The sequence below is a fragment of the Triticum urartu genome, chromosome 7A (genome assembly GCF_056163025.1).
Source record: "Triticum urartu cultivar PI428250 chromosome 7A, HENAU_Tu73, whole genome shotgun sequence".
Lineage (NCBI taxonomy): Eukaryota > Viridiplantae > Streptophyta > Magnoliopsida > Poales > Poaceae > Triticum > Triticum urartu.
Genome location: NC_141879.1, coordinates 147009423 through 147081511, shown reverse-complemented (window position 1 = coordinate 147081511; position 72089 = coordinate 147009423). Strand labels below are relative to the sequence as shown.

The 72089-nt window shown below is 45.5% G+C and overlaps 3 protein-coding genes and 1 pseudogene across 3 annotated transcripts in view; 2 read left to right on the top strand and 2 right to left on the bottom strand.

Moving 5' to 3' along the window:
• The first annotated feature begins 19452 nt into the window (after nt 1-19452).
• On the top strand, nt 19453-21567 carry LOC125522327 (fucosyltransferase 2). The gene is made up of 2 exons (XM_048687387.2): nt 19453-19851; nt 19985-21567. Exons 1-2 carry the CDS (start codon nt 19554-19556, stop codon nt 21454-21456), a joined length of 1770 nt encoding a protein of 589 aa, XP_048543344.1. The 5' UTR covers nt 19453-19553; the 3' UTR covers nt 21457-21567.
• A 19995-nt stretch (nt 21568-41562) lies between these two features.
• On the bottom strand, nt 41563-42850 carry LOC147958655 (uncharacterized; annotated as a pseudogene).
• A 1391-nt stretch (nt 42851-44241) lies between these two features.
• LOC125520401 (galactoside 2-alpha-L-fucosyltransferase-like) lies at nt 44242-48330 on the bottom strand. Its single transcript, XM_087535735.1, has 2 exons — nt 48126-48330; nt 44242-45780 (listed from the first exon to the last, which is right to left on the bottom strand). Exons 1-2 carry the CDS (start codon nt 48301-48303, stop codon nt 44303-44305), a joined length of 1656 nt encoding a protein of 551 aa, XP_087391861.1. The 5' UTR covers nt 48304-48330; the 3' UTR covers nt 44242-44302.
• Nucleotides 48331-69077: 20747 nt separating this feature from the next.
• The window catches only part of LOC125522683 (galactoside 2-alpha-L-fucosyltransferase), a 3241-nt gene continuing 229 nt past the window's right edge, over nt 69078-72089 (top strand). Inside the window, exons 1-2 of the mRNA XM_048687724.2 lie at nt 69078-69384; nt 70606-72089. The exon at nt 70606-72089 is cut by the window's right edge and continues 229 nt beyond it. Coding sequence (XP_048543681.2) covers nt 69219-69384; nt 70606-72077 — 1638 coding nt within the window. The 5' untranslated portion in view covers nt 69078-69218 and the 3' untranslated portion in view covers nt 72078-72089. The remainder of the gene's footprint in view (nt 69385-70605) is intronic.

The following is a 72089-nucleotide window of genomic DNA, read 5'->3' as shown; positions in this document are numbered from 1 at the left end:
ACATTGACTCTTTCCTATGTTATGATAAATTACAATTGCTCCAATGACTGAGATTATAGTTTGTTAGTTTTCAATGAAGTTTACGATTCATACTTGAAATTGTGATTGAATTATTACTCTAGCATAACAAATCATATGACAAGAATTATATAAGTTGTTGTTCTAAGAATGATCATGATGCCCTCATGTCCGTATTTTGTTTTTATCGACACCTCTATCTCTAAACATGTGGACATATTTTTCGATTTCGGCTTTCGCTTGAGGACAAGCGAGGTCTAAGCGTGGGGGAGTTGATACGTCCATTTTCCATCATGCTTTTATATCAATATTTATTGCATTATGGGCTGTTATTACACATTATGTCACAATACTTATGCCTATTCTCTCTTATTTTACAAGGTTTACATAAAGAGGGAGAATGCCGACAGCTGGGATTCTGGGCTGGAAAAGGAGCAAATATTAGAGACCTATTCTGCACAGTTCCAAAAGTCCTAAAACTTCACGGAAGACGTTTTCAGAATATATAAAAAATACTCGGCGGAAGAAGTTCACCAGGGGGGCACACCCTGCCCACAAGGGTGGGGGGCGCGCCCCCTACCTCGTGGGCCCTCTGGTGGCCCTCCGGTGGCCATCTTCTGCTATATGAAGTCTTTCGATGGGAAAAAATCATAAGCCATCTTCTCGGACGAAACTCCGCCGCCACGAGGCGGAACCTTGGTGGAACCAATCTAGGGCTCTGGCGGAGCTGTTCTGCCGAGGAAACTTCCCTCCGGGAGGGGGAAATCATCGCCATCGTCATCACCAACGCCCCTCTCATCGGGAGAGGGCAATCTCCATCAATATCTTCATCAGCACCATCTCCTCTCAAAACCCTAGTTCATCTCTTGTATCCAATTCTTGTCTTCAAGTCCGGTATTGGTGCTAGTAGGTTGCTAGTAGTGTTAATTACTCCTTGTAGTTGATGCTAGTTGGTTTATTTGGTGGAAGATCATATGTTCAGATCCTATATGCATATTAATACTCCTCTGATTATGAACATGAATATGTTTTGTGAGTAGTTACGTTTGTTCCCGAGGACATGGGAGAAGTCTTGCTATTAGTAGTCATGTGAATTTGGTATTCGTTCGATATTTTGATGAGATGTATGTTGTCTCTCCTCTAGTGGTGTTATGTGAACGTCGACTACATGACACTTCACCATGATTTGGGCCTAGAGGAAGGCATTGGGAAGTAATAAGTAGATGATGGGTTGCTAGAGTGACAGAAGCTTAAACCCTAGTTTATGCGTTGCTTCATAAGGGGCTGATTTGGATCCATATGTTTCATGCTATGGTTAGTTTTACCTTAATACTTTTGTTGTAGTTGCGGATGCTTGCAATAGAGGTTAATCATAAGTGGGATGCTTGTCCGAGTAAGGACAGTACCCAAGCACCGGTCCACCCACATACCAAATTATCAAAGTACCGAACGGGAATCATATGAGCGTGATGAAAACCAGCTTGACGATATTCCCATGTGTCCTCAGGAGCGCTTTTCTCTATATAAGAGTTTGTCCAGGCTTGTCCTTTGCTACAAAAAGGATTGGGCCATCTTGCTGCACTTTATTTACTTTTGTTACTTGTTGCTCGTTACAAATTATCCTATCACAAAACTATTTGTTACCACTTATTTCAGTACTTGCAGAGAATACCTTGCTGGAAACTGCTTATCATTTCCTTCTGCTCCTCGTTGGGTTCGACACTCTTACTTATCGAAAGGACTACGATAGATCCCCTATACTTGTGGGTCATCACTTCACTTATATCTTTTGAGTTTATAGTTTTTGCTCTAGTGCTTCACTTATATCTTTTAGAGCACGTCGGTGGATTTGTTTTATAGAAACTATTGTTCTCTCATGCTTCACTTAGATTATTTTGAGAGTCCTACAAAACAGCATGGTAATTTGCTTTAATTATGTTAGGCATTCAAGATTAATAAAAATTTTCTTATGAGTGTGTTGAATACTATGAGAAGTTTGATACTTGATAATTGTTTTGAGATGGTAATATTAGAGTCATGCTAGTCGAGTAGTTGTGAATTTGAGAAATACTTGTGTTAAAGTTTGTGATTCCCGTAGCATCCACGTATGGTGAACCGTTATGTGATGAAGTCGGAGCATGATTTATTTATTGATTGTCTTCCTTATGAGTGGCGGTCGGGGACAAGCGATGGTCTTTTCCTACCAATCTATCCCCCTAGGAGCATGCGCGTAATACTTTGCTTTGATAACTTGTAGATTTTTGCAATAAGTATATGAGTTCTTTATGACTAAGGTTGAGTCCATGGATCATACACACTTTTCTTCCTTCCACCATTGCTAGCCTCTCTAATACCGCGCACCTTTCGTCGGTATCATACACCCACCATATACCTTCCTCAAAACAGCCACCATACCTACCTATCATGGCATTCCCATAGCCATTCCGAGATATATTGCCATCCAACTTTCCACCGTTCTGTTTACTATGACACGCTCCATCATTGTCATATTGCTTTGCATGATCATGTAGTTGACATTGTATTTGTGGCAAAGCCACCGTTCATAATTCTTTCATACATGTCACTCTTGATTCATTGCATATCCCGGTACACCGCCGGAGGCATTCACATAGAGTCATATTTTGTTCTAAGTATCGAGTTGTAATTGTTGAGTTGTAAGTAAATAAAAGTCTGATGATCATCATTTTGAGAGCATTGTCCCAGTGAGGAAAGGATGATGGAGACTATGATTCCCCCACAAGTCGGGATGAGACTCCGGACGAAAAATAATAATAATAAAAAGAGGCCAAAGAAGCCCAAATAAAAAAGGCCATAAAAAAGAAAAGGCCCAAATAAAAAATGAGAGAAAAAGAGAGAAGGGACAATGCTACTATCCTTTTACCACACTTGTGCTTCAAATTAGCACCATGATCTTCATAATAGAGAGTCTCCTATGTTATCACTTTCATATACTAGTGGGAATTTTTCATTATAGAACTTGGCTTGTATATTCCAATGATGGGCTTCCTCAAAATGCCCTAGGTCTTCGTGAGCAAGCAAGTTGGATGCACACCCACTTAGTTCCTTTTGTTGAGCTTTCATATACTTATAGCTCTAGTGCATCTGCTGCATGGCAATCCCTACTCACTCACATTGATATCTATTGATGGGCATCTCCATAGCTCGTTGATACACCTAGTTGATGTGAGACTATCTTCCCCCTTTTTTGTCTCCTCCACAACCACCATTCTATTCCACCTAAAGTGTTATGTCCATGGCTCACGCTCATGTATTGAGTGAAGATTGAAAAAGTTTGAGAACACCAAAAGTATGAAACAATTGCTTGTCTTGTCATCGGGGTTGTGCATGATTTAAATACTTTGTGTGGTGAAGATAGAGCATAGCCAGACTATATGGTTTTGTAGGGATAACTTTCTTTGGCCATGTTATTTTGAAGAGACATAATTGCTTAGTTAGTATGCTTGAAGTATTATTATTTCTATGTCAATATTGAACTTTTGTCTTGAATCTTTTGGATCTGAATATTCATACCACAATTAAGAAGAATTACGTTGAAATTATGCCAAGTAGCATTCCACATCAAAAATTCTGTTTTTATCATTTACCTACTCGAGGACGAGCAGGGATTAAGCTTGGGGATGCTTGATACGTCTCCAACGTATCTATAATTTTTTACTGTTCCGTGTTATATTATATTCTGTTTTGGACATTATTGGGCTTTATTATACACTTTTATATTATTTTTGGGACTAACCTTTTAACCGGAGGCCCAACCCAGAATTGAAGTTTTTTTTGCCTATTTTAGGGTTTCGCAGAAAAAGAATATCAAACGGAGTCCAAACGGAATGAAACCTTCGAGAACGTGATTTTTGGAACGAACATGATCCAGAGGACTTGGACCCTACGCCAAGCAATCAACGAGGAAGGCACGAGGTAGGGATGCGCCTACCCCCCCCCCCCCCCCCGGGCGCACCCTCCACCCTCGTGGGCCCCCTGTTGCTCCACCGACGTACTCCTTCCTCCTATATATACCTACGTACCCCCAAACTACCAGATACGGAGCGAAAACCCTAATTCCACCGCCGTAACTTTCTGTATCCACGAGATCCCATCTTGGGGCCTTTTCCGGAGCTCCGCCGGAGGGGGCATCAATCACGGAGGGCTTCTACAACAACACCATAGCCCCTCCAATGAAGTGTGAGTAGTTTACTTCAGACCTACGGGTCCATAGTTATTAGCCAGATGGCTTCTTCTCTCTTTTTGGATCTCAATACAAAGTTCACCCCCTCTCTTGTGGAGATCTATTCGATGTAATCTTCTTTTGCGATGTGTTTGTTGAGACCGATGAATTGTGGGTTTATGATCAAGTTTATCTATGAACAATATTTGAATATTCTCTGAATTCTTTTATGTATGATTGGTTATCTTTGCAAGTCTCTTCGAATTATCAGTTTGGTTTGGCCTACTAGATTGATCTTTCTTGCAATGGGAGAAGTGCTTAGCTTTGGGTTCAATCTTGCGGTGTCCTTTCCCAGTTACATTAGGGGCAGCAAGGCACGTATTGTATTGTTGCCATCGAGGATAACAAGATGGGGTTTATATCATATTGCATGAGTTTATCCCTCTACATCATGTCATCTTGCTTAAAGCGTTACTCTGTTCTCTTGAACTTAATACTCTAGATGCATGCTGGATAGCGGTCGATGTGTGGAGTAATAGTAGTAGATGCAGGTAGGAGTCGGTCTACTTGTCTCGGACGTGATGCCTATATACATGATCATACCTAGATATTCTCATAACCATGCTCAATTCTGTCAATTGCTCAATAGTAATTTGTTCACCCACCGTAAATACTTATGCTCTTGAGAGAAGCCACTAGTGAAACCTATGGCCCCCGGGTCTATCTTCCATCATATTAATCTTCCAATACTTAGTTATTTCCTTTGCCATTTATTTTATTTTGCATCTTTATCATAAAAATACCAAAAATATTATCTTATCATATCTATCAGATCTCACTCTGTAAGTGACCGTGTAGGGATTGACAACCCCTTATCGCGTTGGTTGCGAGGATTTATTTGTTTGTGTAGGTGCGAGGGACTTGTGTGCGGCCTCCTACTGGATTGATACCTTGGTTCTCAAAAACTGAGGGAAATACTTACGCTACTTTGCTGCATCACCCTTTCTGCTTCAAGGGAAAACCAACGCAGTGCTCAAGAGGTAGCAAACATCTACAAGAAGAAGGTTGTGCAGTAGACATCAAGCTCTTTTCTGGCGCCGTTACCGGGGAGGCGAAGTAAGCGGCACTAACACCCCGTCAACTAAGCTCTTTTCTGGCACCGTTGCCGGGGAGGTGAGTACTTGAAGGTATATCTTTATATCTTGCAATCAAATCTTTTTATTTCTTGTTTTATCACTAGTTTAGTCTATGAAAGAAAACTACAAAAAATGGAATTGAGGTTGCCTCATATGCTTCATCTTTTTAATATCTTTCGTGAAAATAAGGATTACGATAATTGTGCCAAAGTGTGAGAAGAAGAATGCATTAAAATGTTTGGCACTAAATCTTTGGATGATGAGTATGATTGCAATGTTGTTAGTATGAATTCTTTGAATATCCATGATGTTAATGATATGCAAAGCCACAAGCTTGGGGATGCTATGTTTAATGAAGATGATATTTTTTGTCCCCCAAGTTTTGATGAGAAAATTTATTATGATGAAAGAATTCCTCCTATCTATGATGATTATTGTGATGACATGTATGCTATAAAGAATAATTATATCCATGAAACTTGTCATCATGATTTTAACTTTCAATTGGATTATGCCTCACATGATACTTATTTTGTTGAGTTTGCTCCCACTACTATTCATGAGAAGAAATTTGCTTATGTGGAGAGTAATAAAAAATATATGCTTGTAGATCATGAAAAGAATGTTTTATGTAATAGTTATATTGTTGAATTCATTCAGGATGCTACTGAAAATTATTATGAGGGAGGAATATATGCTTGTAGGAATTGCAATAATATCAAGTTTCCTCTCTATGTGTTGAAAATCTTGAAGCTATGCTTGTTTTACCTTCCTATGCAAGTTGATTCTTGTTCCCATAAATTGTTTGCTCACAAAATCCCTATGAATAGGAAGTGGGTTAGACTTAAATGTGCCAGTCATATTCTTCATGATGGTCTCTTTATGTTTCAATTCTTATCTTTTATGTGAGCATCATTGAAATCATCATGCCTAGCTTGAAGGCATTAAAGAGAAGTGCTTGTTGGGAGACAACCCAATATTTATACCTACTGTTTTTGCATGTTCACATGATTATTCTACTGTATTAATCATGTTTTATAGCTTTTGTTTCAATAAAGTGCCAAGTAAGACCTTTGGGATGGCTTACGATGATAGTTGATTTGATCTTGCTGAAAAACAAAAACTTTTGCGACCAAGAGATTAGTTTTCATTTTTAACAAAAGCACGATAAAATAATGATTCTTTTTGCAGAAGATTAATAAACAAATTTCTTAGGACTTCCTAATTTCTCAGGATTTGTGGAGTTACAGAAGTATTCGAGAGTTACAGATTACTACAGAATGTCCTCTTTTTGACAGATTCTGTTCTCGATGCATAGTTTGCTTGTTTTCTAGTTTCTATGGCTTATATTGCTTAATATAAATTGTAGAAATGATAGGTTAAAGTAGGATTAATGTGAGAAAAGTTATGAATCTTGTCTTGACAGTACCTAAGTGGTGATTTGCTTTCTTATACTAAAGGAGCTTACGAGTTTTCTGTTAAGTTTTGTGTTGTAAAGTTTTCAAGTTTTGGGTAAAGATTCGATGGATTACGGAATAAGGAGTGTCAAGAGCCTAAGCTTGGGGATGCCCAAGGCACCCCAAGGTAATATTCAAGGACAACCAAGAGCCTAAGCTTGGGGATGCCCCGGAAGGCATCCCCTCTTTCGTCTTCGTTCATCGGTAACCTTACTTGGAGCTATATTTTTATTCACCACATGATATGTGTTTTGCTTGGAGCGTCATTCTTTTATTAGGATTTTCTTGCTGTTATTTAGAGTAATATTTTGCATCTTTTACTTCAATAAAAAGGTCAAGTATAGCCTTTACCATGCTTATTTTGCAAGTCCATATGTTGATGTTTTAAAAACAGAAAGTTTGCTGTTATGTTTTGAATATTTGTGAATAGCTAGAACATGATAAAATCTTGAAATTTTTACACAATGAGTAACAACAAATTATCTACAGTTTGGTAATTTTTCATAATTTTTGGAGTTAAATAAGTATGATTCCTCTTGCATTCTTTACAGACTATCCTGTTTAGACAGATTGCTGTTATGACTGCATTGTTTGCATATGTTTGCTTGTTTGATGATTCTATTTGATGATAGGAGTATTAAATATGAAGAGGCATTTAGTATGCAATGTCAAATTATAATTTTAGTGATTTTCTATAGTAGAGAATGATAAGGTTTAGCACGGATTTATACTAACTTATCTCATGAGTTCTTGTTGAGTTTGGTGTGGATGAAGTTTTTAAAATTTAGGGAAACCGTGATATGAAAGGAATTAAGGAGACACAAAAGATCAAGCTTGGGGATTCCCAAGGCATCCCAATTAACATTTCAAGAAGTCCCAAGCGTCTAAGCTTGGGAATGCCCCGGTAGGCATCCCACCTTTCTTCTTCAACAACTACCGGTCAGTTTTGGTTGAGCCTAAGGTTTTGCTTCTTCACATGATATGTGCTATTCTTGCAATGTCATTTTATATTTTGTTTTTCTTGCTGTTTGAATAAGGTACTTAATATCTGAATTTATTTATGAGAAGGAGTCTTCACATAGTTACATAATTATTTGACTACTCATTGATCTTCACTTATATCTTTCGGAGTAGTTTGTTGTTTGCTCTAGTGCTTCACTTCTATCTTTTAGAGCACGCGGTGGTTTTATTTTGAAGAAATTGATGAACTCTCATGCTTCACTTATATTATTTTGTGAGTCTTAAACAACATGGTAATTTGCTTAGGTTATGAATTTACTCCTAATATGATAGGCATCCAAGAGGGATATAATAAAAACTTTCATATAAAGTGCATTGAATACTATGAGAAGTTTGATTCTTTATGATTGTTTTGAGATATGAAGATGGTGATATTAGAGTCATGCTAGTGGAGTAGTTGTGAATTTGAGAGATACTTGTGTTAAAGTTTGTGATTCCTGTAGCATGCACGTATGGTGAACCGTTATGTGACGAAGTTGGAGCATGAGATATTTTTTGATTGTCTTCCTTATGAGTGGCGGTCGGGGACGAGCGATGGTCTTTTCCTACCAATCTATCCCCCTAGGACCATACGCATAGTACTTTGTTTCAATAGCTAATAGACTTTTGCAATAAGTAGGTGAGTTCTTTATGACTAATGTTGAGTCCATGGATTATACGCACTCTCATCCTTCCACCATTGCTAGCCTCTCTAGTACCGTGCAACTTTCACCGGTACCATAAACCCACCAGATACCTTCCTCAAAACAACCACCATACCTACCTATTATGGCATTTCCATAGCCATTCCGAGATATATTGCCATGAAACTTTCCACCGTTTCGTTTATTATGACACACTTCATCATTGTCATATTGCTTTGCATGATCATGTAGTTGACATTGTATTTGTGGAAAAGCCACCATTCATAATTTTTGCATACATGTCACTCTTGATTCATTGCACATCCCGGTACACAGCCGGAGGCATTCATATAGATTCATATTTTGTTCTAAGTATCGAGTTGTAATTCTTGAATTGTAAGTAAATAAAAGTGTGATGATCTTCATTATTAGAGAATTGCCCCATGTGAGGAAAAAAAGAGAAAGGCCAAAAAAACAAAAAAACAAAAGAAACCAAAAAATGAGAGAAAAAGAGAGAAGGGGCAATGCTACTATCCTTTTACCACACTTGTGCTTCAAAGTAGCACCATGATCTTCGTGATAGAGAGTCTCCTATGTCACTTTCATATACTAGTGGGAAATTTTCATTATAGAACTTGGCTTGTGTATTCCAATGATGGGATTCCTCAAATTGCCCTAGGTCTTCGTGAGCAAGCAAGTTGGATGCACACCCACTTAGTTTCTTTTTGAGCTTTCATACACTTATAGCTCTAGTGCATCCGTTACATGGCAATCCCTACTCACTCACATTAATATCTATTGATGGGCATCTCCATATCCCGTTGATATGCCTAGTGATGTGAGACTGTCTTCTCCACAACCACCATTCTATTCCACCTATAGTGATATGTCAATTGCCCACGCTCATGTATTGCGTGAAGATTGAAAAGGTTTGAGAACATCAAAAGTATGAAACAATTGCTCGGCTTGTCATCGGGGTTGTGCATCATTTACATATTTTGTGTGATGAAGATAGAGCATAGCTAGACTATATGATTTTGTAGGGATAGCTTTCTTTGTCCATGTTATTTTGAGAAGACATGATTACTTTGTTAGTATGCTTGAAGTATTATTATTTGTATGTCAATATTAAACTTTTGTCTTGAATATTTTGGATCTGAATATTCATGCCACAATAAATAAAATTACATTGAAAATTATGTTAGGTAGCATTCCACATCAAAAATTGTGCTTTTATCATTTACCTACTCGAGGACGAGCAGGAATTAAGCTTGGGGATGCTTGATATGTCTCCAACGTATCTATAATTTTTGATTGTTCCATGCTATTATATTATCCATCTTGGATGTTTTATATGCATTTATATGCTATTTTATATGATTTTTGGGACTAACCTATTAACCTAGAGCCCAGTGCCAGTTTCTGTTTTTCCTTGTTTTTGAGTATCGCAGAAAAGGAAAACCAAATGGAGTCCAATTGACATGAAATTTCACGGAGATTATTTTTGACCATAAGAAGCCCACGGAGTATCAGAGATGGGCCAGAAGAGTCCCGAGGCACCTGCGAGGGTGGGGGCGTGCCCCACCCCCCTGGGCGCGCCCCCTACCTTGTGGCTGCCTCGGGGACCCCCCTGACTTGTTCCTGCCTCCCACACCTCTTATATATACTCAAACTTCCAGAAAGAAACCTAGATCGGGAGTTCCGCCGCCGCAAGCCTCTGTAGCCACCGAAAACCAATCTAGACCCGTTCCGGCACCCTGCCGGAGGGGGCAATCCCTCTCCGGTGGCCATCTTCATCATCCCGGCGCTCTCCATGACGAGGAGGGAGTAGTCCACCCTCAGGGCTGAGGGTATGTACCAGTAGCTATGTGTTTGATCTCTCTCTCTCTCTCTCGTGTTCTTGATTCGACACGATCTTGATGTATCGCGAGCTTTGCTATTATAGTTGGATCTTATGATGTTTCTCCCCCTCTATCTCCTTGTGATTAATTGAGTTTTCCCTTTGAAGTTATCTTATCGGATTGAGTCTTTAAGGATTTGAGAACACTTGATGTATGTCTTGCATGTGCTTATTTGTGGTGACAATGGGATATTCACGTGATCCACTTGATGTATGTTTTGGTGATCAACTTGCGAGTTCTGTGATCTCGTGAACTTATGCATAGGGGTTGGCACACGTTTTCGTCTTGACTCTCCGGTAGAAACTTTGGGGCACTCTTTGAAGTTCTTTGTGTTGGTTGAATAGATGAATCTGAGATTATGTGATGCATATCGTATAATCATACCCACGGATACTTGAGGTGACATTGGAGTATCTAGGTGACATTAGGATTTTGGTTGATTTGCGTCTTAAGGTGTTATTATAGTATGAACTCTAGGATAGATTAAATGGAAAGAATAGCTTCGTGTTATTTTACTACGGACTCTTGAATAGATCAATCAGAAAGGATAACTTTGAGGTGGTTTCGTACCCTACAATAATCTTTTCGTTTGTTCTCCGCTATTAGTGACTTTGGAGTGACTCTTTGTTGCATGTCGAGGGATAGTTATATGATCCAATTATGTTATTATTGTTGAGATAACTTGCACTAGTGAAAGTATGAACCCTAGGCCTTGTTTCAACGCATTGCAATACCGTTTGTGCTCACTTTTATTATTAGTTACCTTGCTGTTTTTATATTTTCAGATTACAAAAACCTATATCTACCATCCATATTGCACTTGTATCACCATCTCTTCGCCGAACTAGTGCACCTATACAATTTACCATTATATTGGGTGTGTTGGGTAAACAAGATACTCTTTGTTATTTGGTTGCAGGGTTGTTTGAGAGAGACCATATTCATCCTACGCCTCCCACGGATTGATAAACCTTAGATCATCCACTTGAGGGGAATTTCCTACTGTCCTACAAACCTCTGCACTTGGAGGCCCAACAACGTCTACAAGAAGAAGGTTGTGTAGTAGACATCACATAGCATACTTTATAGAACCTATGGCTGAGGCATAGGGAATGAATTTTCATTCTCTTTCTATTTTCTGCCGTGGTCGGGTTTTGAGTCTTTACTCAACTTCACACCTTGCAACACAGACAAGAACTCCTTCTTTGACTGTTCCATTTTGAATTACTTCAAAATCTTGTGAAGGTATGTACTCATTGAAAAATATATCAAGCGTCTTGATCTATCTCTATAGATTTTGATGCTCAATATGTAAGTACCTTTAGTGAGGTCTTTCTTTGAAAAAACTCCTTTATGCTTTCCGGAAAATTCTACATCATTTCCGATCAATAATATGTCACTCACATATACTTATCAGAAAGGCTATAGTGCTCCCACTCACTTTCTTGTAAATACAGGCTTCACCGCAAGTTTGTATAAAACCATATGCTTTGATCACTTTATCAAAGCATATATTCCAAGTCTGAGATTCTTGCACCAGTCCATAGATGGATCGCTGGAGCTTGCACACTTTGTTAACACCTTTAGGATTGACAAAACCTTCTTGCTGCATCATATACAACTCTTCTTTAAGAAATCCATTAAGGAATGCAGTTTTGACATCCATTTGCCAGATTTCATAAAATGTGGCAATTGCTAACATGATTCAGACACACTTAAGCATCGCTAAGAGTGAGAAAATCTCATCGTAGTCAACATCTTGAACTTGTCGAAAACCTTTTGCGACAATTCGAGCTTTGTAGATAGTAACACTACTATCAGCGTCCGTCTTCCTCTTGAAAATCCATTTATTCTTAATGGCTCACCGATCATCGGGCAAGTCAATCAAAGTCCATAATTTGTTCTAATACATGGATCCCATCTCAGATTTCATGGCTTCAAGCCATTTCGTGGAATCTGGGCTCATCATCGCTTCCTCATAGTTCTTAGGTTCATCATGGTCAAGTAACATGACCTCCAGAATAGGATTACCGTACCACTCTGGTGTGGAACGTATTCTGGTTGACCTATGAGGTTCGGTAGTAACTTGATCTGAAATTTCATAATCATCATCATTAACTTCCTCACTAATTGGTGTAGGAATCACTAGAACTAATTTCTGTGATGAACTACTTTCCAATTCGGAAGAAGGTACAATTACCTCATCAAGTTTTACATTCCTCCCACTCACTTCTTTTGAGAGAAACTTCTTCTCTAGAAAGGATCCATTCTTAGCAACGAATATCTTGCCTTCGGATATGTGATAGAAGGTGTACCCAACAGTTTCCTTTGGGTATCCTATGAAGACGCATTTCTCTGATTTGGGTTCGAGCTTATCATGTTGAAACTTTTTCACATAAGCATCATAGCCCCAAACTTTAAGAAATGACAGCTTAGGTTTCTTGCTAAACCACAGTTCATATGGTGTCGTCTCAACGGATTAAGATGGTGCCCTATTTAGCGTAAATGCAGTTGTCTCTAATGCATAACCCCAAAACGATAGTGATAAATTGGTAAGAGACATCATAGATCGCACCATACCTAATAAAGTACGGTTATGACGTTCGGACACACCATTACGCTGTGGTGTTCCAGGTGGCGTGAGTTGCGAAACTATTCCGTATTGTTTCAAATGAAGACCAAATTCGTAACTCAAATATTCTCCTCCACGATCAGATCGCAGAAACTTTATTTTCTTGTTACGATGATTTTCCACTTCACTCTGAAATTCTTTGAACTTTTCAAATGTTTCAGACTTATGTTTCATCAAGTAGATATACCCATATATGCTCAAATCATCTGTGAAGGTCAGAAAATAACGATACCCACCGCGAGCCTCAACACTCATCGGATTGCATACATCAGTATGTATAATTTCCAATAAGTCAGTTACTTGCAACATTGTTCCGGAGAACGGAGTTTTAGTCATCTTTCCCATGAGGCATGGTTCGCAAGCATCAAATGATTCATAATCAAGTGATTCCAAAAGCCCATCAGCATGGAGTTTCTTCATGCGCTTTACACCAATATGACCTAAACGGCAGTGCCACATATAAGTTGCACTATCATTATTAACTTTGCATCTTTTGGCTTCAACATTATGAATATGTGTATCACTACGATCGAGATTCAATAAACCATTCACCTTGGGTGTATGACCTCAGAAGGTTTTATTCATGTAAACAGAATAACAATTATTCTTTGACTTAAATGAATAACAGTATTGCAACAAACATGATCCAATCATATTATGCTTAACGCAAACACCAAATAACATTTATTTTGGGTTCAACACTAATCCTGAAGGTAAAGGGAGTGTGTGATGGTGATCTTATCAACCTTGGAATCACTTCCAACTCACATCATTACCTCGCCCTTAACTAGTCTCTATTTATTTTGCAACTCCCGTTTCGAGTTACTACTCTTAGCAACTGAACCAGTATCAAATACTGAGGGGTTGCTATAAACACTAGTAAAGTGCACATCAATAACATGTATATCAAATATACTTTTGTTCACTTTGCCATCCTTCTTATCCGCCAAGTATCTAGTGCAGTTCCACTTCCAGTGACCATTTCCTTTGCAGTAGAAGCACTCAGTTCTAGGCTTGGGTCTAGCTTTGGGCTTCTTCATGGGAGCAGCAACTTGCTTGCTATTCTTCTTTGAAGTTCCTGTTTCTTTCCCTTTGCCTTTTTCTTGAAACTAGTGGTCTTGTTAACCATCAACACTTGATGTCATTTCTTGATTTCTACCTTCGCAGCCTTTAGCATTGCGAAGAGCTCGGGAATTGTTTTCGTCATCCCTTGCATATTATAGTTCATCACGAAGTTCTAGTAACTTGGTGATAGTGACTAGAGAACTCTGTCAATCACTATCTTATCTGGAAGATTAACTCCCACTTGATTCAAGAGATTGTAGTACTCAGACATTGTGAGCATATGCTCACTGGTTGAGCTATTGTCCTCCATCTTGTAGGCAAAGTACTTGTCAGAGGTCTCATACCCCTCGACTCGAGCATGAGTCTGAAATACCAATTTCAACTCTTAGAACATCTTATATGCTCTGTGGCGTTCAAAAACATTTTTGAAGTCCCGGTTCTAAGCCGTAAAGCATGTGCATTAAACTATTAAGTAGTCATCATACCGAGCTTGCCAAACGTTCATAACGTCTACATATGCTCCTGCAATAGGCCCGTCACCTAGCGGTGCATCAAGGACATAATTCTTCTATGCAGCAATGAGGATAATCCTTAGATCACGGACCCAGTCCGCATCATTGCTACTATCATCTTTCAACTCATTTCTCTCTAGGAACATATCAAAATAAACGGGTAGCTACATCGTAAGCTATTGATCTACAACATAGATATGCAAATACTATCAGGACTAATTTCATGATAAATTAAAGTTCAATTAATCATATTACGTAAGAACTCCCACTTAGATAGACATCCTTGTAGTCATCTAAGTGATCACGTGATCCAAATCAACTAAACCATGTTCGATCATCACGTGAGATGGAGTAGCTTTCAATGGTGAACATCACTATGTTGATCATATCTACTATATGATTCACTCTCGACCTTTCGGTCTCAGTGTTCCGAAGCCATATCTGCATATGCTAGGCTCGTCAAGTTTAACCCGAGTATTCTGCGTGTGCAAAACTGGCTTGCACCCGTTGTATGTGAATGTAGAGCTTATCACACCCGATCATCACGTGGTGTCTTGGCACGACGACCTGTAGCAATGGTGCATACTCAGGGAGAACACTTATACCTTGAAATTTAGTGAGAGATCATCTTATAATGCTACCGACGTACTAAGCAAAATAAGATGCATAAAAGATAAAAATCACATGCAATCAAAATATGTGACATGATATGGCCATCATCATCTTGTGCCTTTGATCTCCATCTCCAAAGTACCGTCATGATCTCCATCATCACCGGCATGACACCTTGATCTCCATGATCTTGATCTTTATCAACATGTCGTCACATGGTCGTTTCGCCAACTATTGCTTTTGCAACTATTGCTATCACATAACGATAAAGTAAAGCAATTATATGGCGCTTGCATCTTATGCAATAAAGAGACAACCATAAGGCTCCTGCCAGTTGTCGATAACTTTAACAAAACATGATCATCTCATACAACAATTTATATCTCATCACGTCTTGACCATATCACATCACAACATGCCCCGCAAAAACAAGTTAGACGTCCTCTACTTTGTTGTTGCAAGTTTTACGTGGCTGCTACGGGCTTCTAGCAAGAACCGTTCTTACCTACGCATCAAAACCACAACGACTTTTCGTCAAGTGTGCTGTTTTAACCTTCAACAAGGACCGGGCGTAGTCAAACTCGATTCAACTAAAGTTGGAGAAATAGACACCCGCCAGCCACCTGTGTGCAAAGCACGTCGGTAGAACCAGTCTCATGAACGTGGTCATGTAATTTCGGTTCGGGCCGCTTCATCCAACAATACCGCCGAATCAAAGTAAGACGTTGTTGGTAAGCAGTAGGATTATTATTGCCCACAACTCTTTGTGTTCTACTCATGCATATAACATCTACGCACAGACCTGGCTCGGATGCCACTGTTGGGGAACGCAGTAATTTCAAAAAAAATTCCTACGCACACGCAAGATCCATCTAGGTGATGCATAGCAACGAGAGGGGAAGAGTGTTGTCCACGTACCCTCGTAGACCGTAAGCGGAAGCGTTATGACAACGCGGTTGATGTAGTCATACGTCTTCACGATCCGACCGATCCTAGCACCGAAGGTACGGCACCTCCGCGATCTGCACACGTTCAGCTTGGTGACCTCCCACGAACTCTAGATCCAGCTGAGTGTCAAAGGAGAGTTTCGTCAGCATGACGGCGTGATGACGGTGATGATGAAGCTACCGGAACTGGGCTTTGCCTAAGCACTGCAACGATATGACCGAGGTGGATTATGGTGGAGGGGGGCACTGCACACGGCTAAGACAATTGTCAACTTGTGTGTCTATGGGGTGCCACCCTCCCCCATATATAAAGGAGTGGAGGAGGGGGAGGGGCCATCCCTCTATGGCACGCCCAAGCGAGTCCTACTCCCACCGGGAGTAGGATCCCCCCCTTCCCTAGTTGGATTAGGAGAGGAAGGAAGGGGGAGAGAGGGGGAAGGAAAGGAGGGAGGGTGGCCCCCCACCAAATTCAGATTGGGCTTGGGGGGGGGGGCTCCTAGGCTCCCTTCTCCTCTCTCCCACTTTGACCCAATAAGGCCCATATACTTCCCGGGAGGTTCCGGTAACCTCCCGGTACTCCGGTATATGCACGAACTCACCCGGAACCATTCCGATGTCCAAACATAGTCATCCAATATATCGATCTTTATGTCTCGACCATTTCGAGACTCCTCGTCATGTCCGTGATCATATCCGGGACTCCGAACAGCCTTCGGTACTTCAAAATGCATAAACTCATAATACCGATCATCTCCGAACGTTAAGCGTGCGGACCCTACAGGTTCGAGAACTATGTAGACATGACCGAGACTCATCTCCGGTCAATAACCAATAGCGGAACCTGGATGCTCATATTGGTTCCTACATATTCTACGAAGATCTTTATCGGTCAAATCGCATAACAACATACGTTGTTCCCTTTGTCATCGGTATGTTACTTGCCCAAGATTCGATCGTCGGTACCATCATACCTAGTTCAATCTCGTTACGGGCAAGTCTCTTTACTCGTTCCGTAATGCAACATCTCGTAACTAACTCATTAGTCACATTGCTTGCAAGGCTTATAGTGATGTGCAGTACCAAGAGGGCCCAGAGATACCTCTCTGATACATGGAGTGACAAATCCTAATCTCGATCTATGCCAGCTCAACAAACACCATCGGAGACACCTGTAGAGCATCTTTATAGTCACCCAGTTACGTTGTGACGTTTGATAGCACACTAAGTGTTCCTCCGGTATTCGGGAGTTGCATAATCTCATAGTCATAGAAACATGTATAAGCTATGGAGAAAAGCAATAGAAACAAACTAAACAATCATAGTGCTAAGCTAACAGATGGGTCAAGTCAATCACATCATTCTCTAATGATGTGATCCCGTTCATCAAATGACAACTCTTTGTCCATGGCTAGGAAACTTAACTATCTTTGATTAACGAGCTAGTCAAGTAGAGGCATACTAGTGACACTCAGTTTGTCTATATATTCACACATGTACTAAGTTTTCAGTTAATACAATTCTAGCATGAATAATAAACATTTATCATGATATAAGGAAATATAAATAACAACTTTATTATTGCCTCTTGGGCATATTTCCTTCAACTTTATCAGACGACGTGCAAATACCTCGGATAATATAGCATGTTTAAGTAGATTGTTATTTCACGAAAAATAGACTCATTAAACCCTAATAACCATCCTACAAAATTCACAACCTTTTGATTTTTTGACTGTGCCATCAGTTTTTTGCTTTGTAGAAATAAGCGACCTACACGGTTTTGCGTCAACATTGATGTTTCTACAATGCATACAAAAATCTTAAATCTTGGATGAATAGTTTTTTTCTATGAAAATTTAAACTTAGTTCTAACTGGTTATACAGATAGTTGGTGTTGTTTGTAACAACCATGAAGCGTAGATAATTGAGAGAAGTCCATATTATAACCCCAAACTACCACCAAAGTCTAAAACACAACTCTGAACTACGAAGCCGTCCAATTTAACCCTCAAACTTCAAAATCGGACAAAAACCAAACTGGGTGTTTTTTGACTGTTTTTGACCGGTCAACATCCTAGTCAGCGCCAAGTCATGGCCTAATTCTAGCTAAATGCTGCAAGAATAATAGACTAGAAAATGATAGTGTCCAATTTTTTTGATAAGTTCTCAAAAATCCAGACAAGCATTATATTCAATCTGGGAAAGGTTCAACAAGTTTCGCCAAGTAGAAAAAATGAGAGAGAAAATACAAATTCAGAGCCATTTTGGGTTAAATTTTGGCAAAAAAACATCCAATAAAATTGAAAAAAAAACTCAAAACTTCACACAACCATTATATTAAATCTGGAAAAGTTTCAACAAGTTCTTCCAAGTAGGAAAAAATGAAAGCAAAAGTTCAAATTCAAAACCATTTTGGGTCAAATTTTGGTCCAAAAAGGTTTTAAAAAATTCTCAAAAAACCAAACAACCCTTATATTCAATCTATTCAAGTTTCAAGAAGTTTTGCCCAGTGGATAATAAAATACAAGGACATCTCAAATTCAAGCGTATGAGTATGAACGGATTGGGATATTGATAGGTCAAAACCAGTCAAAAAGAGTAAAAAGCTACCCATGGTTGTTTTTTGTCCGGTTTTGAAAGTTGAGGATTCTAAACTAGATGGTTTTGTATTTTATGGTTGTGTTTTACAAATTGGTAGTAGTTTGGGGTTGTAATATGAACTTCTCTCTACATAATTTGGGCAAAAACAACCTCAAAGGTGGTGATCTTTCTTCAAATTTCTCTAGAAAAACGATGATATATATAGAAAAGACAAGTATGAGAATAGAAGCGTGTTTGCGCTAGTCCCAAACTCCCAATAGATTTTTCTACTCCGGTGTGCTCCTTTTCTGGCCACTGCACCAGTTGTTACAGTATGTTGTCGGTACACTGTAAGTGCAAGTATAATAGAATAACATAGGCGGGCTGTAAGCCTTTAAATATTATATTTTAGATGAGTTGGAGGAGAGAAAGAAGGAGAGAAAAAGAAAGCGGACTACTGATTAACAGCCGGCTGCAGCACACGTTTCTAGACATATTGTGAGAGAGTAATGTGAGCCCTATAGTAAAAAAAATAGTACATATTTATATCCAACTATTGTACTTATGACTATAAAGTTGACTATAGATGATGTAGTATGACCATATAGCTAGCAGCTGATTATTATTAACCATGACCATATAGCTAGCAGCTGATTATTATTAACCATGCTCTAAAGTGCCCTAATTAAAGTTAGATTAGTATCGATTCTTTAGATTTGATTTGGTGTCACACGTCCCAAAAACTCATCCGACGACTGCAGGGACGCATGGAGCCGTGTTTCCATGGTTATAGATCCTATGCCGCCGCCGTCAGATCACGCACCACGGCACTAGTAGGCCTAGCGACCAATGCTGCGACGGGACGTCGAGGCAGGCAGTGATACCGTAGCGGCGCCACCGAGAAAGACGCGGCAGCGCTCGGCCGGCTCGGTCGCGGGCCACTGGCTGCGCCACGCCGAGGCGGCGGCCCCGGCGTGCATCAGGCGTCCGATGAAAGGGCTCGACCGCAGGCCCAGGCGGTGGGGGTGTGCGGCCAATGCCGTGCTCCTTGCCTTCATCATCACCGTGCCGTCGTTGGTCGTCTTCTTCGGCGCGCGCACCAGCGCGCCGGCGGTGTGGATCAACGCCGCCAACGCCTTACGCCGAGGTAGCTACGCTAGCCCGGAGCACCACTCGCAATCGGACGCGCAGGGGCAACAATTTCAGGTGTCCTGTGAGAGGCTAAATCCTAAATGATTACTGACGATTTCATTTGTTGTGTCTTGCTCTTGCTCTGGCAGGATCAGCGCCAGCGCATGACAGGCTTCTCGGCGGCCTCCTGGCCGATGGCGTCGACGAGAGATCCTGCCACAGCAGGTACCAGTCCGCCATGTACCGCCGGAGAGCCGGCAGGCAGCCCTCCCGGTACCTCGTCTCCAAGCTGCGGCGGCACGAGGCCCTGCAAAGACTCTGCGGCCCGGGCACCGCCGCCTACAGCCACGCGCAGGAGCAGCTCAGGTCGGGTGAGACCCTCGCCGCCGGCACCGGGTCACCGGAGTGCAAGTACCTGGTCTCCATATCGTACCGCGGCCTCGGCAACCGGATCCTGGCCGCCGCGTCGGCGTTCCTCTACGCGGTGCTCACCGACCGCGTCCTCCTCGTCGACCCTAGCAACGAGATGGGCGAGCTGTTCTGCGAGCCCTTCCCCGGCACCACGTGGGTGCTGCCGCCGGACTTCCCGCTGACGAGCTACACCAACTTCAGCATCGAGACGGCCCAGAGCTACGCGAACATGGTGAAGAACAAGGTGATCAGCGCCGTCGACGTCGACGCCGCGTCGACAGCGCGGGAGCTACCGGCGTTCGCGTACATTCATCTCGACCACGACGCCACTGGGGAAGACAAGCAGTTCTACTGCGACGAGGACCAGCGGGTTCTCCGGGACATCCAGTGGCTGGTGATGAGGACGGACAGCTACATCGTGCCGGGGCTGTTCCTGGTCATGGCCTTCCAGGAGGAGCTCGACATGCTCTTCCCGGAGCCGGACACCGTATTCCACCACCTCGGCCGCTACCTGTTCCACCCGAGCAACCACGTGTGGGGCCTCGTCGCGCGCTACCACGACGCCTACCTCGCGGCGGCGCACCAGCGAGTGGGCATCCAGGTGCGCGTCTTCGGCAGTGCCCCGAACTCGCCGGAGCTCCTGGAGCAGATCACCACGTGCACGCAGAAGGAGGGTCTGCTTCCGGAGTTGCTCACCGCGGGAGTGCCCGCCACCACCACGCCGCCGCCAGCGCCTCCTCGGAGGAGGTCCAAGGCCGTCCTGGTGACCTCCCTGAAGGCCTGGTATTACGACAAGCTCAAGGGCATGTACTGGGAGCGCGCGACGGTGACCGGCGAGGCGGTGGGCGTGCACCAGCCGAGCCACGAGGAGTACCAGCACTTCGGCGCCAGGTCGCACGACACCAAGGCGTGGGCGGAGATATATCTGCTCAGCCTCACCGACGCGCTGGTCACCAGCGGCTTCTCGACGTTCGGGTACGTGGCGCAGGGCCTCGGCGGCCTCACGCCGTGGGTGATGTTCAAGCCGGACAACGGCTCCGTGGTGCCCAACCCGCCGTGCGGCCGGGACGTGTCCATGGAGCCGTGCTTCCACGCGCCGCCGTTCTACGACTGCAGGATCAAGCAGGGGGCCGACACCGGCAAGATTGTGCCGCAGGTGCGGCATTGCATAGACGTGAGCTGGGGTTTAAAGCTTGTTCCTCCCACCTAATACATAACATGGTCTCACTTTGTATTCTTTTGCCCGCAACCATTCGATCGAGCGAAACCTGGTGGCGTGTAAGATAACTCTGTAACCTTATAAAGGGTTTCAAGATTTTCACTACTTATGTTTGCTTAAACCTCCTAGCTAGGTCTACTGGCAAATTGGGTAATAAGGCCTTCCACTATGTGCTTGGTGCCACATTAGTAAAAAGGCAGCCAGGTACACAGAGATTTGGCATCGACTCTGTTTTAGCACCGGCTACACAGCGTGCAAGATTAGGCATCGACTCCAACTCAGCCCCACGTACACATAAACTAGTAATATAGTGGAAGAACGGCGGCGCGGGGCTGCTTCACATGATAAAGGACGGGCAGCGCGCTTAGTTTATTCGCTCAACGAATTTGGCATCGGAGCATGAAGAAGCATCGGTGCCTAGAATTTTTTATTTGGCACCTGCTGGGCAATGTAGGGCACCGATGCCAAATGTTCAGAAAGCAAATTTGGCATCGCTTTTGGCCCACATAGTGGAAGGCCTAAGACGAAAGTTGACGTATATAGGAATCTGCAGTGATTGGAACGATGCTGCACGCAGCAAGCATGTATATATGGCACAACAAATTGTATAGTATGTACATGGAAAACTAACCAACTTGCTATCGTGAATGTACATAAATACTTTCTCCGTAGTGTCAAAAACATTTTTATATTATAAAACGGTGAGAGTAAAATGGATTAGGTGCCTGGGCCTCCCAAGTGTTGTCGTACATGTCTCGGCCAGATGCGCTGGACCTTTCTCTAAAAATAGAAACGCAACATCCCGCAAAAAATAAAAGAATAGAAAGGCAACAAGAATCGTCGAATCAAAGTCATGAACGAAACACAAGTAGGCGACCGAAACACTTGCGGAAACACTCAAGCCGTTGCAATGCGCCGTGATCCGAGCAGATGTTCTCATCAAAAAAATTGATGGAAATTCTTAACCCTCTGAATGCAAAGACAGTATACGCATTTATTCTGTATAAATACTTCTGTCCAGAGTAGTTGTATGTCTTTCAGCGTGTGCGTATGCTACATCCCCCGTTCTGTTACAGAACCTGTTCGATGAGTGGCTCTACTGTTCACTTTCTTCTTCCCCTCCTATCTGGTACTGTTTCATCCCGTTCTTTCTCCAGTTTTTTTTGCTTCCGTGCAATTACTTTTCTTCTGTGGACTCATGGGAGAGGATTTATAGCACGCAGGTCTCGAAACTCATCAGTTCGTAGTGTCTTGCTACTTCGCAAGTTCATGCCATCGTTCTTGCCATGAACTTATTAGTTTGTATTGCCCTGCTGCTTCGCAAGTTCATGCTATCATTCTTCCCATGAACTTATTGCACTCTTTTTGCCATTGTTTATTTTCTTTTCCCTCAAATATCCATCCTTCTATTGAACAAGTGTATGCTTGCGTTCATTGGTCCTTAGTGGCAATATTGGAGTGATTCTCTCAGGAATTATCCGGTTTAAACTTTGGTGAAAGAATGAGTGCAAAAAATATTGCTCGTCAGAATCTATAATGTTATCATGCCAGGTTTCATGTTTTACAGACAACATTTGTTCTTAAAAAAAACAGTAACCTCCATGTTTGGTTAAAGTTTGGTACTCTCATGTTTGGAGTTCATTTCCTGTTCAAGGCCTAAACAAAGAGACTCAATAACACGAATAGGATTTTCCAACTCAAGTTTATCAAATATTCTTGCACTAGTAGTTCAAATTTGGGTGATATTCATTAAATGACTTAAATATATCAAACAAACTAAAAAAATGCCAGTTTTTTACTTGGAACATGTAATGGTGTATAATGAGTGTAGGGAAAAAATAATCAAAACTATGATTCCGTTCAAAAATGTCAACCGATGAAGCAACTATTACTTTGACTTCAAGCGTGGTCCATTCCCTCTCAAAACTATAATTCTTCCTTGGAGATGCGCCGATTTCTAAGTAGTGTACGTCAAAACTTTTGCATAATGTGACGCCCGGATAATTAGGCTACAGTAATCACACGTTAATGATGCCACATTACCACGATTACTGTTGTTAATCTCGCGTTAGTGCAGAACCGATCCAAATTCAAATTCGAATTAAAGTCAAGCAATAAAAGTTTTCGATACTCAAAACTAAAATGTTCTTATTGTGACAAATAAATCATGGATAGTATTGGTGGAGAAATAACATTTTTATAAAATAATTAATTACTCTAAAGTGATTAAAACAGCAACAAAAACAATTAAGTGAATACCTTTTTCAATTAATAAAATTCTAAACTAATTTATTTCAGGGTAAAACATTTATGGCGATGGGAGGTTCTCAAACATTAATTTAAGAGTTGTTATCATTTTTTTAAACTAAAAATAATGTGTATCTAAAATAAAACAAAACAGAAAAATAAAAATAAAAAAAGAAAAATAAACAGAACAAAAAGAAAGAAAGGAAAAGCCCCCCCCCCCCCCCGCTGGGCCTCGGCCCAGCTGGCCACTAGGCTAGCCAGGCCGGCCCGACCAGCGCCTCCATAACCCCTCCAAACCCTAACCCACGTCGCCCGTAACCCCTCACTCCTCCCTCGATCCACCTCGTCTCCCCGCCCCGCCCCGAGTCGATCTGGATCGGGCCGTTCCCCTCTTCCCCCGCCGCGTCCCCGGCGGCACCGTCGCTCAGGCCCCCCCTCGCCGGAGCCTCCCGAGGCTGCCGCACGCCGTCGCCTCGCCCCTATTCCCTCGAAGCCCTCCCTCGCGGCGACACCCCAAAGCCGCTGCCCCCTAGCGCCGCCCCAGCTTCGCCGCTCGCCGTTGTCGGACCGCGACGCCTTCGCCACCCGTCACGTCGTCGCCACTCGTCACCACCTCGTCGGCGTCGCCTCCCCACCTCTCCCTCGACGGCTCCATCGAGCCTCGCCGACCCTGATCCCCTGCAAACGGGGGTGAGAACCCCTCCTATCTCCCCCTTGTTCCTGTCATCGCCGTGCACGCCCCGCGGTCCCGGTTGTCGCTGCTCACCGCAGTCACCCCGCGCCCTATCCCTCGAGCGCTCGCGCTCACCGTCGTACTGCCGTGCCCGCGGCGCGCGTTAGGCGCCCTGCCACGCGCCCGTGGTCGTCCCGCGCACGCTCTACCCGCTGCCGCCTAGCGCTGGTGCGGCTCGCGCTCCGCTGACCCGTGCCTCTACGGCAGTCGCCGTGCCGCCCTACTCCGGCCAGCTGACGTGGCCGGCGCCCCTCTGGTGGCCTCGGGCGCACACGGGCGCCCACGCCCGCACCCGTTCCGCCCGTCCCGCTAAGGCCCCCTGGGCGACTGACATTAGGGGCCCATGCCCCTGTTAAAATAAATAAATATATATATAACATTAATAATAATAATGTTAATTAATTAACTAGTTTAATTAATAACTTAACTTAATTACTTCTGTTTAATTTACCTAATTAACTGGTTTAGTTAATTAATACCTGTTAATTAAACTATGACTATGAGAGCGGGACCCACACATCAGTTTGACCAGTCAATGCTCTGTTGACTGCTGACATCATGATGATGTCAGGCTGACGTCATAATTCCAAATTTTTGAATTAATAATAATTTCAGAAAATGTTTAACACTTTGAAAGATAATATAAAATAATCCGTAGCCCGGATGGAAATATTTTGTACATGAAAGTTGCTCAGAACAATGAGACGAATCTGAATACACAACCCGTTCGTCCGTCACACATCCCTAGTATAGTAAACACGCAACTTTCCCCCACCGTTCCGTCTGTCCGGAAACGCGGAACATCGGGAATTCTTTCCCGGATGTTTTCCTCGTTCGCCAGTATCACCTGTCCCTGCATTTGGTCCCTCCTAGCACAACGTATTGCCGCGTCTTGCTTTGTGTTGCATTTGATTGCTCTGTTATTTATTGTGTTCCCCCTCCGTTACTTCTTTCCGGTAAGCTCCGAGGCCGTTGCCGATACCCCTGTGATCGACTACATCGACGACGACCCCTTCTTCTTGCCAAAGCAACCAGGCAAGCCCCCCCCTTTGATCACCAGATATCGCCTACTCTTCTCTACTGCTTGCATTAGAGTAGTGTAGCATGTTACTGCTTTCCGTTATTCCTATCCTGATGCATAGCCTATCCTTGCTACTACTGTTGTTACCATTACCTGTTATCCTACTGCTTAGTATAGGATGCTAGTGTTCCATCAGTGGCCCTACACTCTTGTCCGTCTGCCATGCTATACTACTGGGCCGTGATCACTTCGAGAGGTGATCACGGGTATATACTATATACTTTATACATGATACATGTGATGACTAAAAGACGGGTCGGCTCGTAGGAGTACCCGCGAGTGGATCTTTGTGGCGAAGCGACAGGGCAGGTTGAGACCACCTAGGAGAGAGGTGGGCCTGGCCCTGGTCGGCGTTCGCAGGTACTTAACACGTTTAACGAGATCTTGGTATTTGATCTGAGTCTGGCTACTGGCCTATATGCACTAACCATCTACGCGGGGACAGTTATGGGCACTCGACGTCGTGGTATCAGCCGAAGCCTTCGTGACGTCAGCAACGGAGCAGCGCGCGCTGGATTGGACTGGAACGCCTACTAGGCTAGGTCTGCTTCCGGCCGCCCACGCAACGTGCAGGTGTGCTAAGGGCGATGGGCCCAGACCCCTGGGCGCTTAGGTTTAGACCAGCGTGCTGACCTCTCTGTTGGTCTAGGTGGGGCTGCGACGTGTTGATCTTCCGAGGCCGGGCATGACCCAGAAAAGTGTGTCCGGCCAAATGGGATCGAGCGTATTGGGTTATGTGGTGCACCCCTGCAGGGAAGTTAATCTATTCGAATAGCCGTGATCTTCGGTAATAGGACGACTTGGAGTTGTATCTTGACCTTATGACAACTAGAACCGGATTCTTAATAAAACACACCCTTCCAAGTGCCAGATACAACCGGTGATTGCTCTCTCACAGGGCGACGAGGGGAGGATCATCGGTTAGGATTATGCTATACGATGCTACTTGGAGGTCTTCAGTCTACTCTCTTCTACATGCTGCAAGACGAGGCTGCCAGAAGCGTAATCTTCGAAAGGACTAGCTATCCCCCCTTATCCCGGCTTTCTGCAGTTCAGTCCACATATAATAGCCTTATTCCAGTTGATACCAATGCATACATATGTAGTGTAGCTCCTTGCTTGCGAGTACTTTGGATGAGTACTCACGGTTGCTTTCTCCCTCTTTTCCCCCTATGCCTTCTACCTGGTTGTCGCAACCAGATGTTGGAGCCCAGGAGCCAGACGCCACCTTCGACGACGACTCCTACTACACCGGAGGTGCCTACTACTACGTGCAGCCCGCTGACGGCGACCAGGAGTAGTTTAGGAGGATCCCAGGCAGGAGGCCTGCGCCTCTTTCGATCTGTATCCCAGTTTGTGCTAGCCTTCTTAAGGCAAACTTGTTTAACTTATGTTTGTACTCAGATATTGTTGCTTCCACTGACTCGTCTATGATCGAGCTCTTGTATTCGAGCCCTCGAGGCTCCTGGCTTGTAATATGACGCTTGTATGACTTATTTTATTTGTAGAGTTGTGTTGTGATATCTTCCCGTGAGTCCCTGATCTTGATCGTACACGTTTGCGTATATGATTAGTGTACGATTAAATCGGGGGCGTCACAAGTTGGTATCAGAGCGACTGCCTGTAGGAATCCCCCTTCCACACTCCTTGGCCGAAGTTGAGTCTAGGCATTACTAAAACTTTTACTAACATGGCTGTGTGCCTTACGGGCCCACGTCGCCATCTAGGTGGTATTAGGATCTTTTACTCCTCGATCCTTACTCTGGGACTCTGAACTCTCTTCTATTCGGGTTAAATGAATTTTGCTAAATCTAACATTAGGATCTCGTTATCACTTTCTCCCGGAGAGCCCTTCATTACAGATGATCGACTGCTTCAACAGAAGATTCTGATAATACTCTCCGATGTTCTCCCGAAACTTTGTGCCATTGCTTTTGGAATTCCCTACCACCGAAAAATCCCTATGGATAAATACTTACACCTGTCGTTCTTACTTTTATTTCCAGTTGGTATTGTTATTACAAGATACCCCGAAATATTCATCGTTGTTTCGATAATCCCTTGAGCTTACTGCCTTGCTGTTCTTTGTCACCTGAATACCCCTACGGATAATTCTCGCACTTATCGAGTATCCGCTCATCCCTCAGTTGTTCATGTGTTTCACAATGGTCATCGAAATACCATTCGATCTTCCGAAAATCCTCAGGAGCCTTTTGCTCTTGAAATTCTTGCTTACTTGCATTATGGTTAATTCCATACTTCTAGTAATCTCTATTGGCATCCTTTGTCACTATCATTTTGAGTCACTTGATTCGATATGTTGCGAATGCACGCAATCATCAGTTATTCCCTGAAAATTATCCTTTCGGCTCAGACATCATTTTAAACATGAGTTGGATCTCGACCAATCAAGTTGTCGTCGAATGTACCCCTAAGTCTATTCAACTTATCCATTATTAATCAGAGCGTTTGCTTCTGGTCCCTGGGTGAGAAATCATAATTCCTTTACATTTGAGCTTTGAATTAGTCAGTTGTTTCTATAATCTGATCTCCTTGCATTCTTTCTTCCTCTGGTTGGGTACCGATGCTCACATCAGATCCCTTGTGGACCACCAGACCCTTTTGTCGTGTGTTATCCAACAACGTCCTTCATATTCAATAACCATGTGATCCTTCCCCCGATACATAATGCCTTTGTAAATTGTATCATCTCCTTTTGCCAACCATGCTCTGCTTTCGAGCTGGTGATATTTACTCTTGAAGCTTGTGGTATATGTTCCTAAGAGGCCCCGATGGGTTGAACCAATGCCTTCCCTAATCTGTGCAAACTCGAAAGATTTCACAGGTCCTACTTATCTGGTATTGCACCGGGTAAAACTTTAAACAACTAATGCCATTTCGAAAAGAAACAAGAAGTGAATGAAAGGTTATGCATTGCAGAAGTGGGAGTCGACCTTGAACTTTGTGTTCATGCCCATGGACACGATGTAGAACTTATCGTGGAAGCTGCTCGTAAAAATAATTACCCCCTTGTTAGAAGTTCATCTTGTACCCGTGGTTCGATCATTTATGATTGTGGTTCCGACCATAATTTCTTCCTCTGATTCCACTTCTCAGACAAGTTAAAGCGCTTGTCTTCTATATATCAATACACCCCACTTCAACCTTTCATTTGATATGCCTTCGAGTATTATCCCCCTGGTATCTCGAGGATATCATGCCATTGCACTACTTCTTATGAATTAGTGCTGGAGTAACACCTTTCCCTATCAGAGTCACTCCACGAGTTCTGGGTTGTCGTCAACCGAGAACATCGATAAGTGAATTGATTCCGCACTCTGATTCAGTAACTCTAAGTAATTCTCGTTGCTTACGAGTTTAATAACCCTTCAAGTCATTTCCAAGCCTTATCGGCTATATCATTATCGTGCAAACTTTTAACTGTGCTACTTGGTCCTTCTTCCTGTAGCACAATTTTCGATGATAAGCTAAGCTTACATCAATTTTCCTCATCATATCATTTCACCTTGAACAGAGAGCTTGATTTCGAGTTTGTGTTGTACCCGTGTTCCAATAACCTTCCGTTTCATCATTTCGTTGACTTGATGTCATCGCGAATCGGTTACATCTTCTTGAAACCTCTCGACAAATGTGTCGTGATCACCATCAACATTTTGACCCCTTCCAAGATATCAATTGAATTCATGATGAGAAGTACCCTCCTTTCCCTCGATGATTTGTGTTATCATCGACCACTTTATTTCCTTCCCTCCAACACAAACTTGTACATGATATGGAGCTCCTTGCTATCCAGAATTTGTTCTTTACCTTGGAGTATTACCATCTTTTATGTCAAGAATGTTGTGAGAAATTCACCACCCTTAAGAATTCTTGATACACGTGATACTTATTAACATCACCATTCTTTCTTGGTCCTCGTGTTGTTTCTAACCGGAATGCCGACAAATGAATTTTGACGTGCGAATTCAAAACTTCTAGCAACCCTATTGCTTAGAAGTTAGTGGTCGACATTTCATTCTTAGACCATTGGTTATCGAGTCACCATTCTACCATTGATCATGCTACCTAAACCCATATTTCGGTTGTACCTTTCAACCAATGTTTAATTATGTATGTTTTGCTCGAGCATACAACATTATACCATTTGATCTGACAAATGTTATCTCCATGTTCACATAAACGTGGAAATCTCGATGGATTGCCGCTAAGTCCATCAGCCACCCCCCTCATCCTCTCCTTGGTTTAGTGACGATGAACCCTTGCCTCAGGACTCTTTTCCATAGTCATTTCCCGAGAATCTTACAATGTCATCTCGTCAGTTGGTGTTGCACCTTTTCTTCTCAAGCATCCTGAGCCTGAGGTATCCTAACACCAATCAGATCTGGATCTCGGTCAGATATGATGGTTGGGACCTTCTTCCAAGAGTCATAACTCTGGTCTTTATAAGACCCGGTAAGGTGATGTCGTGCCTAGCACACCTGGCCGGGGCCCCTATTGTTATAGATTCCTTTTCAGCAAGGTTATCCATTCTTCCATGAGGAAATCGTAAGACTTATTCTACAAGTGATTCCTGATGGATCCTTTGTGTTTCCAAAGTCTAACCTTTACCTGATGACCATATCAATGCTATCCCAAAGCATGTCTATGGTACTCTGATTTTCAACAAGAACATTTGAAGCCCAATGCTACATGTTTCCTGCTCAATTATCCAAACACCGCTGTATGGATAATGCCATGAAAAGTCCTCTCCCAATACTTAAATGGTTTTCTACTTTCTATCATGTCATGGATATCATGCTCCGCTTGTCCTTGGAAAGGATATACCCTTGAATTATGTGTTTAAACACATTTTCCTTTCCATTGTTTTGTTTAACCTTCTTGAGGTTTATATGATCTAAGCAGTAATAAGTCACTGCTTTTGTAAGCACCTCGGTGTACAACCTATCTGTAAGACCCTGTTTCTACTGTTGATGACATTCCGGTAACCGCCGATGGACGAGAACTTTGCCTATTGGTCCGCCTCGTTCAAACGAGCAGGAAAATGGTTCTCTTTGTCCCTCGCCCTTGGTACCGATGTTGTTGCCGACATAACCGACATACTATCCTGTGACTTGACTTGCTATCATGACCGTGCAAGATGTCAACGCCTTTCCTACTTTTAACCACATGGTGGGCCCATAACCCACAGTTCCCAGGATCGAAACCTGACTCTCCTGTACACCCATGTTGCCAAAGTTATTCCTCGCGCTTGATTTCATATGTAATTCATGGGTCATCTTCCTAGTAATCTACTTTGGTATCAGACGCAATACTTATTCTCGTTGCTCTGGACCCCTTTCACACCATGTTCAGGCATCGAACGATTGCCTACCCACTTAAACTTCTCATGGTACCTCCTTACTTTGCTCTCGAATTTTTCTTAAGTTTAGTTCGAGAGTTAATTTCTGCCACCTTCCCCCGATGTTAGCTACCAGGTAGTCAACCTTGCAAGGTCCGTTCTCCCAGAACATACCCACCCTTTATTCTTCCGTAAGTACGATGGGTTACGCGAGGAAAGGATGTTGACTTCATCATGATGACCTGAAGCAGAGAAATGAAGACATCAACGTAATGGATCGACCTCTTCGAGAAGCGCAACTAAGACCAAGAAGATTCTTTAGAATTTAGTAAGCAGAACTTTCCCCCTTACTCCCCTCTTAAATCTCGGAACGAGATTTCTTGTAGTGGAGGAGAATTGTGACGCCCGGATAATTAGGCTACAGTAATCACACGTTAATGATGCCACATCACCACGATTACTGTTGTTAATCTTGCGTTAGTGCAGAACCGATCCAAATTCAAATTCGAATTAAAGTCAAGCAATAAAAGTTTTCGATACTCAAAACTAAAATGTTCTTATTGTGACAAATAAATCATGGATAGTATTGGTGGAGAAATAACATTTTTATAAAATAATTAATTACTCTAAAGTGATTAAAACAGCAACAAAAACAATTAAGTGAATACCTTTTTCAATTAATAAAATTCTAAACTAATTTATTTCAGGGTAAAACATTTATGGCGGTGGGTGGTTCTCAAACATTAATTTAAGAGTTGTTATCATTTTTTTAAACTAAAAATAATGTGTATCTAAAATAAAACAGAACAGAAAAATAAAAATAAAAAGAAGAAAAGTAAACAGAACAAAAAGAAAGAAAGGAAAAGCCCCCCCCCCCCCCCCCCCGCTGGGCCTCGGCCCAGCTGGCCACTAGGCTAGCCAGGCCGGCCCGACCAGCGCCCCCATAACCCCTCCAAACCCTAACCCACGTCGCCCGTAACCCCCCACTCCTCCCTCGATCCACCTCGTCTCCCCACCCCGCCCCGAGTGGATCTGGATCGGGCCGTTCCCCCCTTCCCCCACTGCGTCCCCGACGGCACCGTCGCTCAGGCCCCCCCTCGCCGGAGCCTCTCGACGCCGCTGCACGCCGTCGCCTCGCCCCTCTTCCCTCGAAGCCCTCCCTCGTGGCGACACCCCAAAGCCGCTGCCCCCTGGCGCCGCCCCAGCTTCGCCGCTCGCTGTTGCCGGACCACGACGCCTTCGCCACCCGTCATGTTGTCGCCACGCGTCACCACCTCGTCGGCGTCGCCTCCCCACCTCTCCCTCAACGGCTCCATCGAGCCTCGCCGACCCTGATCCCCTGCAAACGGGGGTGAGAACCCCTCCTATCTCCCCCTTGTTCCTGTCATCGCCGTGCACGCCCCGCGGTCTCGGTTGTCGCTGCTCACCGCAGTCACCCCGCGCCCTATCCCTCGAGCGCTCGCGCTCACCGTCGTACTGTCGTGCCCGCGGCGCGCGTTAGGCGCCCTGCCACGCGCCCGTGGTCGTCCCGCGCACGCTCTACCCGCTGCCGCCTAGCGCTGGTGCGGCTCGCGCTTCGCTCACCCCTGCCTCTACGGCAGTCGCCGCGCCGCCCTACTCCGGCCAGTTGCCGTGGCCGGCGCCCCTCTGGTGGCCTCGGGCGCACACGGGCGCCCACGCCCGCACCCGTTCCGCCCGTCCCGCTAAGGCCCCCTGGGCGACTGACATTAGGGGCCCATGCCCCTGTTAAAATAAATAAATATATATAACATTAATAATAATAATGTTAATTAATTAACTAGTTTAATTAATAACTTAACTTAATTACTTCTGTTTAATTTACCTAATTAACTGGTTTAGTTAATTAATACCTGTTAATTAAACTATGACTATGACAGCGGGACCCACACATCAGTTTGACCAGTCAATGCTCTGTTGACTGCTGACATCATGATGATGTCAGGCTGACGTCATAATTCCAAATTTTCGAATTAATAATAATTTCAGAAAATGTTTAACACTTTGAAAGATAATATAAAATAATCCGTAGCCCGGATGGAAATATTTTGTACATGAAAGTTGCTCAGAACAACGAGACGAATCTGAATACACAACCCGTTCGTCCGTCACACATCCCTAGTATAGCAAACACGCAATTTTCCCCCACCGGTCCGTCTGTCCGGAAACGCGAAACATCGGGAATACTTTCCCGGATGTTTTCCCCGTTCGCCGGTATCACCTGTCCCTGCGTTTGGTCACTCCTAGCACAACGTATTGTCGCGTCTTGCTTTGTGTTGCATTTGATTGCTCTGTTATTTATTGTGTTCCCCCTCCGTTACTTCTTTCCGGTAAGCTCCGAGGCCGTTGTCGATACCCCTGTGATCGACTACATCGACGACGACCCCTTCTTCTTGCCAAAGCAACCAGGCAAGCCCCCCCCTTTGATCACCAGATATCGCCTACTCTTCTCTACTGCTTGCATTAGAGTAGTGTAGCATGGTACTGCTTTCCGTTATTCCTATCCTGATGCATAGCCTATCCTTGCTACTACTGTTGTTACCATTACCTGTTATCCTACTGCCTTAGTATAGGATGCTAGTGTTCCATCAGTGGCCCTACACTCTTGTCCGTCTGCCATGCTATACTACTGGGCCGTGATCACGGGTATATAATATATACTTTATACATGATACATGTGATGACTAAAAGACGGGTCAGCTCGTAGGAGTACCCGCGAGTGGATATTTGTGGCGAAGCGACAGGGCAGGTTGAGACCACCTAGGAGAGAGGTGGGCCTGGCCCTGGTCGGCGTTCGCAGGTACTTAACACGTTTAACGAGATCTTGGTATTTGATCTGAGTCTGGCTACTGGCCTATACGCACTAACCATCTACGCGGGGACAGTTATGGGCACTCGACGTCGTGGTATCAGCCGAAGCCTTCGTGACGTCAGCAACGGAGCGGCGCGCTCTGGATTTGACTGGAACGCCTACTAGGCTAGGTCTGCTTCCGGCCGCCCACGCAACGTGCAGGTGTGCTAAGGGCGATGGGCCCAGACCCCTGGGCGCTTAGGTTTAGACCAGCGTGCTGACCTCTCTGTTGGTCTAGGTGGGGCTGCGACGTGTTGATCTTCCGAGGCCGGGAATGACCCAGAAAAGTGTGTCCGGCCAAATGGGATCGAGCGTATTGGGTTATGTGGTGCACCCCTGCAGGGAAGTTAATCTATTCGAATAGCCGTGATCTTCGGTAACAGGACGACTTGGAGTTGTATCTTGACCTTATGACAACTAGAACCGGATACTTAATAAAACACACCCTTCCAAGTGCCAGATACAACCGGTGATCGCTCTCTCACAGGGCGACGAGGGGAGGATCATCGGTTAGGATTATGCTATACGATGCTACTTGGAGGTCTTCAGTCTACTCTCTTCTACATGCTGCAAGACGAGGCTGCCAGAAGCGTAATCTTCGAAAGGACTAGCTATCCCCCCTTATCCCGGCTTTCTGCAGTTCAGTCCACATATAATAGCCTTATTCCAGTTGATACCAATGCATACATATGTAGTGTAGCTCCTTGCTTGCGAGTACTTTGGATGAGTTCTCACGGTTGCTTTCTCCCTCTTTTCCCCCTATCCCTTCTACCTGGTTGTCGCAACCAGATGTTGGAGCCCAGGAGCCAGACGCCACCTTCGACGACGACTCCTACTACACCGGAGGTGCCTACTACTACGTGCAGCCCGCTGACGGCGACCAGGAGTAGTTTAGGAGGATCCCAGGCAGGAGGCCTGCGCCTCTTTCGATCTGTATCCCAGTTTGTGCTAGCCTTCTTAAGGCAAACTTGTTTAACTTATGTCTGTACTCAGATATTGTTGCTTCCGCTGACTCGTCTATGATCGAGCTCTTGTATTCGAGCCCTCGAGGCCCCTGGCTTGTAATATGATGCTTGTATGACTTATTTTATTTGTAGAGTTGTGTTGTGATATCTTCCCGTGAGTCCCTGATCTTGATCGTACACGTTTGCGTGTATGATTAGTGTACGATTAAATCGGGGGCGTCACACATAACCTTCTCAAAATTTCACCACAACATTTCGATGCCATATGGGGCACTACGGCAAGTTTCATTCTTTTTGCACACTATGTTTGCATTATTTAGAATTAAAAAACCAATGAACTCCATGTTTGGGGTCTACTCCCGGCAACCAGATGTTTGGAATTCCTTTACTTTTATTGCCTAATGGCTAAGGGTAGAGTAAAGTATACAAATAGAATTTGCCAACCCAAAATTTCCCTTTTTCATGCATTTATGGTTCAAATTTAAATTATATGCACTAAATGCCTAAATACACACAAATTTCTACAAAAGAAAATAGAAAGGGGAAACAAAATTTAAATAATAATGTCAAAAAAACATAGCATAAAATGCAAAAAAGATGTACATAAGAAATGGAACAAGAAAAGGGAGTAAAAAAAATTGTGCTCGCCTAATGCCACATGGCAAGAACTCGGCAAAGCATGTTTTTGCTGAGTGCCACATGGCAGGAACTTGGCAAAGGATGTGTTTGATGAGTGTCACGTTGCAGGAACCTAGAACACGAGTGATTAAGTGCCCTTTTTTGTCAAGTTTTTTTGGGGGGCATGAAAGTCGACAAAGATCATATTTGACTAACACCCGATGAAATGCACTTGGCAAACAACCTGGCACTACTGGGCAAAGTTTCATATTTCAGTAGTGTTGTCTGAACCTTTGGATCAATGCTAACTAACTAGTGGTTGGGGCGTGCCATTGGCACGCCTCTTGAGCGTTCATGTGCGCACTTATCTAGCTTATGCACATTGGTGGGTCTAGATTGATCTTTGATGGCACACTTATACACCAAAAGTGATTTGACTATAGGTGAATATGCTTTGTGAATTTAACCTTCCGATGGGTTCCAGAATTCATTACAAACTTGCTATTACGAGGATCACATGTGCTCCTGTGTGGTAAATGTATGTGCGGCAAACCAAGACATGGAGCTCCCTTAATGTTCCTGGACAACGACGCCGTGGGAGAGACTCACCTCCTTCCTGGATCTCCCTGGCAAGGGGTAGAAAAGGAGAAAAGTTCATTATTTACCTAGAGAGTGTGTCTGCAAGCACGAAAGTCACTCCAATTTCCTAGGCAATTAGAGAAAATTTGTCAAACAGATTACAGTTCAAGATGAACAATCATTGTGTTCTTTTAAGATCCCAAGAAGAAAAGAATCGTCCGCAAGTTCTTGCCGATATAATTAGAACTTGCCGATATAATTAGAACTCACAAAGCTTTAATATACTTAACGGATCGACATGGTAGGAAACTAACTTGACACTATATTTATCATCCAAGTCGGAGAATGAATTAGTGGGCCATGATTAAAACTGCAGATATTTGCATAGAAATTACGATATAATTAGTTGGAAGTTGGAACTGTCGAAAGCATAACCTAGAGTTCATGTATGCAGTCCATTAATTAATATGACAAGGCAGTATAAGCTAGGTCCAAATTCTGATTCCTAAGCTTAACAATGCCAAAGTACCTATCATTTTGCAGAATTATATGAATTGTATTAATGGCAAAAAAATGTAGTCCATGAATACAATAGAAGTAGTTGAATAAAAAATGAAGCACATAGCACCACCTAATATTCACAGGAGCTCTTCTTGTCTTGTCAAAAATGTTTCCACTTCAGCAAAAGGAGCACAGGGGCTAGGATCCTTGAGAAATAAACAGCACAAAAAAACTGTTATTCTAGTTGCATCACCAGAAGGATAAAGTAAATAAATCATTGATTTAGTCAAAAAAGCTCATTGAATGCTCTTGGTCCTAATAGATACACTAATCTCGGTTGCACTCTTCTCCTGAGATAATAATATGCTTAACCAGAGTGTAGCAGCCTTGCAAGATAATATGCATAGAAATGTAAAGGGAACAAACACCAAGGTGTATAGAAAGAAAGCTTATTACACATCAGAGAGGAAATTTTGTAGAACACCAATTAGGAGGAGTTACAGCTTCACAGAATGAGCCTACACCAAATTTACGACAGTAAAATTGCAGCCGGATACATTGTGCTGGACACCGGCGCTCTGTAGGTTACGACCAGTGCTGCTCTGTTTCACCTCTGCGGCCGGTCTTGCCGGACAACTACGTAGTCCTGCTCGCTGATCAATGCATCAATTATATTACTGTAATCCTGATTTTTACTTGGCTTATGCATTATTTGGCCAACTTTATTGCTTCTTTAACAGTACATGTTTTGACTGAATTTATCCAAATGCAAAAAATTCAACTATTCATCGTCATTTTGCAGAACAGCGCGCAAAGGCACTATAAAAATCTAGTAATTGTCAAAGGGGAAAAAGACAAGAAAGGAGGGATCAACTTGTGCTGAGACTTCACAAGTACGAGGGGTGGAGAGAAGGGAAAGAAAGAGGGCAAGCAGATAAGGATAGAAGAGAAGGGAGAGGAAGCAGATAGAGGAGGGGGAGAAGGCAAAAGATGGTGCCACGCACCAGACATCGGACGCTGGGTGTATGATCCCCTACGCTGACTTGCTGCCGATGGCGTCTCTCACCAGAGATGAGAGCTGGGCTGTCTCATCACCTGTGATTCCTGCAATTGTATTCTAACAAAGTAGAAAGGAAGAATCCCAAACATGAGAGGTCCTAAGATCTTGCAACATTGGCAAACTGCTCATAAATGTCTTACATAACTCGCAAATAACTTTGCATAGGATAAGATCTTGCATGGGAAGTACCTTCTCTCTTTTTAGTTTCATATGATTAAAAGCAGGTGCTGGAACAGACTTACTGTATAAATTCAGCCTCCATATCTTCACTATCTACAGTGCATACAGATTACAAATGTGTCTTCGTCATTCACACCAGTCAAAGAGATTTTACCAATGAAATGGCCACTTAGAAGAAGGTTACCTGATGATTCGTGTATGTGCCGTCAGTAATGTCATTGATTTTTTTCAGTTTACCAAGATGAATCTCTCTGTACTTCCTATAGTACCACAGTCATGCTAGTTGGACAGTAAAGAGACACACAAAAAGAGATAAAAGAAAGTTTAGGCCATACACAACAACAAGTAATGAAGCGACACAAAGAAACTCAACTTGTCCCGATGTGAGGTATTGGCCAATATATGAATCTGAAGGTAAAGTGTGTGAGCCAGAAGTTTGAACTCGTGAACCACATCCATCAGCCGATCCACCACGACCCCTCTATAGTCATCCCTCGGCCTCCTCGATGATTCAACCTGTAATGTCACAAGATGCAAAAAGATCACACAGGTGCACCTCATTTTGTCAAGGAGTCAATTAGCATAAGGGGTCAAGGAAGAACAAATACATCATCCCTGACCCCCCCCCCCCCCCCCCTCCCCCCAAAAAAAAGCTTCAGAATGTGCTTTTCAATGGGTGTTCCAAAAATTGTTGGGGGCGCCAAGAGATTGGGGCGGGTTGGATTTGGCCTGGCTGGGTGGACAGGACAAGAGGCGACGGCCGCTAAAGTCCCCGCCGGCAATGGCGCCGCCACCTATCTCGAGTGTGCAGAGCCACAAAATAGGGTTCTGGGCCGGAGGAGGCACGTCGGACTGGGCATCAGCGTTATATCAACAGTGCCACCATCTAAACAAGCATAGGCTGCTCCTTCCCCTCTCCTTCAGAATCCTCAATCCAACACAAACAAATTCAACCCTTGAGAAGCTCTTTTTGATTAACAAGGCAACACCCACTACATGAACACATCCTTCACTATATTTACAACCAAACCAATGCACCGTCTAATCACCTCAGGTAGACAACTTTCAGAAACACAAGGCCATGCACAACCCATCTCATCCCCTCTGACAGGCATCAATCAAGCATCAAAGAACTGCAACTATGACAACATGCATCAATCAAGCATCTAAGAACTGCAACTATGACAGGCATAATCCCTAGAACTAAGCATCCATTTAATTAATCATCAAGCCAAAGAACTAAAGCAGGCACCAACCCAAAGCAATAGAGAAATATATTTGACTAATCCATCGTCTAATCCTCAAGACAAACACCTAAAACAGGGACTCTAACGCAAACTAGTAGACGTGCCAATGAAATAGTTTTGACTGGCAGGATCCAACAATAGCAACCCACGCCTAACCCGAAATAGGAAAGGCAACAAAAAACCGGTGTGAATCTAGGCATGCCGCAGCATCTCCCGCATAGCAACAAAAATCCCAAAGATCCAACCAGATCCGACCACCTATTGCGTCCAAACGAAGAGCAGCTAATTAATGCATCCAAAGGAATTTATTTAGATCAGAGCACATCCTATATTTATTTATTGACTATTTTTTTCCCATTCAGCACCAATATAACCTTTCATGGTAACTGTTTATCTCTTGAATTAATAGACTAATGTAATATTTATGCATCCATGGCCAGAGCTGTATCATAATAGTCTACGTACACAAGGTACATGTATGGAAACAGGGGTACGTACCTCAGTGTTATATCTGTTAGGAATAGGCAACTTGTATTCCCATGAGGCCATAGGCCGATATATATATACATGTACAGGTGTGGAACATATGCAGGAAACCCCTTATACAACGGGATAAATACAAAGGGGTACATGACATATATTATAACTCTAACACCCCCCTCAAACTCATGGTGGATGAACAACACTGAGTTTGGAGAGATAAAAGCCATGTTGTGCCCTAGTCTGAGCCTTCGTCAGGAAATCCGCCAACTGTAACTCGGAAGGCACATACTGAAGAGCAATAACCTGATCTTGCACAGCAGCGCATACATAGAACGCATCAACACCAATATGCTTGGTGAGCTCATGCTTCACAGGATCGCGTGCAATGCTGATAGCACCTGTACTGTCAGATAGAAGCAGAGTCGGTGTAGTGACAGAAACACCAAAATCCTGAAGTAACCACCGTAACCAAGTCACCTCTGCCGTCAAAAGAGTCATTGCTCGCAACTCAGCCTCGGCACTCGAACGAGAAACTGCAAGCTGTTTCTTCGTCTTCCAGGCAATGAGAGAACCACCAAGAAAAACACAGTAAGCAGAAAGTGAACGGCGATCGGAAGGATCACTAGCCCACGTAGCATCCGAATAGGCCTGGAGCTGTAAAGAACTGGAGCGAGGAAAGAATAGACGGTGAGAGATCGTGCCTCGAAGATATCGAAGAACACGAAGGAGATGACTATAGTGAACCGAGGTGGGGGCAGAGACAAACTGACTCAGAATATGAACCGGATAAGAGATGTCCGGACGAGTGACAGCTAGATAGACAAGACTGCCAACAAGATGACAATAACGCGTCGGATCAGGGAGAGGATCACCATCAGTAGCACGGAGATGAACATTGAGCTCCATAGGAGTCTCAACAACGCGCTCGTCAGTAAGAGCAGCACGAGCAAGAAGATCCTGGATATACTTTTTTTGGGAGATAAAAAAGCCATCAGAGGTAGAAGAGACTTCAATCCCAAGAAAGAAGCGAAGAGGTCCAAGATCAGACATAAGAAACTGCTCACTAAGACGGGCCTTTACAAAGGCAATATACTCAGGGTCATCCCCCGTGATGATCATGTCATCAACATAAAGAAGAAGAAGAGTCCGTCCACGAGGAGAAAGGTGAATAAACAATGCTGGATCATGAGCACTGGCTAAAAAACCAGCAGCAGTGATCACAGAGGCAAAGCGCTCAAACCAGGCGCGGGGGGCTTGCTTAAGGCCATAGAGAGAGCGACGAAGACGACATACCATGCCATCAGGAACAGAATACCCAGGTGGTGGCTGCATGTACACCTCCTCACGCAGCTCACCATTAAGAAAGGCATTCTTAACATCAAGCTGAGATATAGACCAGTGGCGTGCAGAGGCAACGGCAAGAAGTGTACGAACAATGGTCATATGAGCCAGAGGAGCAAAAGTCTCGTCATAATCATGACCATGCTCCTGCTGAAAACCACGAGCCACAAGACGAGCTTTGTGACGCTCAAGAGAACCATCGGAGCGAGTCTTAACCTTGTAGACCCACTTACAAGTGATCGGACGAACTCCGGGAGGAAGAGAAACAAGATCCCATGTACCAGTGCGTTCAAGAGCAGCAATCTCCTCTGCCATCGCAAACTGCCATTCAGGATGAACAACAGCCTGACGATAAGAAGTCGGCTCAAGAACAGCAGCACCAGCGGTGGGAAATCCAAAGCGATCAACAGGCGGACGAGGACGAGAACGCAAGCCATAAGTAGGCTGAGAGGAAGATGACGACCCATCCACAGAGGCATCAACTGGTCGTGGACGACGAGTGTAATGCTGAGGAAAAGATGGAACAATAGAAGGAGGAATCGGCAAGGTAGAATCAGGAGGTGGCGACGAAGAAGTCACCGGAGATGAAGGTGTAGAATCCGGTGACAGGCTGGGAGAGGAGACCGGGGAGGAAGTCACCGGAGATGAAGGTGGAGAACCCGGTGACATGCTAGGCGAGGAGACCGGGGATGATGGTGGCTGCAAATCAACTAGATGTGGAGAAGGAGAGGAAGTGGAACGGAGAGGTACAGTCTCGGCGGGAGTGATAGGTGAGTCAGGAAAAGTGAGGAAAGAGATATCCTGCACTGAAAAAGTCGAGGAAGATGGGCAACATCAGGAACAGAATAAGAAGGAGTAGTAAGATTGCCTCTACTAGCAACAGAAAGTGGAGTACCATCAGCAGTGAAGACATGAATAGGAGAATCCAGTGATCGAAGAGAGGACAAAGTGGAAGAATGAGAAGACATATGAAAAGAAGCTCCAGAGTCCAGAACCCAGGGGGATGTACCTGACTGTGTAGAGGGTGATTGCTCAGTGCGGGAAGCATCAGTCACAGAACCGGCAGTACCCGTCGAGGAAGAATCTGAAACCGCGAGCAGACGCTTAAGTCTCAGAATATCCTGCTCAGTCAAAGCAATGGCTGAAGCTGTCGAGGTAGATGACGAAGTCCCGGAAGATGATGATCGAGCCTTGCGCAGGTGTTTCTTCTTCGTGTAGCACTGAGACTCAAGATGACCATCATTGTTACAATAGGCGCAATGTGGACGGGGGCGACCTGAGCCTCCAGAAGGAGTGGGCAAGAGCGGCGGAGCACTCGAGCGAGAAGGGGTCGGTGGAGCAAGTGGCGTAGGAGCACGAGTAGCGAGCACAGAGGGAACCTCCAGCAAACCAGCACCACGTAAGCGAGTCTCCTCAGCACGAATCTCAGAAAGCGCCTCCATGAGAGAAATACGACCACGAGCAAACAACTGAGCACGCCGGGGCTCAAACTCCTTACGGAGCCGAGACAGGAACTCATAGACGCGATGAAACTCCAAATTGGCCTGGACAGCCTGGCAACAGGGGCAGGTACGACACCCAGCACTACGGAGAGAATCAAGCTGGCGCCAGATAGCAGAACTCTGTGCATAGAAGTCATCAACAGTAGAGTCACCCTGCTGAAGAGCATGCTCCTGACGGATCACAGAGAGGTATAAGGCATCACCAGAGGGCTGATAGCGCTCACGAAGACGGGTCCACATCTCAAAGACAGTAGAAAGTCCCAGAAATTCAGAAGCAAACTGAGGCAGAACACTAGCAGTGAGAACAGCTGCAGCACGAGCATCATCATCAAGCCACTGGGTGTAAACAGACAGAGCACCATGATACGTCTGAAGAGCCTCCTCATAAGCCAAAACCCTCTCATCATAAGCACGATTAGCAGCCTCATCAGCAACCTTAGCCGCATCCTTGGCGGCCTGATTAGCATCCGTAGGAAGAACCGATGGAGTTGGCGGAGTAGGGGCCACCGGAGGAACTGGACGTGGCGGACAGCAGACCTCGCCAGAAAGAACACCCCAAAGACAGATGCCACGCATGTGAATGCGCATGAAGCCAGTAAACTCGGTGTAGTTAGTACCATCAAAGATCACCGGACAGCGAGGGACAGCAACATAGCCCGATGCAGCAGACATTTTTTTTTGGAGATCGATCAAGGGGCAGTTGGCAGTCGACGGCTGAAGAACCGCAGGGGCAAGGGCCGATGGGAGCTGCGTTGATTGAGGCCGGGAGCAGGAGATCAGGCTGGCTTCGATTGGAGCCGGCTGGGAGCGATCCTGCAGGAGATCAGGCCGGCTCGATGGGGGCCGGCTGGGATCGAGCCTGCCTACTGCGAGCGAGACGAGGACGATCGATGGAGTCTGCGAGCGAGACGAGCAGAGGCAGCCTTCGAGCGATGCTGAGAGCCTTCGATCGATGGAGTCCTGCGATCTTCGGGAGGAGCGGAAGAGGAGCACCACACCGCCGCGCCGGCAAGCTAGGGTTTGCCTCGGGGGCGCGCGCGGGGGTGGGAAGCCGAGGGGGGGCGGTAAGCGGCGGCGCAGGGAGGCGCCGGAGCTGGCCGGAATCGGCCGGCGACGGCGGCGGCAGAGGGGGATCAGGACGGGAGGAGCGTGCGGGGGAGGAGAGACCGAACGCACGAGTTGCAGCGTGCGAAAAAATTAACCTAGCTCTAATACCATGTTAGGAATAGGCAACTTGTATTCCCATGAGGCCATAGGCCGATATATATATACATGTACAGGTGTGGAACATATGCAGGAAACCCCTTATACAACGGGATAAATACAAAGGGTACATGACATATATTATAACTCTAACAATATCAAGTATATTATAAGGAAACAGATGTCCTTTAGATTATAATTTATTTACAACATGTAGACTGAATCTATTAATTTACATTACAGAACCATTAAAAGATGCCCATCTGACCAAATTAAATCCCTAATGAAATAGAGTTGTCGATGTCAAATAAGATGGGCATAATCAAGAGAAGAATATCCATAAGCATCATGTTGTTCCTAGACTAACATAGATTGCTATTTTTCTTAAATAGGATATCAATTTTTTTTGTGAATTCCATTCAACAAACAATGTAGAAGGCTTACTACCCGGAGTTTCTCTCGGAAGAAAAAAAAACAATTGTGCTTGCAGGGCGGATGACATAAATCAGACAAACAATCAATGGTCCAGCTTGGCAGTAAGAGCACTAACCTGTTCAGTAGTCATGGATGAATTTGGTCGGGGTCGCTACAATTGAAGTGAAGAGCCTGACTTTAGCTTATTGATACACTATTCAGTTCAACTATATATTCAACTAAAATGCACAACCAATGACCGAGATATTATAACAGTACAATACCTTCATTATGAATAAAAAGATGGTTCTCATTTGCCAAGGTAATCAGATCAAGTTTTTTTTTAGGGTTAGCCCTACGCAAGTTAGAAATAACGATATCTGGATACACTTCGAACTAGATGCTCCAACAATGTGTGATAATTCGATAATGTTCTTATTATAACCTTTATTTCACTAATCCTTTAGATCAACTAGCTTCAACCCCGTGGGCCAGTCCTCGCAGTGCCGCACATGCGGCACGATCTTGCCGGCATCTTCCCGTCGCCGGCAGTCGTACACCGGCGCGACGTGGTAGCACGGCTCCATGGACACGTCCCTGCTGCACGGCCAGCTCACGGTGGTGTTGATCATCCCCATCCTCAGCACCCACGGCCTCATCCCGCCGAGCCCCTGCGCCACGTACCCGAACGTCGACTCGGCGGTGGTGACCAGCGTGTCCGCCGTGCTCAGCAGGTACACCTCTGCCCAAGCCTTGCGTTCATGCGACTTGACATGGTAGCGCTGGGCCTCCTCGTGGCTCGGCTGGTCCACCACCACCACCTCGCCGTTCGCCGTCGCGCGCTCCCAGTACGCCCCCTTGATCTTGTCGTAGTACCAGGCCTTGAGGGAGGTGATCAGGACAGCGGTGGGTTTGGCCGCGCCACCGGGCGCGGCCGCCGGCGGCCCGTCGTCTTCCTCGCCCAGCACCGCCGGGAGCAGCTTCTGGCTCTGCGTGCACGTCTTGATCTGCTCCAGGAGCTCCGGCGAGTCGGCCTGCCACGGGAAGACGCGCACCTGGATGCCGACCACGCGCCGTGCCCGCGCGAGGTGCGCGTCGTAGTACCGCGTGATGAGGCCCCAAACGCGGTTGGTCGGATGGAACAGGTACCGGCCGAGGTGGTGGAACACGGCGTCGCGCTCCGGGAACAGAGCGTCGAGCTCTGACTGGAACGCCCTCACGAGGAACAGGCCTGGCGCGATGTAGCCGTCCGTCCTCATCACAAGCCACTGGATGCTGGACATGAGCCGCTGGTCGTCATCGCAGAAGAAGAGCTTGTCGGCGTCCGTCTGGTTGTGGTCGAGATGGATGTACGCGAACGCCGGCAGGTCTCCGGCGGCGGACCCGTTTATCTCGCCGGTTCTGAGCACACCGTCCTCTCGCATCTTCCCGTACCGCTCCGGCGTGGAGAGGTAAAAGCCCTGATAGCTCACGAGCGGGAAGCCCGGAGGCAGCAGCCACGTCGTGTTGGGGAAGGGCTCGCAAAAGAGCTCGTCCATCCCGTTGCTGGGGTCGACGAGGAAGACGCGGTCGGTGAGCACCGCGTACAGGAACGCCGACGCGGCGGCGATGATCCGGTTGCCGAGGCCGCGGTACGAGATGGAGACCAGGTACCTGCACTCCGGTGACACGACGCTCTTGCCGGACTTGAGCTGCTCCAGGGCGTTGGTGTAGGCGGCCGTGCCCGGGCCGCACCGCCTTTGCAGGGCTTCGTGGCTCCGCAATTTGGAGACGAGGTGCTGTGAAGGTTGCCGGCCGGCGTTCCGACGGTACATGGCGGACTGGTACCGGCTGCGGCAGGATTCTTGGTCGAAGCCTTCGACCAAGAGTCCGCCAAGAAGCTTGTCAGCGTGTGTTGGTGCGTTCTCGTTCAGTAAAGATACTTCGTCAGAACCTGCAGAAGTTGCAGAAGTATTTGTTCTTCAGTTGGCGCAGATGGTACTCAATCAAACTAGCGGATTTTCTGAAACCTCGCACAAAGTGGCTGAAACAACATTGAACAAAAAAGACTGAAGTTTGAAGAAAATAAATCAGTCGTGCCGGTTAGCAATAATCCTATGAAACGATAGTTTACTCTAAATCTAAAGTGAAACCTCGATTTTGTCAAAGTTGCTATGGATGTGGTGGAGACATGTGGTACATTTTCTAATGTGTACTGAAAATCTCATTTACTGGGTTTGCTTGGGTTTGCAAGATCTTCTTGGAACATCTACATCATATGGTGAACACATCCTCTTCGAACCTCTACATCATATGGTGTACACAGAACCTCTACATCATATGGTGAACACAACATCGGAGTTGCCTAAAAAAAGTTGAGCGTCAATTGATTTATCTATTGTAACTTCTTCTTCCTCCTGCCACCAGCGGTCGACACGCCACTGCCAGATGCGCCTCACCACCTCTACCGGTCTATCCCGCCCTCGACCTTCTTGTCCTCCGTCGGCGATGCCCCAACCAACCACATCGAGGCAGCATGCTACTCAATTGAACAACCAGAATCTTATTGTACCAATGGGCCGGAGTTTCATACTCACCGAACACATGTTAATCAAAGTCATGTCTTCAATTTTTTTGAAAGTTGTAATGCATACTGAGATGAAGGGCATCCGAAAGTTGTTCGGTCTACTAAAGAGAGTGCCGCTAGGGCGTAGGGCGGAGAATACTGAAAACTTCAAAAGTTTCAACCACTTCTATTCTCCACCATTAAGCTGCAAAAATTGCGCAAATACATAAATAAATAACAAGAAAAGGCGATAGTGCAATTTGCAATTGCAACAAATAAAAAAAAAAGAAATGTACTCTCTCTCCTTTTAAGTTTAGAAGATCCCTAACATAAAACATTGTAGCCAAGACTTGCTGCCTAAGGAATCTGATATAACAAAAGGAAAAAACACTTCACAACAATGACTGAGAACTTTGCAAGAGACCAAAACTTCACAAAAGTGACTGAAACTCAACAAAAATGTCCGAGACCTGACACAAATTTGCTGAAAGAACACTGAACAAAGAAAAACTAAAAAAACTGCCACGTGGGTTAGTAATAACCCTATTCAAAGATAGTTTCCTCTAAAGAGAAATCTTGACTTACTCAAAGTTGTTACGGATGTGGTAGAGACCTGTGGTTCAATTTTTCGTGCTTACTGCAAATCTCATTTACTGGTTTTTCTCGGAATTATAGGATCTTCTTTGAGCCTCTACATCTTCCGGTGAATACAATCATGCATGTATCGTTTGGGACATGCTATTTATTAGTTGCCTGAAAAAATTACGAGCGTCAATTGATTTTTCCTGTTTAGCTTCTTCTTCGTGATGCCACCCGCGGCTGGCAGCGCTGCCCAAGCCCCCACGGATGCTGGTTTACCGCCACCCTCGGCCATCCCTCTATCCCCCCTTCTCTATTCTTTGGCATTGGCGACCCCCCTAACCGCACCACACCCGCAGCGGAAAATCTTTTCTCCGTAGGCGACGTCGTGGTCAGCCGCGTCATTCCCATCTCCGGGGCAGTCCTGGTTAGGCCTCATCTCTCCTGTCTCGGCGTTGTTACTATACGCCCCTCCCCTCCTTCTGCTTGAAAATTTTCGTTGCTATTTTCAGGCAACTGATGCATAGTTAATGCGGTATTTATATGACACCTCATCGGTATCGAAAACAACATAATTATGATGAAAAATAATACCCATGGGTTATGGGCATCTCCAACGCAAACTCTCAAATAGCCCCCATATGTCTTTTGCAGGAGTCCGGATATTTTTTTGCCATCCAATGCTATCCCTCAAAGCATTTGTGGACTGGTCCGAACGGCCAAATTCCAGCAAACTAGAAGCCACCACATTAGACATCCTGACATCCCCTTTCTTCTCAACCGCGGCATGCATATGCATAGATGAACAGAGGGCATGGTTGGATGGCTGGCTCCCGTGTCAGTGTCCCGAGACTGAACAAATATTGTGTTCGTTTTAGGGGTCAACGTTGGAGATGCCCTAATACCGAAAAAATTCAGCACACATCCTAAAATTCAACTTTAATCATAAATTAGATTAATACTATATATTTTAGTAACTTAAAAATTATACTACTAAAAACTTCTTTTCAATACGAATTGAATGATTAAAGTTGAATTTTAAGGTGTCGTATGCTTGTCTTATTCATTGGAATGAAGGGAGTAGCCATTCACCGATCGAGCTAACAGACCATGCAAAAAACAAAGGAAGGAGGAAACATAAGAAATGAAACAACCTCGCCGTAAGTCGCCCACGGCCGTCTTGATCCAAACCGCTGGCTTCTCGCCATTGCGGCCGCCAAGGAGAACGAAGAGAGGCAGCACGATCAGTACGAAGGCAACGAGCGCGGCGTTGATTGCCGGGGCCCATCGCTTGCAGCCCTCAGGCTGAACATGCGTCGTCGTGTTCTTCATGGCATGCGGCGGCGTGAGCGATCCGGGTTTGGCTGATCAATCTCCTGTGCGCCGCGCGTCTAGTGCAGCTCCTCTTAGTGCCTATCCGTTTCCCGATCGATATTCCTCGAGTTGGAGCCAGTGTCTGCCACTAGTTTTTGATCTCATATTCCTCGTCTGACACAACTTGGATTTTGATTAGTGTGGGAAGATAGACCTGTAATCAAGAGTGAAACTCGAACGTAGAGTTTTCGATCCGGAAAAAACGGTCGGCCTAGCTACTTGTTCTCCACTAGTACAATTTTGCACCGCGTCGATCGGGATGGCCAGGGGATCACCGATCACAGATGCCACTTGTAAACTTCACATGAATGGAAAAATGTAAATTTAGCAAGCACAGTTGACCTCTGTAGGTGTAGCTTTCACATGACCCAATGTAGAGTCGTCCGTTCGTTTGGTCCACAAAATACTCCCGCGACGCGTCTCTAGCGTCCGCACCTGTTCAATACCCAAGACACGTGACTAGACAGGACGGAGCGGATATCTCTCATGCTCGTTCAATGCCCCGTCCATCCGTATGCCGCCATAAAGTAGGCTCGCCGGCCGAGAAACCCACTCCGACGCCGCGCATTGACACATCTGGATGCCTGGCGCCGTGGCCGCCCTTGCCGCTGTCTGGCACAGCCGCCGTGTCAGCCGGATCGAGGCTGGCTTGCCGGCTAACTCGCCCAAGGTCTTCAACGACTAGGACGACATCACGATGGAGACAGACTCCGACGACACCGCCCCGGCTTTGGCGCCTCCTATGCACGCCGGCTTCACCAAGGAGCAGACGCGGTCAGACTACAACGTCGCCATAGCGGAGGTGCAGCTTGCGTCGGCGCCTTTGTCGGCATTCCAGCAGACGCAGGAGGAACAGCGGTACAACATGTTCCTCCTGGAGTAGCACCGGCTGGTGGAGGGCCAGATCTAAGGCGAGTGTGCGAGCAAGGAGTCCATGGCGGCCATGGCCGTGGCGAACCCGAACTTCATCGCGCAGCAGCGTGCCATCTACGATGCCGCCCACGCTCAAGCCATCGCTCGCCAGGAAGCGGGCAGCCCCGGAGGTGCACTGCAGGCGATCACGGAGAACAACACGCCAGTTGACGCGCTGTCGGCGAACCATCAGGCAGCCTTGTGTGACGACGAAGCGCCGATGCCACTATTTCCATCGTGGACCTCACATCCACCGGCGACGGACAGGCCGCGGACTCCTCCGAGGACGAGTAGGCCACGAGAGGCGGCAGTTCCTTATGTCCCATGTAGGACGGTCCGTCTCCCGTGTTGAACTCTTCCTCGCCGGAGACCGCACCTTCACTTCACGGGTCTTATCGCCGATACTCATGGAGACGGCGGATGGAGAAAGACACGGGCTTGGATGCCGGGCGCCGCCACCATAGGATAGGTTTAGGGTCGGGTCATTTTTTTTTGTTCTAACTGTTTAAAATGTGATAAAAATCCATCGTGTTTGTATGAAATCCGCCATGTTTATATGAAATCCGGTCATGTTTGCACGAATCTCATCTGGTTTGTTGAAAAAGAGTTTGAAATGTACGCGGCTACGGTTGGATGGCGTCCTCCCGCATCCGTGACCGCGGACTGGTCCCCGTGTTTGCGGACAGATGCGGCAGGAAATTTACGGGTTGCCGTTGAAGATACCTTAAGAGCGTTTTTGACACTACACTAATGTCAAAAAAAATTATACTCCCTCTGTTCACTTTTATAAGACCTTGAAGACATTTCAGACAATGTACAAAACAGTCCATTTTAAGCTGTCTAAAATGACTTACAAAAGTGGATGGAGAGAGTATATATTATGAGACAGATGGAGTAGTAATATATTCACTCTATTGAGAAAATAAAAACAGCTGCTAGAGTTGCTCTTCCCACATAGGCGGGTGGAGCCGGTGCTAGTGTGTTCAAGCACGCAACTGATAAATGAAAAAGTAGAGAAAAATTCACCATAGGTCACAAAACTTGAGCGGCTGACACTTAAGTACCACTACTTCAAAATACCCGAAATACAGTCCATCTACTTGCGCAGGGGGTTCACTTTGGTCCGTATATACGATTGGAGCTACGTATTTGCTGACTTGGCCGAGTCAGCCGTTGCCAGCTGTGCTTTGACTGCCACTTGTGCAGCACCTGTCGGGGGGCGTTAATACTAGATGGCTGGAGGTTTTTTTTTTGCAAATGCGCGCACCTGGTCGGACCGCACCCCACCTGGTCATTAAACGGCCCGCACCTAGTCGGACCGCACCGGGTCGCTCCTTTCTCGTCCCTCCCGCAACCTCTCTGCTCCCGCACCCTCTCTGCTCATCGTCGCTACCGAGGTCGGACGTCGTTGGCGTCGACGACGGCTCCATGAGCACGACGTCGGACGCTGAGCCGCCGCCGTTCGCGCCGTTCGGGAGGGGCCTGCGCGACGTGCCTCTTGCTCCTTCGCGTCGCCGTGATGATGCCTCGCCGCCCCTGTACGGTATGTCGCCGTCGCCAGCAGCTCCTTTGCTCGATCTGTGCAATTTAGCTCCCGTAAAGAGTTCTTGGCCGCATCAATTGCGCGTAGGAGCTAGGGTTTGGCCGTTCGTTCTACTCTTTGACGGATTGGGTGTGGGGTGGTAGGGTTTTAGCAGTTTGTGAAGATCTTTCTGACAGGCCAAAAATAGGGCTGCTTCATGGGGGGTTTGCAGTAGGAGCTAGGGTTTGGCCATGTTTGCAGAGATCTGGAGGGGTCTAGGGTTTAAGCAGTAAAGTTTGCTCTTAGTGTTAGAGTATTAATTGGACCAAAAATTGTTGTAATTTGCAATTACATTGTGTCAGATTGACCAAAGATGGTTGCTTTTCGACCTGTAAGATCATACATTTGTTAATTGGAGCCATGAATCTCTGTTTTTCTTTCTGAAAAAGTAAAAAAGTCTGAATCTTTGAACTGTAGTCTGAAATGTCTGAATCTCTCTGTAGTCTGAAATGTCTGAACTTTTTCAACTTGATTGTTTTGCAGGTCACTTAAGCAACCACTTCTCTATTGAGGTCATACATGGTGGCTACTTTCTGTGTGCTGGCAAGCATAGGGGTTATCACAAAGGTCACTCCATTTGGTATGATTACTGCGACATAGATAATTGGACACCTAATGTTGTTGCCAGTCTAGTGGAGGAAATTGGATATGAGTTTGAGGGCAGGATCAAGGCTTATTGGTGTGTTCCTGGATTGACAGTGTATAAGAATAGATTAAGAGAGATCAAGATAGGGGACAACACTATGACAGAAAATATGAAGGATTGTGTTCTAAATGGCAACCACTTTCAACAGATATTTCTTGATCATGATGAGAGCATGAGATCATATATTTCTATTGTTCAAGTCCACTCTGATGATGAGGATCCACCAATTGTCAGGTTCAGTGGCATTAGGCTAAAGAAGAAGAATGCCCACCAGCAGCAAGCAGAGCAGACACAACAGTTGCAAGAGGGGCAGGATCAGCTCACTCTAGTGGAACATGAGCTGGCTCAGCATGATCAAGAGCATGATTCTGATCAAGAGCATGAGCAAGATGAAGCAGAGTCAGAAAGTGGAGCAGAGTCAGAAGAAGATGATTTCATACCAAGTCCACCCCAGCCTGGAACTACTTACCTTTCATCTCAGTTTGGGTTTAGGGCAAGGAAATCCTGTAGGTTTTTGAACATGGATGCAGCAAACACAGTAGTGCAGGATTCAGATGAAGATTGTATTCCACAAATTGTTGATTCAGACATTGATCTGCAGGATGATGATGACTTGTTTGACAAACATGTTGATTGTGAGAAGGGCAAAGGACCAGCAGTCTAAGAAGAAGTTGATGATCCTACTGAAGATGTGGATATTTGTCTGCCATCCTCTGATGAAGATAAGGTGAAGCTGAATTTCAAAAGTTTTAGAGAGGAAGACCTGACTAAACCACAGTTTCAAGTTGGCCAGACCTTTGGATCTGTTGAGTTCCTTAGGAAAGCTATCAAAGAGTACAGTTGTCAGGAGAGAGTTGACATTAGGTGCCCTAGAAATGATAGGAAAAGACCGAATGCCATTTGTGAAGATGGATGCCCTTGGACCTTGTCTGCATCATTTGATGGGAGAATCAACTGCTTCATGATCAAGAAATACAACCCAAAGCATACATGCATAAATAAATGGTGTGTTAAGTCATTCACTGCTCCTTTTATGGCTGGAAAATATCTTGATTCTTTCAGAGCAGATGAAAACATGAACATGAAATTTTTTGCAAGGGTGGTTCAGAAAGATTGGAACATGATAGCAACAAGAAGCAAGCTTAGAAGGGCTAAGAGGTTAGTGAAGAAAGTTATTGAAGGAGATGAGTTGGAGCAATACAATAGCATGTGGGATTATGCACAAGAATTCAGAAGATCAAAACCCAGGGAGTTCTTTCTATGTGGGTGTCAGTAATGGCATATTTGCAAGTTGTTATTTCTCTCTGGATGCCTGCAAAAGGGGTTTCATGCAAGCTTGTAGGCCTGTCATTTGTTTGGATGGATGCCACCTGAAGACAAAGTATGGAGGTGTTATGCTGTGTGCTGTTGGCATGGATCCTAATGACTGCATTTACCCTCTAACTTTTGCAGATGTTGAGGTAGAGAACACTGACACATGGAAATGGTTTCTATCAAATCTGAAGAGTGACTTGGGAATTGTAAACACAGACCCATGGACTATAATGTCAGACAAGCAAAAGGGCATGATCAAGGGAGTGAGGCAGCACTTTCCTGATGCAGAGCACAGACACTGTGTTAGGCATATATGGCAGAATTTTCAGCAAACACACAAAGGAGATGTTCTTAAAAACCAGCTATGGAAGTGTGCAAGGAGCACAACACCAGAACTGTGGGCTGCAAGCATGAAGGAAATGAAGGTCATAAGCCTAGAAGCATACAAGTGGCTTGAGCAGCTACCACCCAACACTTGGGTTAGGGGCTTCCAAAGAGAATTGGTCAAGTGTGATATCCTTCTGAACAACAACTGTGAGGTTTTCAACAAATATATTCTTGAGGCTAGGGAGATGCATCTCAGATCAATGATTGACAAGATCAAAACACAGCTCATGGTCAGGTTCTACAACAAAAGAAAAGAGGCAGAGACCTAGCCTGGCTCAATATGCCCAAAAATTAGGAAAAGAATTGAGAAGAATATAGAGTTGTCAGCTACATGCATGGTTTCAGGGGCTGGTGATGCATCTTTCAGGTTGACAACAGGAACAGGACGTACATTGTTGACCTGAAGGAAGAAAGCTGTACATGCAAAATGTGGGATCTTAGTGGAGTTCCATGTCACCATGCAATTGCATTCTGCAGACATGAGAGGATTGATCCTGAGAGTTTGGTGCACTCCTGTTACAGTATAGAAGCATTCAAGCTAGCATACAAACCCATTATCAAGCCTTGCAGAGATAGGAGTGAGTGGCAGAAGATGAATGGCTGTGAAATCAAGCCACCTGTCTTTGAAAAAAAAGTAGGGAGGCCTTCAAACAAAAGTAGGAGAAAGCAGCCTTATGAGATTGAAAAGAAAAATGGAACCAAGGTGATGAGCAGACATGGAATCACAATAACAAGTTCATACTGTCATGAAACAGGCCACAACATCAAATGATGTAATCTCAAAAAGGCTGGCATTTTGCCAAATCTAGCAGAGAGAACAACAAGGGGTCCAAGGGCCATTCCTGATGATGTGTCAGATGATGAAATTGTTTTGGCACAGCAAGATGATGGCCAAGGTACACAGGAGGAGGTTCAGGTCACACAAGAGGATGGTCAACTTACACAGGAGGAGGTCCATGTTGATGGCCAAGTTACACATGAGGAGGCCCATGTTGATGGCCATGATACACATGAGGAGGTCATTGTCACACAAGATGATGGAGCAGATGCACCAGTTGTTTTTCAGGCAAATTCTCCACTTTTGTCCCTTAATTTTGACCTCTTTTGTCCAGTCATTTTTGTTGTACTGATGTTTTCATGTGATGTTTGTTTTGTACAGGTGCAAGACTTTGGATTTACAATGCTTCATAGGATGCAACAATCCAGACCTGTTCCTAGAGAAGAACCTAAAATCATTTTGCCAGATTCCTCATTCATCTCAAATGCAGCCAGTTCTCACACTGCAGCACAGACAACAACAGCTACAAATGAAGGCAACCTGACCATGAAGTTGCTGAAGATGAAGAGAGACAAAGAAAGATAGATGGCAGCCAGGAGAGATGCAGCACTTGAGGCCATGAATGAGATGGCAGAGAAGAAAGCAGAGGAGGCAGAAGCAAAAGGCAAGAAATTGCAAGGAGGAAAGCAGAGTCTTCACAAAGAAGAAGAAGAGCAGCACAAGAGAAGAAAGCTTTGGAGTCTGCAGCAAGGAAGGAAGCTGCAGCAGCAAGAAAAGCTGCATTGCAAGAAGAGAAGGAGGCCAGAGCCCTTGAAGCAATGGCAGCTAAAGCAGAGGCAGCACTGAAGAGAAAAGAAGATCAAGAAGCAAAGAGAGCTATGGCAGCACTGAAGAGAAAAGAAGATCAAGAAGCAAAGAAGATACAGCAAGAAGAGGCCAAGAGATTAAGAGCTGGGCAGAGGAAGCAGACAGGACCAAGTGGACATGTGCCCGAGAAGCCGAAGAGAGTGAACATGTTTGATGAGTTTAGATGATTCAGTGCTTTTGCACTTGTAATTTTTTGGCAAAAAACTTGAATGAGACTCTTTGAAACTGTTGGAGTTGGGATGATTCAGTGCTTTTGCACTTGTAATATTTTGGCAAAAACTACAATGAGACTCTTTGAACTGTTGGAAATGTGAAGATTCAGTGGCTTCATACTGCCATTCAAAAATTAAACTGTTGGAGTTCAAAACGAAAAGAGAACTCAAATGAAAACTGTTGGAGTTCAGTGGCTTTATTATCCAGTTGGAGTTCATTGATTTATTCACTTTTGGAGTATAGATAATTAACTGCATAAAATTAAAAAATTAAAACAAAAAGGTTGGCCTGGTGTCGAACCCAGGACCTGTGGTGTGATAAACAGGGTGCAATGCTAGTGTGATAGGAACGGTGCTTTGCTCAAGTGTTACTTGACAACCTACTTAGTATATTTCCACTCCCCTCCAACCTACTTAACTGAATTTTTACAGTTCACTGAATTCAAAGTTATCTAAATTTTTACAGTTGACCGAATGTAGTTTGCAAAGATATCTGAATTTAGTTTGAAAAGCTAAAAGATTTTTTACAGTTGTCTGAATTGAGTTTGAAAAGCTAACTAATTTGATTATAGTTAACTGAATCTTAATAGTTGTCTGAATTCAGTTAAGATTCAAAACCTTAGCAGCTACTTCTTATGGAATTATTGCCTTATATAGGAACAAGAGAATTTTGGATTGTTGCCTTATATAGCAACAAGACTGCATCAACACCATTACATACCAACAAAACACTTTTGGATTACTGCCACTTTTGCATCAACACAGTTCAGCACATATATAGCATCATAGCCAGTTCAACACTTATATAGCATCAACAGCCAGTTCAACAGAGTTCAACAGACAGAAATTACAAATAACTTATGTGCTTAATATACAAGCACACCTAACAAACTAATATTTTATAACTTATATGCTGAAAATCTGTATATTTCAGCATACCTAACTACTGCAACTACATCTTCTTCATGCCTTCTACTGCAACTGCATCATCTTCAGTTCTTCAACTTCTGGAGGCGCTCCGAGCGGCGAACCTCCATGTCAGCTGCCACCTTCCTCTTCTTCTTCCCTTCTTGCTGCGCTGCGACGTCCACCTGTGCTTGAAGGGCCAACACCACCTCCACCTCCTGCTTGACGATGTCAGGAACATCTGGAAGAAGCTCGACGTCAATGGGGTGGTGCTTGTCACCCTCCCTGGCGACGGGCACCACCATCTGGACCTCCTGCTCGGGGACGACGGGTGTCGCGACCTTGACCTCCGGCTCGTCGTCAGAGAGGACAATCACCTCCGGCTCCTCCCAGCCAGTCGACCAGGATGAGTCGGCGGCGTAGCCAGAGTCTTCGTCGGAGCCAGAGTCGTACTCCGACTCGGAGGAGATGTACTCTGAGACGTCGTCACGCCCGAGGCGGTCAGGCTGGTAGTGTTGGAAATATGCCCTAGAGGCAATAATAAAAGCATTATTATTATATTTCCTTATTCATGATAATTGTCTTTATTCATGCTATAATTGTGTTATCCGGAAATCGTAATACATGTGTGAATAATAGACACCAACATGTCCCTAGTAAGCCTCTAGTTGACTAGCTCGTTGATCAACAGATAGTCATGGTTTCCTGACTATGGACATTGGATGTCATTGATAACGAGATCACATCATTAGGGGAATGATGTGATGGACGAGACCCAATCCTAAACATTGCACAAGATCGTATAGTTTGTTTGCTAGAGTTTTCCAATGTCAAGTATCTTTTCCTTAGACCATGAGATCGTGTAACTCCCGGATACCGTAGGAGTGCTTTGGGTGTACCAAACGTCACAACGTAACTGGGTGACTATAAAGGTATACTACGGGTATCTCCGAAAGTGTCTGTTGGGTTGACACAGATCAAGACTGGGATTTGTCACTCCGTGTGACGGAGAGGTATCATTGGGCCCACTCGGTAATGCATCATCATTATGAGCTCAAAGTGACCAAGTGTCTGGTCACGGGATCATGCATTACGGTACGAGTAAAGTGACTTGCCGGTAACGAGATTGAACGAGGTATTGGGATACCGACGATCGAATCTCGGGCAAGTAACATACCGATTGATGAAGGGAATTGTATACGGGGTTGCTTGAATCCTCGACATCGTGGTTCATCCGATGAGATCATCGAGGAGCATGTGGGAGCCAACATGGGTATCCAGATCCCACTGTTGGTTATTGACCGGAGAGCATCTCGGTCATGTCTACATGTCTCCCGAACCCGTAGGGTCTACACACTTAAGGTTCGGTGACGCTAGGGTTGTAGGGATATGTATATGCAGTAACCCAAATGTTGTTCGGAGTCCCGGATGAGATCCTGGACGTCACGAGGAGTTCCGGAATGGTCCGGAGGTAAATAATTATATATAGGAAGTGCTATTTCGGCCATCGGGACAAGTTTCGGGGTCACCGGTATTGTACCGGGACCACCGGAAGGGTCCCGGGGGTCCACCGGGTGGGGCCACCTATCCCGGAGGGCCCCATGGGCTGAAGTGGGAAGGGATCCAGCCCAAAGTGGGCTGGGGCGCCACTTCCCCCTAGGGCCCATGCGCCTAGGGTGGGGGAAACCCTAAAGGAAGAGTCCTAGGAGGGGAAGGCACCTCCTAGGTGCCTTGGGGAGGAGGGATTCCTCCCTTGGCCACCGCCCCCCTAGAAGATTGCATCTCCTAGGGCCGGCACCCCCCCTAGGCCCCCTATATATAGTGGGGGGAAGGGAGGACCTCTCACCTTTTGCCTTTGGTGCCTCCCTCTCCATCTCCAACACATCCTCCTCCTCCATAGAGCTTGGCGAAACCCTGCCGGAGTATTGCAGCTCCATCACCACCACGCCGTCGTGCTGCTGCTGGAGCCATCTTCCTCAACCTCTCCTTCCCCCTTGCTGGATCAAGAAGGAGGAGACGTTACGCTAACCGTACGTGTGTTGAACGCGGAGGTGCCGTCCGTTCGGCGCTAGGATCTCCGGTGATTCGGATCACGTCGATTACGACTCCCTCATCCCCGTTCTTTGAACGCTTCCGCTCGCGATCTACAAGGTACGTAGATGCATCCAATCACTCGTTGCTAGATGAACTCATAGATGGATCTTGGTGAAATCGTAGGAAATTTTTTTGTTTTCTGCAACGTTCCCCAACAGTGGCATCATGAGCTAGGTCTATGCGTAGTTCTCTTGCACGAGTAGAACACAATTTGTTGTGGGCGTTGATGTTGTCAACTTTCTTGCCGCTACTAGTCTTATCTTGCTTCAACGGTATTGTGGGATGAAGCGGCCCGGACCAACCTTACACGTACGCTTACGTGAGACCGGTTCCACCGACTAACATGCACTAGTTGCATAAGGTGGCTGGCGGGTGTCTGTCTCTCCCACTTTAGTTGGAGCGGATTCGATGAAAAGGGTCCTTATGAAGGGTAAATAGAAGTTGACAAATCACTTTGTGGCTTTCACATAGGTAAGAAAACGTTCTTGCTAGAACCCTACTTCAGCCACGTAAAACTTGCAACAACAATTAGAGGACGTCTAACTTGTTTTTGCAGCAAGTGCTTTGTGATATGATATGGCCAAAGTTGTGATGAATGATGAATGATATATATGTGATGTATGAGATGTTCATGCTACTGTAATAGGAATCACGACTTGCATGTCGATGAGTATGACAACCGGCAGGAGCCATAGGAGTTGTCTTTATTTTTTGTATGACCTGCGTGTCATTGAGAAACGCCATGTAAATTACTTTACTTTATTGCTAAACGTGTTAGCCATAGTAGTAGAAGTAATAGTTGGCGAGCAACTTCATGGAGACACGATGATGGAGATCATGGTGTCATGCCGGTGACAAGATGATCATGGAGCCCCAAGATGGAGATCAAAGGAGCTATGTGATATTGGCCATATCATGTCACTTTTATTATTTGATTGCATGTGATGTTTATCATATTTATGCATCTTGTTTACTTAGAACGACGGTAGTAAATAAGATGATCCCTCATAATAATTTCAATAAAGTGTTCCCCCTAACTGTGCACCGTTGCGACAGTTCGTTGTTTCGAAGCACCACGTGATGATCGGGTGTTAGATTCTAACGTTCACATACAACGGGTGTAAGCCAGATTTGCACATGCAAACACTTAGGTTGACTTGACGAGCCTAGCATGTACAGACATGGCCTCGGAACACAGAAGACCGAAAGGTCGAACATGAGTCGTATAGAAGATACGATCAACATGAAGATGTTCACCGATGTTGACTAGTCCGTCTCACGTGATGATCGGACACGGCCTAGTTAACTCGGATCATGTTATACTTAGATTACAGGAGGGATGTTTATCTAAGTGGGAGTTCATTGAATAATTTGATTAGATGAACTTAATTATCATGAACTTAGTCTAAAATTTTACAAATATGTCTTGTAGATCAAATGGCCAACGTAGTCCTCAACTTCAACGCGTTCCTAGAGAAAACCAAGCTGAAAGACGATGGCAGCAACTACACGGACTGGGTCCGGAACCTGAGGATCATCCTCATAGCTGCCAAGAAAGATTATGTCCTACAAGCACCACTACGTGACGCACCTATTCTCCCTGCAGAACAAGACGTTATGAACGCTTGGCAGGCACGTACCGATGACTACTCCCTCGTTCAGTGCGGCAAGCTTTACAGCTTAGAGCTGGGGCTCCAAAAGCGTTTTGAGAGACACGGAGCATATGAGATGTTCGAAGAGCTGAAAATGGTTTTCCAAGCTCATGCCCGGGTCGAGAGATATCAAGTCTCCGACAATTTCTTCAGCTGCAAGATGGAGGAAAATAGTTCTGTCAGTGAGCACATACTCACTATGTCTGGGTTGCATAACCGCTTGACTCAGCTGGGAGTTAATCTTCAGGATGACGTGGTCATTGACAGAATCCTTCAGTCGCTTCCACCGAGCTACAAGAGCTTTGTGATGAACTTCAATATGCAGGGGATGGAAAAGACCATTCCTGAAGTATTTGCAATGCTGAAATCAGCAAAGGTAGAAGTCAAAAAGGAACATCAAGTGTTGATGGTGAATAAGACCACTAAGTTCAAGAAAGGCAAGGGTAAGAAAACCTTCAAGAAGGACGACAAGGGAGTTGCCGCGCCCGGCAAGCAAGATGCCGGGAAGAAGCCAAAGAATGGACCCAAGACCGAGACTGAGTGCTTTTATTGTAAGGAGAGTGGTCACTGGAAGCGGAACTGCCCCAAATACTTAGCGGACAAGAAGGCCGGCAAAACGAAAGGTATATGTGATGTACATGTAATTGATGTGTACCTTACCAGTACTCGTAGTAGCTCCTGGGTATTTGATACCGGTGCGGTTGCTCACATTTGTAACTCAAAACAGGAGCTGCGGAATAAGCGGAGACTGGCAAAGGACGAGGTGACGATGCGCGTCGGGAATGGTTCCAAGGTCAATGTGATCGCCGTCGGCACGCTACCTCTACATTTACCTTCGGGGTTAGTTTTAAACCTTAATAATTGTTATTTAGTGCCAGCTTTGAGCATGAACATTGTATCAGGATCTCGTTTAATTCGAGATGGCTACTAATTTAAATCCAAGAATAATGGTTGTTCTATTTATATGAGAGATATGTTTTATGGTCATGCTCCGATGGTGAATGGTTTATTCTTAATGAATCTCGAGCGTAATGTTACACATGTTCATAGTGTGAGTACCAAAAGCTGTAAGATTGATAATGATAGTCCCACATACTTGTGGCACTGCCGCCTTGGTCACATAGGTGTCAAACGCATGAAGAAGCTCCATGCTGATGGACTTTTAGAGTCTCTTGATTACGAATCATTTGACACGTGTGAACCATGCCTCATGGGTAAAATGACCAAGACTCCGTTCTCAGGAACAATGGAGCGAGCAAACAACTTATTGGAAATCATACATACTGATGTGTGCGGTCCAATGAGTGTTGAGGCTCGCGGTGCCTATCGTTATGTTCTCACCCTCACTGATGACTTGAGTAGATATGGGTATATCTACTTAATGAAACACAAGTCTGAAACCTTTGAAAAGTTCAAGGAATTTCAGAGTGAGGTTGAGAATCAACGTGACAGGAAAATCAAGTTCCTGCGATCAGATCGTGGAGGAGAATACTTGAGTCATGAGTTTGGCACACACTTAAGAAAATGTGGAATAGTTTCACAGCTCACGCCGCCTGGAACACCTCAGCGTAATGGTGTGTCCGAACGTCGTAATCGCACTCTATTAGATATGGTGCGATCTATGATGTCTCTTACCGATTTACCGCTATCTTTTTGGGGCTATGCTTTAGAGACTGCCGCATTCACTTTAAATAGGGCTCCGTCGAAATCCGTTGAGACGACACCGTATGAATTATGGTTTGGGAAGAAACCTAAGCTGTCGTTTCTAAAAGTTTGGGGATGCGATGCTTATGTCAAGAAACTTCAACCTGAAAAGCTCGAACCCAAGTCGGAAAAATGCGTCTTCATAGGATACCCTAAAGAAACTATTGGGTATACCTTCTACCTCAGATCCGAAGGCAAGATCTTTGTTGCCAAGAATGGATCCTTTCTAAAGAAAGAGTTTCTCTCGAAAGAAGTAAGTGGGAGGAAAGTAGAACTTGATGAAGTATTACCTCTTGAACCGAAAAATGGCGCAACTCAAGAAAATGTTCCTGAGGTGCCTGCACCGACTAGAGAGGAAGTTAATGATGATGATCAAGATACTTCTGATCAAGCTCCTACTGAAATTCGAAGGTCCACAAGGACACGTTCTGCACCAGAGTGGTACGGCAACCCTGTCTTGGAAATCATGTTGTTAGACAATGGTGAACCTTCGAACTATGAAGAAGCGATGGCGGGCCCGGATTCTGACAAATGGCTAGAAGCCATGAAATCCGAGATAGGATCCATGTATGAAAACGAAGTATGGACTTTGACTGACTTGCCCGTTGAGCGGCGAGCCATAGAAAATAAATGAATCTTTAAGAAGAAAACAGACGCGGATGGTAATGTGACCATCTATAAAGCTCGGCTTGTCGCTAAGGGTTATCACAAGTTCAAGGGGTTGACTACGATGAGACTTTCTCACCGGTAGCAAAGCTGAAGTCCGTCCGAATCATGTTAGCAATTGCCGCATTTTATGATTATGAAATATGGCAAATGGACGTCAAAACGGCATTCCTTAATGGTTTCCTTAAGGAAGAATTGTATATGATGCAGCCGGAAGGTTTTGTCGATCCTGAGAATGCTGACAAGGTGTGCAAGCTCCAACGCTCGATTTATGGGCTGGTGCAAGCGTCTCGGAGTTGGAACATTCGCTTTGATGAGATGATCAAAGCGTTTGGGTTTACGCAGACTTATGGAGAAGCCTGCGTTTACAAGAAAGTGAGTGGGAGCTCTGTAGCATTTCTCATATTATATGTAGATGACATACTTTTGATGAGAAATGATATAGAACTCTTGGACAGCATTAAGGCCTACTTGAATAAAAGTTTTTCATTGAAGGACCTTGGAGAAGATGCTTATATATTAGGCATCAAGATCTACAGAGATAGATCAAGACGCCTCATAGGTCTTTCACAAAGCACATACCTTGATAAGATATTGAAGAAGTTCAATATGGATCAGTCTAAGAAGGGGTTCTTGCCTGTGTTGCAAGGTGTGAAATTGAGCTCAGCTCAATGTCCGACCACGGCAGAAGATATAGAAGAGATGAGTGTCATCCCCTATGCCTCAGCCATAGGTTCTATTATGTATGCCATGCTGTGTACCAGACCTGATGTAAACCTTGTCGTAAGTTTGGTAGGTAGGTACCAAAGTAATCCCAGCAAGGAACACTGGACAGCGGTCAAGAATATCCTGAAGTACCTGAAAAGGACTAAGGAAATGTTTCTCGTTTATGGAGGTGACGAAGAGCTCGTCGTAAAAGGTTACGTCGACGCTAGCTTCGACACAGATCTGGATGACTCTAAGTCACAAACCGGATACGTGTATATTTTGAATGGTGGGGCAGTGAGCTGGTGCAGTTGCAAGCAGAGCGTCGTGGCGGGATCTACATGTGAAGCGGAGTACATGGCAGCCTCGGAGGCAGCACATGAAGCAATTTGGGTGAAGGAGTTCATCACCGACCTAGGAGTCATACCCAATGCGTCGGGGCCAATCAAACTCTTCTGTGACAACACTGGAGCTATTGCACTTGCCAAGGAGCCCAGGTTTCACAAGAAGACCAGGCACATCAAGCGTCGCTTCAACTCCATTTGTGAAAATGTTCAAGATGGAGACATAGATATTTGTAAAGTACATACGGACCTGAATGTAGCAGATCCATTGACTAAACCTCTCCCTAGAGCAAAACATGATCAACACCAGAATTCCATGGGTGTTCGATTCATCACAATGTAACTAGATTATTGACTCTAGTGCAAGTGGGAGACTATTGGAAATATGCCCTAGAGGCAATAATAAAAGCATTATTATTATATTTCCTTATTCATGATAATTGTCTTTATTCATGCTATAATTGTGTTATCCGGAAATCGTAATACATGTGTGAATAATAGACACCAACATGTCCCTAGTAAGCCTCTAGTTGACTAGCTCGTTGATCAACAGATAGTCATGGTTTCCTGACTATGGACATTGGATGTCATTGATAACGAGATCACATCATTAGGGGAATGATGTGATGGACGAGACCCAATCCTAAACATAGCACAAGATCGTATAGTTCGTTTGCTAGAGTTTTCCAATGTCAAGTATCTTTTCCTTAGACCATGAGATCGTGTAACTCCCGGATACCGTAGGAGTGCTTTGGGTGTACCAAACATCACAACGTAACTGGGTGACTATAAAGGTATACTACGGGTATCTCCGAAAGTGTCTGTTGGGTTGACACAGATCAAGACTGGGATTTGTCACTCCGTGTGACGGAGAGGTATCACTGGGCCCACTCGGTAATGCATCATCATTATGAGCTCAAAGTGACCAAGTGTCTGGTCACGGGATCATGCATTACGGTACGAGTAAAGTGACTTGCCGGTAACGAGATTGAACGAGGTATTGGGATACCGACGATCGAATCTCGGGCAAGTAACATACCGATTGACGAAGGGAATTGTATACGGGGTTGCTTGCATCCTCGACATCGTGGTTCATCCGATGAGATCATCGAGGAGCATGTGGGAGCCAACATGAGTATCCAGATCCCGCTGTTGGTTATTGACCGGAGAGCATCTCGGTCATGTCTACATGTCTCCCGAACCCGTAGGGTCTACACACTTAAGGTTCGGTGACGCTAGGGTTGTAGAGATATGTATATGCAGTAACCCGAATGTTGTTCAGAGTCCCGGATGAGATCCTGGACGTCACGAGGAGTTCCGGAATGGTCCGGAGGTAAAGAATTATATATAGGAAGTGCTATTTCGGCCATCGGGACAAGTTTCGGGGTCACCGGTATTGTACCGGGACCACCGGAAGGGTCCCGGGGGTCCACCGGTGGGGCCACCTATCCCGGAGGGCCCCATGGGCTGAAGTGGGAAGGGATCCAGCCCAAAGTGGGCTGGGGCGCCACTTCCCCCTAGGGCCCATGCGCCTAGGGTGGGGGAAACCCTAAAGGAAGAGTCCTAGGAGGGGAAGGCACCTCCTAGGTGCCTTGGGGAGGAGGGATTCCTCCCTTGGCCGCCGCCCCCCCTAGGAGATTGCATCTCCTAGGGCCGGCGCCCCCCCTAGGCCCCCTATATATAGTGGGGGGAAGGGAGGACCTCTCACCTTTTGCCTTTGGTGCCTCCCTCTCCCTCTCCAACACATCCTCCTCCTCCATAGAGCTTGGCGAAGGCCTGCCGGAGTACTGCAGCTCCATCACCACCACGCCGTCGTGCTGCTGCTGGAGCCATCTTCCTCAACCTCTCCTTCCCCCTTGCTGGATCAAGAAGGAGGAGACGTTACGCTAACCGTACGTGTGTTGAACGCGGAGGTGCCGTCCGTTCGGCGCTAGGATCTCCGGTGATTCGGATCACGTCGATTACGACTCCCTCATCCCCGTTCTTTGAACGCTTCCGCTCGCGATCTACAAGGTACGTAGATGCATCCAATCACTCGTTGCTAGATGAACTCATAGATGGATCTTGGTGAAATCGTAGGAATTTTTTTTGTTTTCTGCAACGTTCCCCAACAGGTAGTGGTCCCAGTACGCCGTGTTGACAGGCGCGGGGACGGCCAAGTCGACGTTGTGGACGCGCTCCGTTCGCGAGCCAACGCGCAACGGATCCGGCTAGCGCGGCGCAGTGGCGGACCGGTACATCCACCACCGGGCTCGCTGCCCCGGGTCGTCGGAGCGCGTCTCCTGCATCGCGAAGCGGAGGACGAGCATAGGAGGGATACCTTAGGGGTCGTCGCAGGCGTGGTTCAGCTCGTCGTCGGTCATCACCTTCAGGAGGCCACGCGCATGGCGACGCAGCATCCCAATGCTGGAGAACCACTTCCCGATCTCCGTCAGGTCTGCGCGCATCGCCTTGTCATCGCCTGCGAGGTCATCGATGACCCGCTTCCAAGCGGGGCTGTTCTTCATGTCCGCGGCGGCGGTGTGGTGGTCGGCGGCGAGGGTTTTCTTGACGGCTTCGTGGGGGTTTGGTGCGGGGTAACCGAGGCGACACGGTGGACTGAGTGGAGAGTGGAGAGTGGAGCGGTGGGTGGGTGGGCTTAAAGAGCAGACAAGGAAATGGAAGAGGCGTGAGCCATTGGGCCACTAGCAACTGCTAAATAGGTAGGTTAGTACCTGCCCTTGATCAAAGCACTACTACTTACCACACTGGCATTGCCACCAACGTTCAATACCACAGGTCCTGGGTTTGAGACCTAGGCAAAACTATTTTTGTGTAATTTTTTTTCTTTAAGAAAAATTTGTTACAGGCATACAAATTCAGTCATATAAAACAGCTACTGCAGACATATAAATTCAGACAAATTCAGTCATATAAAACAGCAACTGCAGGCATATAAATTCAGGCAAATTCAGTCATATAAGACAGAGACAGTTAACTTCATTTTCTTATCTGAACCAACTTCAGTTTCTTATCTTAACCCACTTCAACTTCAATATCTTATCTTAACACAATTTAGTTGACACAAATCCAGGAGGAAAGATACAAAGTGGTTTTTTTTTACAATGACACGGATTCAATCAAATTCATTCAGCATGCCCTTCAGCTTCCTTATCTTCTCCTTCGTGGCATCTTTGTGTTTGAATAGGTCACCAATCATGTTCTCAAGCTTCCTTTTCTCATGCTTCAAGTCATCCCTCTCTTGCACTGCTTGGTCCCTCTCTTTCTCTGCTTTAACCCTGAATACCTGATGAATGTTGGTTACTGACTTGTCTGCAATCTTCTTCTTCTCAAGTTCTTCCTTTAGATCAGTCAGAGTAAGTTGTGTGCTGCCTAGTTGGCTCATTGCCTGCTCCTTCTCAGCCACCATCTTAGCAAAATCAAGCTTGAAATGCCTCAACTCATTCTCCATCCTCTTCTTCTCTTCAAGAACCTTCAAATTTTCTTCAGCACTCACAACATTCTATCTGAGCCTCTGTTTTTTCTCCTCTTCATACATGGTCCATATAGTAGCTAGGCTCATCTTCAGAGCATCAGGCCACTCAGGGTCAACCCACTCAATATATCTGCATTTGGGTACTTCCTAACAATTTAGAACATACAAAAAAGAGATTCAGTTAACTGCCAGTATTCAGTACTGTGCCTGATGATGGAACTTAAGACATACTACAAAGAGAAAAATGTTTAACAGTGCCAAATGCAAAAAAATTACTAACCTTTTGTGCACAAGCTAGAAACCTTCTGCCAGTATCAACAGATTCAAATGCCACATTCTTCTCTCACAAAGATCCATGCCCACATCTAAAGCTGGCAGATCTGTAGCCAAGCCACTCCATTCCTCACAGGATATTGTGGTAGGTGGCTAAACAAAAGAGAGACATTTGGAATCAATTGAGAGAGAAACCGTAGCTGAGAAACCCTAGACTGGATTTGTGTGAGATTGAGGAGCACACTAACCTTGCTGGTCACAGAGTCATCTTCAGAAGAACTGGGAAGATCATCCCAGGACACCATGGTTGCTGCTAGCTCAAGATGACAAGGGGATCTGTTGGGGCTATTGGACAGAGGAGAGAAGGGATCTGGTGGTGCACGAACTTGAATATGAAAGATGAGGAAGAAGAAGGGGATCTGGTGGTGGTGGTCGACTGGTGGACCAAAGCTACATGTAGAGTGCAAGTTGCTAGGTGGGTGTTTGCAGCAGGTGCAAGTACATGCTTTCTTTTGAGTTCAGTTGTGCTGAGATTCACTTACTTCATTTAGTACAGCAATTAGTTTGCAAAGTTTGCAAAGTTAGTTCAGTACAACAATTAATTTGAAAGCAATGAGGTTAACTTTGCAATCTAAATTCAGTTAACTATAAAAATTCAGTGAACTGCAAACATTCTGTCAGAATTAGTTTAACTACACTTCTGACATGAAATACATCTGTCAGTTTTTTCAAAGCAATTAGGTCTAGCATTTCAAAGCAAGTAGGTCAAGCAGGCTTCACATTACTGACATATTATCCATTACAACAACCATTACAACTAAGCATTACTGAGCAAACAAAAGCAACCATTTTAGTATGCTCAGTTAACACACCTGCACCTACTGAATTAACAACACTTCACTTCTTCATAATTAAGGTGAACCACATCACACAAAGCACTGTAAGAAAATCAATCATCAGCTTTAGCAGCATCAAAATCTCTCTGCCTAACCCTAAAAGCATAGCAATTTGCTGCTTGGTAGCATACTTATTCTCACTGGAGCTGCCATAATTATCTCTTCCAGCCCTGCCTCTCCCAGCCATGACCCTTCCAGCTGTGCCTCTGCCTGCCATTGATTTAGTCCTCTGCCTCTCAAGCTCTTCCCTCTTGTCCTCAACAGCACCAATTGCATCTACAGCAGCATCACCAACCAGACGCCTTGTTTCAACCAGATGCTGCACATACTCAAGCTCCCAGTGCCAGAAATCACAAGTGACCTGATTAATCAGTGGCAAAATTAGTTAACCAACTCCAGAAAATTACAGATTTAATGATTCAACTACTGCATTGCTCTAAACTACTGCATTAGTTAACCAGCTGCTCTGCTTCATTACTAAAGTGAGCTGACACGGCATGAATCTACTGAACTGGCACTTACATGGTGGTTCACGCACTTGTAGAAGATCCATCCATCGTGCTCACCGGTGCTAGACCGATAGAACCTCACCTGCTCGCTGCAATCCGGGCACCCGATCAGTGGTACAGCAACGGAGCGGCCACGCAGCGCTGAGCGGATGGAGCTGGAAGACGACATGAAGGAGGAGACAGAGGAGGCGGAGGAGGGCGTCGGCAATGGCTGCGGCGGCGGAAGGCGACGGCGGCGGCGCAGACGAGGGTTGGCTAGGGTTGGCCAGAGGGGATAAGGCAGGGCGACCAGGTGGGTTGCGGGAGGGAGGAGACATGAGCGACCCGGTGCGGTCCGACCAGGTGCGCGCATTTGCAAAAAAAACCTCCAGCCATCTAGTATTAAACCCCCCCCCCCCCCCCCGACAGGTGCTGCACAAGTGGCGGTCAAAGCACAGCTGGCAACGGCTGACTCGGCCAAGTCAGTAAATACGTAGCTCCAATCGTATATACGGACCAAAGTGAACCCCCATGCGCAAGTAGATGGACTGTATTTCGGGTATTTTGAAGTAGTGGTACTTAAGTGTCAGCCGGCTCAAGTTTCGTGACCTACACTTGTCCAATACAGTACTCTGTTACTGGATCTGGAAGTAAGGACCGACGATTCGCGCTCCCTTGTTTCACGATAGCTGACTTTGTGCAATAGCTAGCTGAACCAAAGATCCCTAGCTAGATGTGTCAGACGGCTACGACTAAAGTACAGAAATGACGGTGCACTCGCAGTTTGTCTAAAGCCCGACTCCCGCATCTGCGTGGTGCGGTGCCGTTGACCTGCGATCCGCAATTGAGCCGTTGATCTGCTCTTCAAGAAGACACCGGCGTGGCGACTCCCAAGGCTGAAGCACCAACCCAAGGAAAGTTCGCACACCGTTGGCAGTAGCACCTGCTCGAGGAAAGGAAGAGAGAGCGGTGATGAAGACGAGGCCTGCTGCAGAAGGCAAGCGATGGTGCCCGGGAATCGACACCAAGCTCGTCGCCTTCCTGCTCACGGTGCCATCACTCATCGTCTTCCTTGGTGGGCGCAATGGCGAGCAGCCGGTGGTCGAGATCGAGGCGGCAATGCCCGGCAGAGCCAGAGGTAAAACTACTACCAAACTAGCTCCTGTCCAGTACTGCGTCGTATAGACGCTACTAGTAGTAACCCAGGGGAACTGCAGCTTAATTGGTTAGGAGAATTTGCAGTTTTTCCTTTGGGGGAAGTTTGTTTAGTAATCAGGAGTTCATTCAGGACAAATAAAGTTGCCAAAAGTTTTTCGAGCTTTCAGCAACTTCAGGAGAAATATTTTTTGCACGATTTATTTTTTAGACCAATATGTAATTTAATATATAAAATATGAAACTATATAGTAATAGGTTAGTTTTTTGGCTCTCTCTTTAGCCCTATGTCTCTTATCCCTAGGAGGCCTTCCTCCACTAGCCTTTTAACTCAGTGGTAGAGTAATGCCATGGTAAGGCATAAGTCATCGGTTCAAATCCGATACCATTTTGCATTTCTCGACAAATATAATCTGTTTGGCTATTCTAAGTGGTTCTTTTTTTCTGGGTAAAGAGGAACTTTGTATATAATATAAATATTTAGATTAATAACACGTGAGTTGAAATTTAAAATACATATGACTTATTATATATATACTTGTAAAATATTTATGTATTGAATATAAGTAGAATAATAGAACGAAAAATATTTTCTCACACAAGGTTGCATGTGGTGGTGTGTCTTTTTCATGCATGGTTGCACGTTGAGATGGGTCATATCTTATTCATAATTGTATGATGATGTGACATGCTTACATGTTAAGATAAATACGATTAGTGAAAAACACTCTCTTAGGAATATAGGATTATAAAGTCAACCTATTAAGTTTCAGAAAATCTTTTAAAGACACACATTTATAAGAATGCATATTGCATGTTTGTAGATTATCATGAGAAATATGTTTTGATGTGGGCTGCACACAAAAAAATAATATGGACTTTTGTAGTGAACATTAAATTGTATTTCATCATGTTCTGCATGTTTATTATGTTTCATGATGAAATACATGTTCTTGTCTATTTTTTTCTGTGTAGCGCACATCAAAATGTATTTCATCATGAAACATAATAAACATGCAGATACATCCTTATGCAGTTTAGAGATCTCAACTATATCTCTTTTATGGGGAAAAAATATGCTGTATAGAATCACATGTTTCAGCCACGCCCACACAAAAAAATTGTAAGTCTGCGCTTTCCTGCGTGCTTGATGGACTTTGAATACCATACGGAGACGATAATATACATTCTGCCACCTCTGCAGGTCCAGAAGTTGTATCGTTCCTGCAACGGAAGACACCAGGCAATGACAGGCTTCTCGGGGGCCTCCTAGCCGACGGCTTCGACCAAAAAACCTGCCACAGCCGGTACCAATCCGCCGTGTACCGTCGGAACGCCGGCAGACAACCGTCGCAGCACCTCGTCTCCAAACTGCGAAGCCACGAAGCTCTGCAAAGACGGTGCGGCCCCGGCACAGCCGCCTACGCCAACGCTCTGGGGCAGCTCAAGTCCGGCAAGAGCGTCGCGTCACCGGAGTGCAGATACCTGGTCTCCATCTCGTACCGTGGCCTCGGCAACCGGATCCTCGCGGCGGCGTCGGCGTTCTTCTACGCGCTGCTCACCGACCGCGTCCTCCTCGTCGACCCCAGCCACATGATGGACGAGCTCTTCTGCGAGCCGTTCCCAAACACGACGTGGCTGCTGCCTCCGGGGTTCCCGCTCCTCAACTACCAGAGCTTTTACCTCGACACGCCGGAGCGGTTTGGGAGAATGCGGGAGGACGGAGTGCTCGGAGCCGGCGAGACGAACGGCTCCGCCCCCGCCGAGCTGCCGGCGTTCGCGTACATCCACCTCGACTACAACCAGACGGACCACGACAAGCTCTTCTTCTGCGACGACGACCAGAGGGTTCTCCGGGATATCCAGTGGCTGGTGATGAGGACGGACAGCTACATCGTGCCAGGGCTGTTCCTGGTGAAGGCGTTCCAGGAGGAGCTCGGCATGCTCTTCCCGGAGCCGGACACCGTGTTCCACCACCTCGGCCGCTACCTGTTCCACCCGACGAACCCAGTGTGGGGCCTCATCGCGCGGTACTACCGCGCGCACCTCGCGTCGGCGCGGCGCGTGGTGGGCATCCAGGTGCGCGTCTTCCCCTGGGAGGCGGAGTCGCCGGAGATCCTGGAGCAGATCAAGACGTGCACGCAGAGCGAGAGGCTGCTCCCGGCGGTGCTGGACGAGGAGGAGGACGACGACGAGCCGGCGGCTGCCGGTGCCCAACAACCGACGGCCGTCCTGGTCACCTCCCTCAAGGGCTGGTACAGCGACAAGATGAAGGAGATGTACTGGGAGCGCGCGACGGCGGACGGCAAGGTGGTGGTGGTGGACCAGCCGAGCCACGAGGAGACGCAGCGCTACAACGTGAGGTCGCACGAGCACAAGGCCTGGGCGGAGGTGTACCTGCTGAGCGTGGCGAACATGCTGGTGACCACCGGGCAGTCGACGTTCGGGTACGTGGCGCAGGGGCTCGGCGGGCTCAAGCCCTGGGTGCTGCACCATGTCGCCAATGGCACGGTGGGGTGGCCGTGCAGCAGGGACGTGTCCATGGAGCCGTGCTTCCACGTCCCGCCGCTGTACGACTGCAAGCGGCGGGAAGACGCCGGCCTCATCGTGCCGCATGTGCGCCACTGCGGTGACCTGCCCGCGGGACTGAAGCTAGTCGACCGGAGAGAATGGTAGAAACAAGACAAC

Bases quoted from the DNA above. Each gene is read 5' to 3' on its own strand.
- LOC125522327 (XM_048687387.2), top strand. From the start codon at position 19,554: ATGCTGCGACGGGACGTCGAGGCAGGCAGTGATACCGTAGCGGCGCCA. The intron at 19,852-19,984 runs GTAGCTACGCTA...TTGCTCTGGCAG, and splicing joins CGCCAACGCCTTACGCCGAG to GATCAGCGCCAGCGCATGAC.
- LOC125520401 (XM_087535735.1), bottom strand. From the start codon at position 48,303: ATGAAGAACACGACGACGCATGTTCAGCCTGAGGGCTGCAAGCGATGG. The intron at 45,781-48,125 runs GTTGTTTCATTT...CAACTTCTGCAG, and splicing joins CGTGGGCGACTTACGGCGAG to GTTCTGACGAAGTATCTTTA.